This window comes from Theropithecus gelada, chromosome 10 (genome assembly GCF_003255815.1).
Source record: "Theropithecus gelada isolate Dixy chromosome 10, Tgel_1.0, whole genome shotgun sequence".
NCBI classification, from domain to species: Eukaryota; Metazoa; Chordata; class Mammalia; order Primates; family Cercopithecidae; genus Theropithecus; species Theropithecus gelada.
Genome location: NC_037678.1, coordinates 15,248,295 through 15,320,383, shown reverse-complemented (window position 1 = coordinate 15,320,383; position 72,089 = coordinate 15,248,295). Strand labels below are relative to the sequence as shown.

The following is a 72,089-nucleotide window of genomic DNA, read 5'->3' as shown; positions in this document are numbered from 1 at the left end:
ATTTACAAACAGCTTGTTCTACATAGCAGACAGTCCAGGTCAAACAGGGCAGAGCCCCTGCTCTCCAGGAGTCCACAGCCGGAAGAGGGACAGCCAGATGCCCTGGAAATCCACACTTCGTGATGCTCAAGACGGTCAGTGTCCCAGTCCTCCAGGCTGTTACCAAAGTATTGACATAAGCAGGGGGGACTACAGATTTGAGGAGCCTGCAACTTATTCAGGGAGCTCTCTTATAGGGAAATTATACACAATTATAAATGCAAAGTTGGGTACAAAAGTAGAAGGGGTCTGTACAGGTGAGAAGTCCTGAAGCTTAAGCTTCTTTAGCTTTTACAGCAAAAATCCCTCCCTGACCACACCTGAATTCAATCACAAAAACTTACTTCTGAACTGGGCCAACAGCGCCCTCTAGTGAATCCACAGAGGAAGGCCTCAAGCCTTCCGAGCTTCGGACACACCCACGCAGGCAGCGTAAAGCTAAGCAGGTAAATTTGGCCATCGGCTTCCTAGACAACTTTCTCATCAGCCCATAGACCTGCCCTTCCTAACCCTAGACGTATGCAATTATTATTAGAAGCTCAGAGCTCAGCGTCCAGATGGACAGTTCCTTGTAGTTCCTTGATTTGGGGTAAGTAACTTTTACCCTTCCACGCTTGTTTCCTCTCCTGCAAATAAGTTGCGCCTTAATAAGACTGAATAAGTCCCTACATCTAATTTAATGGTTGTAAAAATTAAATTAGATGACTCACTTTCATGATGTCTCTAAAATAAATTTTAAAAAGACTCACTTCTAAGTGCTTTATACAAAGGGCACTTTGATGTCATTTTTTTTATTTTTTATTTTTTATTACTGTTATTATTGAGACGGAGCCTCGCTCTGTTGCCCAGGGTGGAATGCAGTTGCGCGTTCTGGGCTCACTGCAACCTCCGTCTCCCAGGTGCAAGCGATTCTTCTGCCTCCGCCTCCTGAGTAGCTGGACTACAGGTGCGTACCACCACGCCTGGCTAATTTTTGTATTTTTAGTACAGACGGGGTTTTCACCATGTAAGTTATTTTTTAAGGAAAATGTATTCACCTGGCCATATTTTTCTGCTTCTGCATGAACTCTTCTACACTTCTACAAATTACCCTTACTACACACTCACAAATGACCACACAAGGCCCAGTTACACAGTGCAGGGTAGAGACAAGGTGTGCGTCTGTCTCATCCATCACCCACAGACCCCCAAAGAGTGAGGTGGGAGTTTATTCATCTCCCCATTCCCCCCAGCACATCCCTGGCTCATGGTCCATCACAGGAAAAGTCACTTCATGGATGAATGTCTGGAGAGGATACAATGTTAGTGTGAGATGAATGAATACTAAGTGAGTACTCTTTATGTTTTCTTCTAACTTTATATTTTGACATAATTTCAGATTTAGAAAAAAGTTGCAAGAATAATAAATTATGAATTCTCAGGGGCTCTTCCTCCAAATTCCCCAAAACATACACATTAAACTCAGAACCTTCTGTGTCCTCTGCCCCTTTCTCTCTCGATATGCCTGAGTGTGTATGCATCATCTTCTGAACCATCTCCAGTTAGTTGCAGATGTGGTCCTCTTTTGCCCCCAAATCTTCAGTACATCGTTCCTAAAAAGAAGGACATTCCCTTATATAATCACAATTCAATTATCAAAATCAGGAATTTGGCATAAATTCAATACCATTATCTACCCCACAAACCCTATTTAGGTTTTACCAACTGATCCCAATAACATCATCTATCCAAAAGAAAAATCCAAGATCGTGCACTGCATTCCACTATTACCTCTTTTCAGTCCGACCAGATTCCTCCCTCAACCCCTGAGGGGTACAGGTGAAGATGAGATTTGGATGGGGACACAGCCTAATCATCTTAACCTGCTTTATTTCATTCATTCAACAAACATTTACAAACAGCTGACCCTAAGCAAGCAGCTAGAATTGAGAGACCAGCAGAAAAGTAATGGGATATCAACCCTCCCTCATCACACCATTTGCTTTTTACTTATTTATTTGCAACCATAGTTTTACATATGATAAGTTCCTCCAAAGAGAAGAGGGAAGAGAACTCTGATCTCTCCCCTCTGAAGTTTAAAATCATTAAAATACACCTTATGGTCTGGGGTAGCCTCAACCGGAGCCCAATTGCTGGAAAGGACAGGACAGACCCTGGGAGGAAGTTTGCCCTGGAATGGATAATTGGGAATTAAGGGGCGTGATGATAGGAGCCTGGACAAGTAACCAGGAATCAGCCCTGAGAATTCTGTCCTCAGAGAATTCTGATCCATCATAACCTATTCATGGTCCAGCCACCTGGCACTGTGGTCATGCCTTGGAAAGAAGATATGGCGTCCATCCTCCTCAAGGAGCTCATCACTGAAGAGCTCCTGGGACACTTGGGGACCATGTTTGTCGTGTGATCGTGTGCTTGCCAGGTGACTCCCCTAGCTAAGCATAAGCAAAAAACTGAGGAAGGTGAAGCTGAGCTCACAGGAGGTGGGCAGCTCTGTTGGAGCCATATCAGTGCAGATGTTCTGAAGATCACAAGGTCATCAGGGAAGGGTGCTTCGGGCAAACAGAGGCAGATTGAAAGCCAAATCCTGAGACTGTGCAAGAACCTCTGGGCACCTGGGAAAATTTGGGGAACTAGAGAAAGCTGGACCCCTTTTGAGTAAATTAAGTGAGGGCTCAGAGCTATTGCCATTTGGCTTCTATAGGAGACTGTGCGTGAGTCCAGGGAATGGAGAACTTCAGGTACATTCCCTGAATCCCTGGTCATTGCAATAGAGTTATCAGCCTTCAGACAGAAGGAAAGGGGGAAACAAACTTTGTGTCTCAGAATCCGAGTTCCCAGACACCAGCTGAGGACCAAACCTACAAGTAGTCTTTCCTAAGGACAGCAGTCTTCACTTTTATCTACACATAGATCTTTTTACTCTGGCTGTTTTTTGAGATTTTCTCATCATCATTGGTTTTAAGCAATTAGATTATGATATACCTTAATGCAGTTTTCTTTATGTTTGTAGGTTTGGAAATTTTTGACCCATTATTTCTGCACATTTTTTTTAGTATTCATTCTCTCTCTATTTTTTCTTCCAACTTTTATTTTAGGTTTGGGGTACATGTGCGTGATTGTTACATAGGAAAATTGCTTATCACAGGGGTTTGGTGTACAGATTACTTCATCACCCAGGTAATAAGCATGGTACCCACTAGGTAGTTATTTGATCCTCACCCTCCTCCCACCCTACACCTTCAAATAGGCCCCAGTGTCTACTGTTCCCTTCTTTGAGTCCATGTGTACTCATTGTTTAGCTCCCACTTGTAAGCGAGCACATGCGGCATTTGGTTTTCTGTTCCTGCATTGATTTTCTCAGGATAATGACATCTTGCTCCATACATGCTGCAAAAAAAAAAAAAGATGATTTTGATATTTTTGTGGCTGTGTAGTATTCCATGGTGTAAATGTACCATATTTTCTTTATCCCATTTACCATTGATGGGCATCTAGGTTGATTCCATGTCTTTGCTATTGTGAATAATGCTGTAATGAACATATACATACATGTACCTTTATGGTAGAATGATTTATACTCCTACGGGTAAATACCCATTAATGAGATTGCTGCATCAAATGGTAGTTCTGTTTTAAATTCTTTGAGAAATCTCCAAATTGCTTTCCACAGTGGTTGAACTAATTTACGTTCCCACCAGCAGTGTATAAGCATTCCCTTTTCTCTGCAACCTCACCAGCATCTGTTATTTTTTGACTTTTTAGTATTAGTCATTCTGACTGGTGTGATATAGTATCTCACCGTGGTTTTGATTTGCATTTCTGTAATGATTAGTGATATTGAGCATTTTTTTCATGTGCTTGTTGGCTGTGTGCTACGTCTTCTTTTGAAAAGTGTCTGTTCATGTCCTTTGCCCATTTTCTAATGGAGTTGTTTTTTGCTTGTTAATTTGTTTAAGTTCCTTAAGAGATTCTGGTTATTAGACCTTTGTTGGATGCATAGTTTGCAAATATTTTCTCCCATTCTGTAGGTTATGCAGAAGCTCTTTAGTTTAATTAGGTTCCATTTGTCCATTTTTGGTTTTATTGCGATTGCTTTAGGTGTCTTTGTCATGGAATCTTTGCCAGGGCTTATGTCTAGAATGGTATTTCCTAGGTTACCATCAGACCTGCCTTACAAGAGATCCTTAAGAAGTGCTAAATATGGAAATGAAAAACTATTACCAGGCATCACAAAAGCACACTTAAGTACACCATTGACACCATGAACCAACTACACACTCAAGTCTCTCCTCATTCAGGTACTCAAATAACACTTACATTAAACTTAAAATTGTCCCACAGCTCACTAAAATTCTTCATTTAGGGGTCTTTCTTCTATGTTTGATTTTGGATGGTTTCTATTACCGTATCTTAAAAAAAAATACTTTTCTTCTTCAGTGTCTAAATGGCTATTAATTCCATTTAGTGCATTTTTCATGTGAGGCATTGTAGCTTTCATCTCTGGAAATTTAATTTGAGTCCCTTTTTTGACATTTTGACACCTTTATTGAAGTATATTTGACATATATTTAAAATGTGATATTTGATGGATTTGTAAACATCAATAAAACGATGATCACAATCAAGATAATAGACATATTTAATCACACCCAAAAGGTTTTTCTTTCCTTACCATTTTGCCATATTTGCTGTTATCTCCCTTTCTTTCTCCATATATAATCATTTTTCTGAACCATTTGAGAGTAAAATACATACATCATGTCCCTTTACCCCAAAATAGTTCAGTATTTCTTTTCTGGAAACAAGGACATTCTCTTACATAATCACAGTACAGTTATCAAATTCAGGAAAAATAATACCAACACTGTTACTAAATCTATAGACCATGTGCCGATTTTGCCAATTATTACCATCATGTCCCTTATAGCAATGGATAGACTTTTTAATTAAACTTTTTATCTTGAGATTATTGTAGATTCACGTGTGGTTGTAAGACGTAATATAGAGAGCTCCATGCACTCTTTACCCAGTTTCTTCCATTGGTATCCTCTTGCAAAATGAGAGTACAATATAATAACCAGAATATTGACATTGATACAGACAGGATTCAGAATATTTCCATCTTCACAAAGATCCCTCATTTTGTCCTTTTATAGCCATACCAACTTCCTTCCTGACCCCCTTCCCTCTGTAATCCCTGACAACTTCTAACCTTTTATTCTATTCTTAATTTTTGAGGAGCCTCCACACTGTTTTCCATAATGGTTGTACCAATTTACATTCCCACTAACAGTATAAGAGGGTCCCCTTTTCTCCACATCCTCACCAACATGTGTTAGCTCTTCTGTTTTTGATAATGGCCATTCTAATAGTTTGAGGTGATAACTACTTGTGGTTTGGATTTGCATTTATCTTAATGAGTAGTGATGTTGTGCACCTTTTTGTATAACTGTTGACCATTTTTATATTGGAAAAATATCTATTTAGGTTCTTTGCCCATATTTTAATCAGGTTACTTGGGTTGTTTATTTGCTATTAAGTTGTGTGAGTTTCTTATATATTTTGGATATTAACCCCTCATGCAATGTGGAGAAAGAAAAACAAAATTGGAGGCTTCACACTTCCTGATTTCAAATTATATTCAGCTATAGTAATCAAAACATATGGTACTGGCATAAACAAACACATAGACCAATGGAACAAGAATAGAAAGCCCAGAAATGAACCCAAGCATGCACAGTCAACTAATTTTTGACAATAAGAAGACACAAAAGGAGAGTCTCTTCAATAAATGATGCTGGGGAAACAGGATCCACATGCAAAAGAATAACACTGGACTCTTATCTTTTACCATATACAAAAATTAACTCAAAATATATTAAAGACCTAAACATAAGACCTGAAACTGTAAAACTCCCAGAAGAAAACAGGGGGAAAGCTCCTTGATACTGGCCGTGGCAATGATTTTTTGAATATCACAACAAAAGTTCAGGCAACCAAAGCAAAAATAATTGAGTGGAATTACAGCAAGCTAAAATGCTTCTGCACAACAAAGGAGACAATCAACGAAATCAAAATGTAGCCTACAGATGGGAGAAAATATTTGCAAATCATATAGTGTTGAGAGTTCTTTATGTATTCTATATTCTAGTCCTTTTTCAGATATGTGCTTTGTTAATATTTTCTCCCACTGTGTAGGCTGGAGCACAGTGGCAGCATCTCGGCTCACATATATACACACACCAGAGTTTCTTTGTCCATTCGTTGATTGATGAGCATTCGGGTTGGTTCCATGATTTTGCAATTGTGAATTGTGCCGCCATAAACATGCATGTGCAAGTATTTTTTTTGAATAATGACTTCTTTTCCTCTGGGTAGATACCCAGTAGTGGGATTGCTGGATCAAATGGCAGGTCTACTTTTAGTTCCTTAAAGAATCTCCACAATGTTTTCCATAGTGGCTGTACTAGTTTACATTCCCACTAGCAGTGTAGAAGTGTTCCCTGATCACTGCATCCATACCAACATCTACTGTTTTTTTATTATGGCCATTCTTGCAGGAGTAAGGTGGTATGGCATTGTGGTTTTGATTTGCATTTCCCTGATCCTTAGTGATGTTGAACATTATTTCATGTTTGCTGGCCATTTGTATATCTTCTTTTGAGAATTGTCTATTCATGTCCTTAGCCCATTTTTCGATGCGATTGTTTGTTTTTTTCTTACTGATTTGTTGGAGTTTGTTGGAGATTCTGGATATTAGTCCTTTGTCAGATGTATAGATTGTGAAGATTTTCTCCCACTCCATAGGTTATCTGTTTACTCTGCTGACTGTTCCTTTTGCTGTGCAAAAGCTCCTTAGTTTAATTAGGTCCCAGCTATTTATCTTTGTTTTTATTGCATTTGCTTTTGGGTTTTTTGTCATGAAATCCTTGCCTAAGCCAATGTCTAGAAAGGTTTTTCCAACGTTATCTTCCAGAATTTTTATAGTTTCAGGTCTTAGGCTTAAGTCCTTACTCCATCTTGAGTTGATTTTTGTATAAGATGAGAGATGAGTATCCAGTTTCACTCTCCTACATGTGGCTTGCCAATTATCCCAGCACTATTTGTTGAAAAGTCTGTCCTTTTCCCACTTTATATTTCTGTTTGCTTTGTCAAAGATCAGTTGGCTGTAAGTATTTGGGTTTATTTGTGGGTTCTCTATTCTTTTCCATTGGTCTATGTGCCTATTTTTGCACAAGTACCACACTGTTTTGGTGACTATGGCCTTACAGTATAGTTTGAAATCAGGTAATGTGATGCCTCCAGATTTGTTCTTTTTGCTTAGTCTTGCTTTGGCTATGTGGGCTCTTTTTGGTTCCATGTGAATTTTAGAAATTTTTTTCTAATTCTGTGAAGAATGATGGTGGTATTTTGATGGGGATTGTGTTGAATTTTTAGATTGCTTTTGGCAGTATGATCATTTTCACAATATTGATTCTACCCATCCATGAGCATGGGATGTGTTTCCATTTGTTTGTGTCATCTATAATTTATTTCAGCAGTGTTTTGTAGTTTTCCTTGTAGAGGTCTTTCATTCTTAAGTATTTTATTCTTTTTTTTCAGCTATCGTAAAAGGGGTTGAGTTCTTGATTTGATTCTCTGCTTGGTCACTATTGGTGTATAGAACAGCTACTGATTTGTGTACGTTAATCTTGTGTTGGAAACTTTGCTGAATTCTTTTATCAGTTCTTGGAGCTTTCTGGAGGAGCCCTTAGGAATTTCAAGGTAAATGATCATGTTGTTAGCAAACAGTGACAGTTTGACTTCCTCTTTACTGATTTGGATGCCCTTTATTTCTTTCTCTTGTCTGATTGCTCTGGCCAGGACTTCTAGTACTATGTTGAAGAGGAGTGGTGAAAGTGAGCATCCTTGTCTTGTTCCCGTTCTCAGAGGGAACGCTTTCAACTTTTCCCTATTCAGTATTATGTTGGCTGTGGGTTTGTTGTAGATGACTTTTATTACATTAAGCCCTTGCATGCCAATTTTGCTGAGGGTTTTAATCATAAAGGGATGCTGTATTTTGTTGAATGCTTTTTCTGCATCTATTGAGATGATCATGTGATTTTTGTTTTTAATTCTATTTATGTGGTATATCACATTTATTGACTTGCATGTGTTAAACCATCCCTGCATCCCTGGTATGAAACCCACTTATCACAGTGGATTATCTTTTTGATATATTGTTGGATTCAATTAGCTAGTATTTTGTTAAGGATTTTAGCATCTATGTTAATCAAGGACATCGGTCTGTAGTTTTCTTTTTTTGGTTGTGTCTTTTCTTGATTTTGGTATTAGGGTGATGCTGGCTTCATAGAATGAATTAGGGAGGGTTCCTTCTTTCTCTGTCTTGTGAAATAGTGTCAAAAGGACTGGCATCAATTCTTCTTTGAATGTCTGGTAGAATTCTGCTGTGAATTCACCTGGTCCTGGACTTTTTTTGTTGGTAATTTTTCAATTATCATTTCAATCTTGCTGCTTGTTATTGGTCTGTTCAGGGTATCTAATTCTTCCTGATTTAAGCTAAGAGGGTTGTATTTTTCCAGGAATTTATCCATCCCTTCTAGATTTTCTAGTTTATGCACGTAAAGGTGTTGATAGTAGCCTTGAATGATCTTTTGTATTTCTGTGCTGTCAGTTGTAATATCTCCTGTTTCGTTTCTCAGTGAGGTTATTTAGATTTTCTCTCTTCTTCTCTTAGGTAATCTTGCTAATGGTCTATCAATTTTATTTCTCTTTTCAAAGAATCAGCTTTTTTATTCATTTATCTTTTATATTTTTTGTTTGTTTCAATTTCATTTCATTCTGCTCTGATCTTGGTTATTTCCTTTCTTCTGCTGTGTCTGGGTTTGGTTTTTTTCTTGTTTCTCTAGTTCCTTGAGGTGTGACCTTAGATTGTCTCTTTATGCTCTTTTGGACTTTCTGATGTAGGCATTTAGGGCTATGAACTTTCCTCTTAGCACTGCCTTAGCTGTATCCCAGAGGTTTTGATAGGTTGTGTCATCATTGTTATTCACTTCAAATAAGTTTTTAATTTCCATCTTGATATTGTTTTTGATCCAATGCTCATTCAGGAGCAGGTTATTTAATTTCCAGGTATTTGTGTGGTTTTGAAGGTTCCTTTTGGAGTTGATTTACAATTTTATTCCACTGTGGTCTGAGAGAGTGCTTGATATAATTTCAATTTTCTTAAATTTATTGAGGCTCATTTTATGACCTATCATATGGCCTATCTTAAAGAAAGTTCCATGCGCTGTTGAATAGAATGTGTATTCTGCAGTTGTTGGATGAAATGTTCTGTATATATCTGTTACATCCATTTATTCCAACATATAGTTTAAATCCATTGTTTCTTTGTTGACTTTCTATCTTGATTACCTATCTAGTGCTGTCAGTGGAGTACTGAAGTTCCTCACTTTTATAGTGTTGTTGTCGATCTCATTTCTTAGGTCTATTAGTAATTGTTTTATAAATTTGGGAGCTCTGGTGTTAGTTGCATATATGTATAGGATTGTGATATTTTCCTGTTGGACAAGGCCTTTTACCATGATATAATGTCCTCTGTGTCTCTTTTAACCACTGTTGCTTTAAAGTTTGTTTTGTCTGATACAAGAATAGCTACCCTGGCTTACTTTTGGTGTCCATTCGCATGAAATGTCTTTTTCCACCCCTTTACTTTAAGTTTACCAGAGTCCTTTTGTGTTAGGTGAGTCTCCTGAAGGGAGCAGATAATTAGTTGGTGAGCTCTTATCCATTCTGTGGTTCTGTATCTTTTAAATGGAGTATTTAGGCCATTTACATTCAATGTTAGCATTGAAATGTGAGATACCATTGCATTCATCATGCTCTTTGTTGCCTGCATACTTTGGGTTTGTTTTTTGGTTTTGCTTTTTAAACTTGTATTTTTGTTTTATAGGTCCTGTGCGATTTATGCTTTAAAGAGGTTCTGTTTTGATGTGTTTTCAGGATTTGTTTCAAGATTTAGAGCTCCTTTTAGCAGTTCTTGTAGTGGTGGTTTGGTTATGGTGAATTCTCTCAGCATTTGTTTGTCTGAAAATGACTATCTTTCCTTCATATATGATGGATGTTTCACTGGATACAAAATTCTTGGCTGATAACTCTCTTGTTTGAGAAGGCTGCAGATAGGACCCCAATCCCTTCTACCTTGTAGGGTTTCTGCTGAGAAAGCTGCTGTTTATCTGATAGGTTTTCCTTTATAGGTTACCTGGTGCTTCTGTCTCACAGCTCTTAAGATTGTTTCCTTCATCTTAACTTGGGATAACCTGATGACAATGTGCCTAGGCAAAGATCTTTTTGTGATGAATTTCCCAGGTGTTCTTTGTGCTTCTTGTATTTGCACGTCTAGGTCTCTAGCAAGGCCAGGGAAGTTTTCCTTGATTATTCCCCCAAATATGTTTTCCAAGCCTTTAGAATTGTCTTCTTCCTCAGGAACACTGATTATTCTTAGGTTTGGTCATTTAATACAATCCCAGACTTCTTGGAGGCTTTGTTCATATTTTCTTATTCTTTTTTCTTTGTCTTTGTTGGATTGGGTTAATTTGAAGACTTTGTCTTCAAGCTCTGAATTTCTTTCTTCTACTTGTTCAGTTCTATTGCTGAGACTTTCTAGAGCATTTCACATTACTAAAAGTGTGTCCAAAATTTCCTAATTTTTTTACTGTTTTTTCTTTAGGCTATCTATTTCCTTTAATATTTCTCCCTTCACTTCTTGTATCATTTTTTTGATTTCCTTGCATTGGGCTTTGCCTTTCTCTTGTCCCTCCCTGTTTAACTTAATAGCTAACTTTCTGAATTCTTTTTCAGATAAATCAGGGATTTCTTCTTGGTTTGGATCCATTGCTGGTGAACTAGTGTGATTTTAGTGGGGGGTGTTGATGCGCCTTGTTTTGTCATCTTACCAGGGCTTGGTTTTCTGGTTCCTTCTCATTTGGGTAGGCTTTGTCAGAGGGAAGGTCTAGGACTGAAAGCTGTTGTTCAGACTTTTTTGTCCCATGGGGTGTTCCCTTAAAGTAGTACTCTCCCACTTTTCCTGTGGATGTGTCTTCCTGTGAGCCAACTGCAGTGATTGTCATCTCTCTTCTGGGTCTAGCCACCTAGTGAGTCTACCCAGCTCTGGGCTGGTACTGGGGGCTGTCTGCACAGAGTCCTGTGATGTGAACCGTCTATGGGTCTCTTAGCCATGGATACCAGTGCCTGTTCCAGTGGAGGTGGCGGAGGGTGCAGTGGACTCTGTGGGGGTCCTTAGCTTTGGTGGTTTAATGCTCTATTTTTGTGCTGGTTGGCCTCCTGCCAGGAGGTGGTACTTTCCAGAAAGCATCAGCTAAAGTAGTGTGGAGAGGAACCGGCAGTGGGCAGGGCCCTAGAATTCCCGAGATTATATGTCCTTTTGAGAGGTGAAGCTGGCTGGGCTTCTGGGTCAGGTGGGGACTTGGAGAACTTTTCTGTCTAGCTAAAGGATTGTAAATGCACCAATCAGCGCTCTGTAAAAATGCACCAATCAGTGTTCTGTGTCTAGCTAAAGATTTGTAAACACACCAATCAGCACTCTGTAAAAACGGACCAATCAGCACTCTGTAAAATGGACCAATCAGCGCTCTGTAAAATGGACCAATCAGCAGGATGTGGGCGGGGCCAAATAAGAGAAATAAAAGCTGGCCACCCAAGCCAGCAGCGGCAACCCACTTGGGTGCCCTTCCAGGCTGTGGAAGCTTTATTCTTCTGCTCTTCACAATAAATCTTGCTGCTATTCACTCTTTGGTTCCGCACTAGCTTTATGAGCTGTAACACTCACTGCAAAGGTGTGCAACTTCACTCCTGAAGTCAGCGAGACCATGAACCCACCAGGAGGAACAAACAACTCCAGATGTGCCACCTTTAGGAGTTGTAACACTCACTGCGGCTTCACTCCTGAAGTCAGTGAGACCACAAACCCACCAGAAGAAAGAAACTCCAGACACACCATCTTCAAGAACTGTAACATTCACCACGAGGGTCCGCAGCTTCATTCTTGAAGTCAGCTAGACCAAGAACCCACCAGAAGGAACCAATTCTGGACACATTTTGGCGCCCAATGTGGGGCTATCACCAAGCGGTGAGTACCACCAGACCCCTTTTGCTTGCTATTCTGTCCTATTTTTCCTTAGAATTCAGGGGCTAAATACCGGGCATTTGTCGGCCAGTTAAAAGTGAATAGCGCAGCCACCAGACTAAAGACATGGGTGTCAGGCTTTCTGGGAAAGGGCTCTCTAACAACCCCCGACTCTCCAGAGTTGGGAGTGTTGGTTTTCCTGGAACCAGCTTCCACTTTTCCTGTACTTCTGGGCTGAGCTGAGGGTCGACAGAAAGGAAAGCCATTCAGCTCTGGGGTCCTTACAACAAGTTGGTTGACCCTGCAGCGGCCATGAGCAGAACTCTCAAAGTCATGTCGTCCAAGAGAGACTTGCCCATCTGTCCTATCTATCCTGACCCTTGCCTCCTGGATCCTAATGCCTGCCAGACAAACTTCCTCTCACCTCTCTTCTCCGATTCTAGTCCCACTTCTAAAAACCACTCCCTGTCTCTGGTGCTTTTCTAGTTTCTCCTATAAGAAAGATTTCTCGTATAAACTTCAGGACTCTGTTACCTTCTTTAGGCACCCAGGCTCACCAATCAGAAAGACATAATTTTTGCCCAAAGCCCCATCATAGAGGAGACTATCTGGAAGTTTAGGATCCCTCCTCAGGCAAGCAGGCCTAACAAAAGCTATTCCTGAAGCTAGGATATGGGGAGCCTCAGAAATTGTATCCTTCCTATTCATACAAGTGAGGACAAAAGGCATCACTCTTCCAACTCTCTCGAATGGTTCCTAGTAGATACACAATGGTTTTTTCTCCAATGGGAAAATAGAACACAGGGAGCCATTCAGTTTGCTCCCAACACCCCTTTCCAGTCACTCACCGAAGCTACCTTGGCAAGTACTCTAGGAGTATGGGAAAATGAAAACAACAAACTCACACACCTTTTTAACATACACAACCAGTTCTATCTACCCAGCCAAGGTATATTCTTCTTATGTGGAATGTCAACTTATATTTGCCTCCCCACTAACTGGACAGGCACCTGCACCTTAGTCTTTCTAAGTCCCAACATTAACATTGCCCCAGGAAATCAGACCCTATCAGTACCCCTCAAAGCTCAAGTCTGTCAGCACACAGCCATATAGCTAATACTCCTACATAATAGGGTTAGGAATGGCTACTGCTACAGGAACAAGAATAGTCAGTTTATCTATTTCATTATCCTAGTACCACACACTCTCAAAGGATTTCTCAGACGGTATGCAAGAAATAATGAAATATATCCTTACTCTACAATCCCAAATAGACTCTTGGCAGCAGTGACTCTCCAAAACCACCGAGGCCTAGACCTCCTCACTGCTGAGAAAGGAGGACTCTGCACCTTAGGAGAAGAGTGTGGTTTTTACACTAACCAGTCAGGGATAGTACGAGATGCCACCTGGCCTTTATAGGAAAAGGCTTCTGAAATCAGACAATGCCTTTCAAACTCTTATACCAACCTCTGGAGTTGGGCAACATGGCTTCTCTTCTTTCTGGGTCCTGTGGCAGCCATTTTGCTATTACTTGCCTTCGGTCCCTGTATTTTTAAGCTCCTTGTCAAATTTGTTTCCTCTAGAATCAGGGCCATCAAGCTACAGATGGCGTTACAAATGGAACCCCAAATGTTAGTTAGCTCAACTAACAACTTCTACCGAGGACCCCTGAACCGACCCGCTGGCCCTTTCACTGGCCTAAAGAGTTCCCCTCTGGAGGACACTACAACTGTAGGGCCCCTTCTTTGCCCCTATTGAGCAGGAAGTAGCTAGAGCAGTCATCACCCAATTCCCAACAGCAGTTGGGGTCTCCTGTTTAGAGGGGGGATTGAGAGGTGAAGCCAACTGGGCTTCTGGATTGGGTGGGGACTTGGAGAACTTTTCTCTCTAGCTAAGGAATTGTAAATGCACCAATCAGCGCTCTGTGTCCAGCTAAAGGTTTGTAAATGCACCAATCAGCACTCTGTAAAAACGGACCAATCAGCACTCTGTAAAATGGACCAATCACCGCTCTGTAAAATGGACCAATCAGCAAGACATAGGCGGTGCCAAATAAGGGCATAAAAGCTGGCCACCCCAGCCAGCACAGGCAACCTACTCCGATGCCCTTCCACGCTGTGGAAGCTTTGTTCTTTCACTCTTCAAAATAAATCTTGCTGCTGCCCACTCTTTGGGTCTGCACTACCTTTATGAGCTGTAACACTCACTGCGAAGGTCTGTGGCTTCACTCCTGAAGTCAGCAAGACCACCAAACCCACCCAAAGGAAGAAACTCCAGACACATCTGAATATCTGAAGGAACAAACTCCAGACACACCATCTTTAAGAACTGTAACACTCACCACGAGGGTGCGCGGCTTCATTCTTGAAGTCAGCGAGGCCAAGAACCCACTGGAAGGGATGAATTCTGGACACACTTTGTCTATAGCTACCAGGTTGGGTAGGGAAGGACCATCAGGTGGGGGCAAGGCTAGGCATGTATAAGCTCAGACTCCCCTTGGGCAAGTCTTGCTCTGGCTGCTATGGGAGATAGGGGTGAGATTCCAGGTCATTGGAGTCGTGTACCTGGGAGGATTATGGCTGCCTCTGCTGAGTCATGCAGGTTGTCAGGGAAGAGGGGAAAAGCCAGTCACAGGGCTTATCCAGCTCCCATGCAAACCCAAGGGCCAGTCTCACTCCCACCGTGCCCCCTGCAACAGCCCCAAATCTGTTTCCAGGCGGAGGGTAAGTTGAACTTGAAAACTTGCCCAAGGCTTTCTGCCTCCCAACGGGGAAAGAAAAGGGCTTTAGTTCTTTCCCTGCCTGTGAAGTCTGCAAGCCAGACTTGTGCCCTCCCCCGAGTTCTGGCCGAGAGGCTTCTTGCCCCGTTCAAATTGTTACAAAGTTCAGCTAGAAAAGTCCTTGCCCCTGTGGAGTTTCACTCCCTACTCTTCTGGCCACCCTCCTGATGGATCCCGGTGGTGCCAGGCAGGAATGGGCTGCTTGGGGATCCACTGAGCTCCCAGGGCCTACCTGCTGCTTCCTCTACCCCTGTATTTTGCTCGGTACAGCTCTCTAACTTGACTCAGCTCCAGGTAAAGTCAAGAACTTCCTCAAACAGACCTTCAATTTCTCCCTTGGGGGTGTGTGTTCACGAGAGGGGGGTCTCCCTTTCCCACTTTTGCAATTGGGGCACTCGCAGTATTTGGGGTATCGCCCAGGTCCTGCAGGAGCAGTCCACTTCCTTCAGAGGGTCTGTGGGTCCTCTCAGGATTGCTGGTTTGTTCTTGCAGTCGATCTGGGGCTAAAATTCACAATGCAAGCCTCCGCATGCTGCTCTATCCAGAGCTGCAATCTAGTCCTGCCTCCCGTCCGCCATGATCCCTTGTCTTGCTAATATTTTACTAAGGATGTTTGTGCCTATATTCACAAGGGATATTAATCTGTAGATGCCTTTTTTATACTGTCTCCTCTGGTTTTGCTCTCAGGGTAATACTAGCTTCATAAAATAGACTTGAAAGTGTTCTCTTCTGTTTTCTGGAATATATTTTATAGATTTTTAAAAATTCTTCTTTAAACATTTAGGAGAATTCTCTAGCAAAATCATCTGGGCATGGAGATTTAATTTTTGAGAAATTTCAAATTAAAATTTTTGGTTTCCTTAATAGTTTGTAGGGCTAGTAAAAATATCTATTTGTGATAGTGTGTGTTTTTTGAAGAATTGATCGATTTCATCTAGGTTGTTACATTTATAATTTTGATTTCCTTAATAGCTATAGGGCTAGTAAAAAGATCTATTTGTGGTAATAAATGTTCGTGTTTTTTTGAAGAATTGATTTATTTCATCTAGGTTGTCAAATTTATGTGTGTAGAGTTGTTCAAAATACTCCCTTATTATTCTTTTGGTGTCTGCAGGTTCTGTAGTGGTATCTCCTGTTTCATTACTGATAATAGTAATCTTCTCTCTCATGCGTTCTCTCTCTCTCTCTCTGGTCTTATCAAGGAACTAGCCCTTTGCTTCACTGATTTTCTCCATTGTTTTCCTGTTTCCAATTTCACTGATTTTGCCTCTTATTTGTATAATTTTTCTTCTTCTGCCTTGGATTTAGTTTTCTCTTCTTTATCCAGGTTCTTGAGATGGGAGCTTCAATTATTGATTTAGACCTCTTTTCTAATGTATTCATTTAGTGCTATCTATGTCCCTCTCAGCCCACCTTCAGTTGTGTCCCATACATTTTGATATGTTGTGTTTTCATTGTCATTCAGTTTAAGGTACTTGTTCATCCTTTTCAGACTCCCTCTTTGCCTCAAGGACTCTATAGAAGTGTGTTGCTTAGCTTTCAAGTGTATGGAGATTTTACTATTATCTATTATTAATTTCTAGTTTGATTCCATTTTTGTCTGTGAACAAAATTGTCTCTGTATGATTTCTTTTAAATTTGTTGAGATTTGTTTTACGGCCCAGAATGTAGTCCATCTTAGCATATATTCTGTTGGCACTTAAAAAGAATGTATAGGGCCAGGCGTGGTGGCTCACTCTTGTAATTCCAGCACTTTAGGAGGCCAAGGCGGGTGGATCACCTGAGGTCAGAAGTTCGAGACCAGCATGGCCAACATGGTGAAACCCCATCTCTACTAAAAATACAAAATTAGCCAGGTGTGTTGGCTCACACCAGTAATCCCAACTACTTGGGAGGCTGAGGTAGGAGAATTGCTTGAACCTAAGGGGTGGAGGTTGCAGTGAGCCGAGATCACGCCATTGCACTCCAGCCTGTGTGACAAGAGCGAAACTCCATCTAAAAGAAAATAAAAAAGAAACGCTGATCTTCTCCAGAAACACATTCACAGACACACCCAGAAATAACACTTTACCAGCTATCTGGACATCCCTTAACTCAGTCAAGTCGATAAGTAAATGAATTGTCACAGATATTTAACAGTTGTTGTTGTTGTTGATGATGATGATGATGACACAGGGTCTCACTCTGTCTCACTCCACCCAGGCTGGAGTGCAGTAGTGTGATCTCAGCTCACTGCAACCTCCGTCTTCAGGGTTCAAGCAATTCTTGTGGCTCAGTCTCCCAAGTTGCTGGGATTCCAGGCCTCTGCCACCATGCCTGGCTAATTTTTGTATTTTTAGTAGAGACAGGGTTTCACCATATTGTGCAGGCTGGTCTCAAAGTCCTGGCCTCAAGTGAACCACCCAGCTTGGCCTCCCAGAGTGCTGGGATTACAGGTGTGAGCCACCGTGCCTGGCCAACCGTTCTTTCCTTAATGCACCTGAAAAATATTGCTCCACTTCCTTCTGGCCTCCATGATTTCTGATGAGAAACTTTTTTCTCATTCAGGTTGTTTCTCTTGTATAAGAAAAACATTTTTCCAGGCCGGGCGCGGTGGCTCAAGCCTGTAATCCCAGCACTTTGGGAGGCCGAGACGGGCGGATCACGAGGTCAGGAGATCAAGACCATCCTGGCTACCATGGTGAAACCCCGTCTCTACTAAAAATACAAAAAACTAGCCGGGCGAGGTGGCGGGCGCCTGTAGTCCCAGCTACTCCGGAGGCTGAGGCAGGAGAATGGCGCAAACCCGGGAGGCGGAGCTTGCAGTGAGCTCAGATCCGGCCACTGCACTCCAGCCCGGGCTACAGAGCAAGACTCCGTCTCAAAAAAAAAAAAAAAAAAAAAAAGAAAAACATTTTTCCCTGGCTGCTTTCAAGGGTTTTTTTTTTTTTTGTATTTAGTTTTCAAAAGTTTAGTTACGATGTGTCTTGGAATGAATTTCTTTGGGTTTATCTATTTTGGGATGTGTTCACCTTCTTGAATATTTAGGCTTATGTCTTTTGCCAAATTTGGGAATTTTCAGCCATTATTTCTTCATATACTTTTCCAGTCCTGCCCTTTTATTTCCTCTCTCTAAGACCCATGATAGGAATGTTGGATCTTTTGTTGTAGTCCCGTGAATTCCTGAGACCCTGCTCATTTTATTTTCAGTCTATTTTTTTTCTATTGTTCATATTGGTTAATTTCTTTTTTTTTTTTTTTTTTTTTTTTTTTTTTTTTTTTTTTTTTTTTTTTGACAACGTCTTGCTCTGTTGCCCAGGCTGGAAGTACAATGGCGCGCTCTTGGCTCACTGCAACCTCTGCCTCCTGGGTTCAAGCTGTAAGAAGTAACATAGAGGTTCCTCTTCAAAAACTGTCCTCCCCATCTAATTAAGAATAAATAGTAACTTCTCTTAAAAACAAAATGTATTCAAAGACCTGTGCTAACATTCTTAAATATCTACTAGCCGTAATAAAGAAATCAATGTACTTTATGTTCTTAACTCCCACAATTTAGCCTAAATATTTGCCCTGGCATACTTATAACTGGTCCAAGCAAGCATTAGGTCATAGCCTGTTCCTCTTCCTTACTTCGTTTTTTCCTTTCTCAGCATTCCACAAGTTACCTCCTCCTTCCTTTGTTCTCCTCTGCCTTTGTCTCTTTTAAAAAGTTCTAAGTTGCTAGCCAATCAGGACAAATACAAAATACGAGGTACTGTTCCAGCCAATGGAAATTGGACACAGCAGTAGGGTAAACACGTCAGGCGTCACGTTATAAATGACCCTGTCTCCTTTGTTCAGTATACTCTCGTAACAAAACTGGTGGCAACTGTACCCTTTCTACAAAAAGTATAAAAATGACCTTACTGAGAACATTAAATTTATGTTCAAGTACTATTTCTTTATAGCACCGGGGAAGAAACATTTCAAACAAAGCGATTCTCCTGCCTCAGCCTCCTGAGTAGCTGGGATTACAGGCGCCTGCCACCACGCCCAGCTAACTTTTTCTATTTTTAGTAGAGACGGGGTTTCACCATGTGGGCCAGGCTGGTCTCAAACTTCTGACCTCATGATCCACCCACCTTGGCCTCCCAAAGTGCTGGGACTACAGGTGTAAGCCACCACGCCCAGCCCATATTGGTTATTTTATAATATTCTGTCTTTGAGTTCACTTGTCCCTCTACTTCCTCTGCTCAGCCTCCATTCTGCCGTTGAGCTCATCTATTAGGTTTTTTGTTAGCTCTTCTATATATTCTTTATTTCTTTTCATCTTTTATTTTATTTTATGAAACTTTCTTTTTTTTTTTTTTTTGCTGAGACTATCTTTTTTCTCTCTTTATAATATTTTGTATTTATATTCTAGTTTTTTATTTTACTGCCTACAGCCCTCTTAAGAATTTTTTTCTTTTTTTTTTTTTTTTTTTTTTTTTTTTTTTGAGACGGAGTCTTGCTCTGTTACCCAAGCTGGAGTGCAGTGGCCGGATCTCAGCTCACTGCAAGCTCCGCCTCCCAGGTTCACGCCATTCTCCGGCCTCAGCCTCCCGAGTAGCTGGGACTACAGGCGCCCGCCACCTCGCCCGGCTAGTTTTTTGTATTTCTTAATAGAGACGGGGTTTCACCATGTTAGCCAGGATAGTCTCGATCTCCTGACCTCGTGATCCGCCCGTCTCGGCCTCCCAAAGTGCTGGGATTACAGGCTTGAGCCACCGCGCCCGGCCTGAATTTTTTTCTTTTTTTTAATCATGTTCATAATTGCTCACTGAAGTATCTTTATGATGGCTGCTTTAACATCTTTAACAGTTAAATGTAACGTCTCTGTCATCTCGCTGTTGGTATCTATCAATTGTCTTCTTTCATTCTGCTGGAGATCTTCCTGGTTCTTGGTAGGATGAGTGCTTTTTGATGGAAATCCGAACATTTGGGGTATTATGTTAGGAGACTCTGGATCTTACTTAACCCTTCAGTTTAGTTACCTTTTCCTGATACCACTCCAGCAGGGGGAAGAGAGGGCTGCTGCCTCATTACTGCTAGCTGGGGGTAGAAGTCGAGGTTGCCACCATTGACACCAGAGGGGGGTTCCTCATTACTGCTGCCCAAGAGTGGGAGCTTCAGCCCTCTGCTAGGCTTCTGCTGCTCTCTCCTGGGTGGGAGGGGCAGGAGTGCCTCGTTATTGATCCCCACAGGGTCCCACTGACACCAGGTCCAGGGTGACCTCATTACTGCCAGGCAGTGGTGGCAGTCCTGACTCTCTCCTTGGCCGCCTCTGACACTACCCCAGCCAGCTTCCTCCTAACCTTCCCTGACACCACCTGGGATGGGAAGGGGGTGCAGGAGGGCAGGGTTGAGGTGCTCGAAGAGGGTGGAAGTCTGGGCTCCCCACTCAGCCTTTGCTGGCACAGGTGATGTGGGTCCACCACCTATTCTGTGGTGTTTGACTGGAGTGGAGCAATTATTTTCTCAAAGTTCTCTGTCTTGCTAGGCTGCCCTGGCTAGAAAGAGCACGCTTCTGTTGGGCCTTGTGTGCCCCTGTTGGCTCTTACACGTTGCCCACTCCTCCAGCACCCCATCTGGTATATCTCAGGCAAAAAGAAACCCCAAGGAACTTCTTCAGGTCCTGAGGTCCCCAGTTGTTCTGCCGCCTTCTCCCCACCTTGAAGTATCGTCTTGCATTTGTTTTGTATATAAGGTTCAAGGTGTTTAGTTATACTTAGCAAGGATAGGAAGAAGCACAGCCACGTCATTTTCCTGGAACTAGATGACTTCTTGAGTCCCATTTACATCTTCTGTGTCCCTGCTCGGCACACTTAATCTTCCCTCCCCCTTCTTGAACATATGGAATATAGTTATAATGACTGCGTTTATTGTCCTTGTCTTCTAATTCTGTCATCTGTGTCTTTTCGGGGTCTGTCTATAAGGACTGATTTTCCTCCCCATTGTGGGTCACGTTTTCCTGCTTTTTTTCATTGCCTAGAGATTTTCTTATTGAATGCCAGGTACTGTGAATTTTACCTTGTTTGGGCACTGGATATTTGTATACCTGTAGACTATCTTGAGCTTTGTTCTGTGACGCAGTGAAGATACTTAAAGACAGTTTGATCCTTCAAGGTTTGTTTTTAAGCCTTGTTGGCCGGATCAGAGAGGCCTTTACTCTAGGGCTAGTTTCCCCTACTCCCAAGTGCACCACCAGATGTCCGTCCTGGCTGATGGGAACCCAAATGATTCCAGCACGCCACAAGCTATGGAGATCGTTCCCTCCAGTCCTTGAGGTGGCCTTCTCCAGCCTTGAGTGCTATCTTTGCATGCATTCGCTGATCAATATTTGCTGAAGATGCAAGAGGGACTCTCACAAGAGCTGGAACTGTCTCTCTCCAGTTAGCGCTCTCCTCTTGCATGTTCTGCGTGTGAACGCCAGCCACTGTGGCCTCCCCAAACTCCCCACTCCATCTCCTCAACTCAGAGACACCATGAGGCTCCAAATAGGTCACTCCTCAATAAACTGTTCTGGAAACTCTCTAGGCAGTAAGCCAAGGCAGCCGTAGGGCTCACCTTGTTTGTCTCCCTGTCTCGGAGGTCACTCCCTTGTGCTGCCCAATGCATAATGTCTGAAAACCACTTTTAGACTTTTTTTGGCTGGCTATTTTTTATTGTTATTATTATCTCAGGCAGCAGGGGAAATCTGGTCCCTGTTACTCCAACTTAGCTAGAAGCCAAGTCTCCCAAAGACATCATTTTAAGTGAGAAAAACAAGTTGTTAACAAAATCACGTGTCACTTAACAACAGGGACACAGTCTGAGAAATGCATCATTAGGTGATTTTATTGTTGTGCAATCACCACAGAGTGCACTTACACAAACCTAGATGGGATAGCCTATCACACACCAGGCTACATGGTATAGCCTATTGCTCCTAAGCTACAAATGTCTATAGCATGTAACTGCCCTGAGTACTTAGGCAATTGTAACATAATGGTATTTGTGACACAAATACCATTGTATCTAAAAGTATCTAGACACAGAAAAGGCACAATAAAAATACAGTATAAAAGGTTGCAAAATGGTACACCTGTATAAGGCACTGTGTTAGCCAGTTCTTTTATTGCTACAAAGAAATACCTGAGGTTGGGTAATGTGTAAAGAAAGGAGGTTTAATTGGCTCATGGTTCTGCAGGCTTTACAGGAAGCATGGTGCTGGCATCTGCTTCTGGTGAGGCCTCAGGAAGTGAACAATCACGGCAGAAGGCAATGGGGAGCCAACATGTCACATGGCGAGAGCAGGAGCAATGGGCAGGGGAGGTCCCAGACTTTTTTTTTTTTTTTTGGAGATGGAGTCCAAGAAAAAGAAAAGAAAAAATTATTTTAATGGAGAGAATCACCATGAGATACAAATGTACCCATGGGAGGGAGAGGCAGCAGTTCTGGAGGAGAAGGTAGGGGCTGGTCCAGGTCCTTCTAGGTTAAGTATAAACCCTCAGCATTGTCCCAACCTTCCCTAAGAACTCTCAGGAACTGACACCACAGACCAGAAAATGCCACGGCTTGTCATTCCAAAGACACAAGGCAGTACTGACCCTCCTTCCCTCCTTCCACCCAGTTTCTCCCATCAGGAGTGTCCTCCCATCCTACCCCACCATACTCCAACCCACAGACAAGGACCAGCTCAAAAGTCCCCTCTTCCCTGAAGCTGCATGTCCTAGTTCATTTGCATTGCTATAAAGGAATACTTGAGACTGAGTAATTTACAATTAAGAGGGGTTTATTTGGCTCACAGTTCTGCAGGCTGTACACGAAGCATAATGTCAGCATCTGCTTCTGGTGATGGCCTAGGAAACTTACAATCATGGCAGAAGGGGAGTCAGCGTGTCACATGGAGAGAGCAGGAGCAAGAGAGAGAGGAGGGAGTTCCGGGCTCTTTTAAACAAGCAGACCTTACATGAACTCATAGAACAAGAACTCATTCATTATGCATATTTAGAGTGAGAACTCACTCATTACACGAGCACAGCACCAAGCCATTCATGAGGGATCTGCCCCCATGACCCAAACACTTCCCATTAGGCCCACCTCCAACCTCAAAGGTCACATTTCAACATGATATTTGGAGGGAACAAGACATTCAAACCATATCACCTTATCAAATGGGAGGTCCTCTTGGTTCCAAATGACAGAGGAGCAAACCAGCCAGCTTACACAAAGGGGAGAGGGGGGAGATGCTTGGCTCACGTGACATAACACGGAAGGGGCAGGGGCAGGGACCTCAGGGATGACTTGAGACAGGCACCGAGCATCTCTGAGCCTCCCTCTGTGTCTTTCTCATTTTCACAGTCTCTCCCCACATGGCTTGGGGCAGCCTCAATTTCCTTATAATCCTCACCACTTGATGAGAGCTACAAAGGGCCTTTTGCCTCCTTCCGAAGTTTTCAAACACCTGCAGGAAAGCTCAAGTGGATGTATTGTGATTACCTTGGCTGGAGTTATCTGCTCACTCCTGTAGCCTGGGCAGTGGCCTTTTCTGCTACAGACAATGGGGGATGGACTGGGCAAACCAAACCAATTGCCAATACAACTCCTATCACTTTCTTTTTTTTTTTTTTCCTTGAGACAGAGTCTCGCTCTGTCACCCAGGTTAGAGTGCAGTGGCGCAATCTTGGCTCACTGCAAGCTCCACCTCCTGAGTTCATGCCATTCTCCCGCCTCAGCCTCCCGGGTAGCTGGGACTACAGGCACCTGCCACCACATCCAGCTAAATTTTTGTATTTTTAGTAGAGAGAGGGTGTCACCGTGTTAGCCAGATGGTCTCGATCTCCTGACCTCGTGATCCACCTGCCTCGGCCTCCCAAAGTGCTGGGATTAAAGGCATGAGCCACCGCGCCCGGCCTACAACTCCTGTAATTTCCCCAAACAATTCTCTTCTCTCTCCTCTGAGTCCCAAGAAAAGTTTTTTGTCCCACTCTTCATTCAGTGACATCTAATCAAAAGGATTCATTGAATACTGTGCTTACCATGTGCCCAGAGGGACAAAGATGACTTAGAAACAGGCCATGTCCTTGAGGAACAGGGGAAGAAGGTGTGTAAAAGGATTGTTGCAATGCAATATGGGAAGTGCAGTAATAGATGCATGTTACTAGGTGTGTGGGAAAATAAGATGACTTGGAGAGGGGGCATTCAAATTAGATTCTTTTTGTGGCTTTATCTAATCTTTTTTAAACAGTTTTACTGAGGTATCATTGATATGCAAAGAAGTGCACATATTTAATGTGTAAAATTTGATGACTGGGACATATGCAGACACCCATGATACCATCATCAAAATCAAGGTAATAGACATGTCCACCACCTCCCAAAGTTTCCCTAGGTCCCTTTGTTTTTGTTTTGGTGTTTTGGTTTGGCTTGGTTTTGGTGGTTAAAAAAACACTTAACATCGTAGTTTTGGCCAGGTGCGGTGGCTCATTCCTGTAATCCCAGCACTTCGGTAAGCCAAGGAGGGTGGATCACCTGAGGTCAGGAGTTAGAGACCAGCCTGGCCAATATGGTGAAACCCCGACTCTATTAAAAATACAAAAAATTAGCCGGGCATGGTGGTGCATGCCTGTAATCCCAGCTACTTGGGAGGCTAAGGCAGGACAATCACTTGAGCCAAGAAGGTGGAGGCTGCAGTAAGCCGAGATCGTGTCACTGCACTCCAACCTAGGCAGCCGAGAGAGACTCTGCCTCAAAAACAAACAAACAAACAAACAAAAAACACTTAACATGAGACCTACCGTCTTCTATGTTGAAGTTCACAAGCTATATTGCTAACTGTGCACACTATGTTGTATAGCTGGTCTCTAGAACATAGGCATCTTGCATAACCAAAACCTTATACCCACTGGACAACAACTTTCCATTTCCCCCATGCTCCAGCTCCTGGCAACTATTGAATTCTCTGTTTCTATGAGCTTGACTATTACAGAGACCTCATAGAAGTAGGATCATGCAGTATTTGTCCTTCTCTGATGGGCTTGTTTGACTTCGAATAATGTCCTTCCATGTTGTCGCAGATGGCAGGATTTCCCTCTTTTTAAGACTGAGTAATATCCCACTGTATGTATATGCCACATTTGTCTATTTATCTGTCAGTATCAAGTTAGATCTTGAAGAATAAATAGGCGCTTTCTAGGTGCATGGTGCTAGCTAGATGCACGAGCTGGCAAAAGTGGTGGAGTGTGGGGGACCCATTAGAGACAAGAAAATGTGGCCGGGTGTGGTGACTCACGCCTGTAATCCCAGCACTTTGGGAGGCCGAGGCAGGTGGATCATGAGGGCAAGAGTTCGATACCAGCCTGACCAACATGGAGAAACCCCATCTCTACTGAAAATACAAAAATTAGCTGGCATGGTGGCACTTACCTGTAATCCCAGCTTGGGAGGCTGAAGCAGGCAGATCACCTGAGGTCAGGAGTTCGAGACAAATGGCCAACATGGTGAAACCCCGTCTCTACTAAAAACACAAAAATTAGTTGGGTGTGGTGGCACATACCTGTGATCCCAGCTACTCGGGAGGCTGAGGCAGGAGAATCGCTTGAACCCAGGAGGCGGAGGTTGCAGTGAGCCAAGATCACGCCACTGCACTCCTGCCTGGGTGACAAGAGCAAAACTCCGTCTCAAAAAAAAAAAAAAAAAAAAAAAGAGAAAGAAAAAAGTCATTAACTGGAGTATAAGCTCATGTTAGCAGTGCTTTATCCTGATGGCAATGGCAGATGGACTTGGAAGTGGGGAGGGGGCCCTGAAGATAAAAATCAATTAGGAAGCTATTGTAATAGCCCAATGAGAGATGGCCCATCTACTGGGGCACATCCTGCTTTTACATTTGTACCATGGTAATTATGGACTTGGACTTGTTTTACATTGCCCACAAAACACATACACAGAAGATAATAAGTTGTTCAAAAGCAGGAAAACAAGTATCATTGCTTCACCATAGGGGACATTTATTATTTGTCTTCCCAGAATAGATCCCCTTTCCTTTGTGGAAGGACTAATGCCCTATTGCAACTTTGCGGTGTGCCAGGAACTATCTATCACAATACTGAATGATCACATGACCCCATCCCAGCCAATTGGAGTTCTTCTCTTGGATTTAGTGCGTGCACATGTATGTATGTGTGTGTGTGTGTGTGTGTGTGTGTTGCTGATGTGGGATCATGCTCTTTCCTCTCTGGTCAGGAGACTATAAAGATGTAAGCCTGAGCTACCTGTGGCCATGATTCCAGACCCCTAAGAACTGCCAGCCTGAGAGAACAGAGGGAAGAGGGAAGGATTTGAATCCCCGGACCCAGCTGTCCAGAGGGCCTGCTTCTCTCTGGCTCTGAGTGGGTTTTTGTTTTGTTTTGCTTTGTTTTGGTTTTTACATGAGTTACATATTTTCTACTGGTCTCTCTATTTTTTTATTTTGCAATTTAGGGCACACACACAGACTGAGTATCTGTGGTATGTCCCTCTGCCTGTCTCTTAAGGTAGTTTTAATTAGGTCCTGTCACTTCTGGCAAAAGACCCTGGCCTAATGTATGTACCCAGGATGGCATCCTCCCATCAGACCTAATACAAAGAAGCTGCTCAAAATACATCTGGAAAGAGAAGAGCACAGAAAAACAGTCTGAAGGAGATGCCCAAACGAAGCACAATTTGATAGGCCCCACCTGTTGCTGCCATGCACCGGGCAGTTTTCCTTAGGTCAGGTGGACCAGAGAACAGCCCCACACTTAGGGAGTGCCCCCTCTTCACATATCCTAGATGCCATCCTCACTTGCCATGGGAAAAGGCATTCTTATTCACAAACCCCACCATGACTAGGCCTGCCCAGGGAGTCCTCCTTTCTCTCTTTCCAAGTTTCAAACATGCAAGAGAACTGTGAAAAGATATTCAACAAGGAATACTTTTCCATCAAGGTACAGAGGAAGCACTTGAATCTATTCAAGGAACGACGACCTCCTGGCTCCCACCACCAACCCACTTCTAGCTGAGCTAGCTCCGGTGTGCACCTTAACAGAGAAGCCTCCCTGATTACTATTTTAAAGAACAAGCTGTTCCTACCCTCATCCCCTGCTGGTACTCTCTTAGCCAACCTGGCATTATTTTCTCCACCTCTGATTATCACTGAATATAGTATTCATATCTTAATTTTGTGTGCCCCAACCCAACCGGAATGTAAGCTCCCGGGGACCAGGGGCTCTCAATTCTCTTCACTGTTCTATTCCCAACACCTAGGACAGTGCTCGCCACATGCTGTGTTGTCGACAAATATCTGTTTAATAAATGGACGTGCAATGATCCAAGACTGGGAACAAGTTAATAGCATTTTGTGATTGAGAGAGTAGGCTGAGGAGAGATCTGACTTCAGGTCTCCAGGAGCTTAAAATGAGCAAGAACTTGATATGCTCCATCTTCAGGTGGACTAAAAGAAGAAATGGGACCAATAGGACTCATCACACTTTTAGGTCCAAGCTAGTGGTACATTGCGTGGACAGCTACTGTGTTTGCCTACTTAACATGCACTTATTCTTCTGACAGCAACCCCTGATTTTCCTGGTGTCTACCCCGACCTACTTTTGGAGGTAAGCAGGTGACCTCATTTGGCCAATCAGCAGACCCCACACCTTTGCTCACAGTGATTGCTTTTTGTCTGGACACATGATCCAATTCAGGCAAGAAGAATCAATCCCATGACTTTTGCCAAAGCAAAAGGGAAAACGAAACCCCTTCCAGGGCCAGGCATGGTGGCTTACACGTGTAATCCCAGCACTCTGGGAGGCCAAGGCAGGTGGATCGCTTGAGTCCAGGAGCTTGAGACCAGCCTGGGCAACATGGTAAAAAAAAAAAAAAAAATCTCTACAAAAAATACAAAAATTACCTGGGCATGGTGGCATGCACCTGTGGTCCCAGCTACTTGCGGGGGCTGAGGTGGGAGGATTGCTTGAACCCGGGAGGTTGAGGCTGCAGTGAGCTGTGATCGTGCCACTGCACTCCAGCCTGGGTGACAGAGCAAGACCCTGTCTCAAAACAAACAAACAAACAAAACCTCCCTCCACAGGGACACTGCTAGCAGGAAAGATGATGAAGCTTGGAGCTGCTGGAGTCATCACCTGAATCTGAGAATAAAGCTAACTCAGAGGAGAGCACCACAGAGATGTCAGGGGACCAGCCTGAGTTATCTCCCTGGATGTAACCATGTCTGCAGGTACTGGAAATTTCAATCATGTGAGCCAATACATTCTCTTCTGGGGAACCACATGGAAATGGCTTTCTGTCACAACTGAAATCATCCTGACCAATGGATTTAGGGCTCTGAAGAACAAAAAGGAAATACATCATTAGGGCTCTTAAATGCCTCAGAGGAAAGCCTAACATCAGGCAAGGTGTCCCAGCAATGCAATCTAACACCTTTTGGTGAAATTCATTGCCTGTCTTTTTGGTGAGTAGGATAGGAGCTGCGGAGAAAAAGGCCATTCTACTTTTATTAAGTATGTGCGGTTACATTTTGCAAATGATTTCAGCAACTTTATCTCAGGTGTTTTAACATCGCAGCACCTCACAGTTGTAAGGAACAGAATCAATCTTGTACTCAGTGCACAGGGGGAGAGAGCATGATAGAGCAAAAAGAGCACTGAACCAAGAGTCCAACAATCTGGCTTTTCATCTTTATCTGATCACTGATTAGCAGTGTGGTCTTAGACAAATCACCTTGCTTCTGTTGGTCTCATGACTACCTCGTCTTCAAGCACTCACCCAACTCTGCAATGGAAAATCTGCTAGGACAGGGGTTCTTAATTTTTGATGGGGCCTGAGCCCCAGGAAAACACACATTGCGCACATGATTTTACGTTGCATGGGGTTGACAACTCTAGAAGCCAGTCTACATCTCTAACCTCTCTGCTTTACAGTAACACCAGCTTTTGCTTGAGCGCTCCTCCAGTGAGAGGGAGCTCACTTCTCACAAGGAAGCCCATTGTACTATTGAACTGTACAAGAAAAATAAGTTCTTCATATATATATATATATATATAGAGAGAGAGAGAGAGATGGAGTCTCGCTGTGTCCCCCAGGCTGGAGTGCAGTGGTGCGATCTTGGCTCACGGCAACCTCCGCCTGCCTGGTTCACGTGATTCTCCTGCCTCAGCCTCCCGAGTAGCTGGGATTACAGACATGTGCCATGCACCACCATGCTCGGCTAATTTTTTGTATTTTTAGTACAGACAGGGTTTCACCATATTGGCCAGGCTGGTCTCGAACTCCTGACCTCAAGTGATCCACCCACCTCAGCCTCCCAAAGTGCTGGGATTACAGGCGTGAGCCACCGCCCCTGGCGTTCTTCTTCATATTAAACCAAGTTCTATACACTGTAATTTCTACTCATTGGTCCAAGTTCTCCACGGCAAATCAGAAAACTTGTTTCTCGCCTGTAAATGACATCTCTTCCTCTCTCTCTGAAGACTGTTTCTAACTAAAAAGTGTAGATGATTCGCCATGAAAATTATTTTACTGTACATTGTCACAAAGATAAGTTCTTCCACCTCACCCCTAATATGCCAAATGTTCAAATGTAGATGCTGAAGTCTAAATAAGCACGCTGCTATTAATCTGCATAGATTTAGGTTTTGCAAAGAGGAGAACTGCTGTATAAAAATATCTTGAAAGAAAACAGCATAGTATTTTGGGGAAAGCACTGCATTCAGAATCAGAAGACTTGGAGTAATACTCGGTCTCATATTCCAACTACCTGTGTATCCTTGGGCACGTCACTTCTCCCAGCCTGGTTCTCTTCTGCAAAATGCGACAGGAATGCAGTGAGGATCAAGTGAAATAATGTTTGTAAGCTTCTAGCGCAAGGCTGGGAACGTAGCAAATTCTCAATAAATAAATGCCAGCTCCCGCGCTCAGCAAGCTCCGAGTTTTATTCGATGAGCTCGGCGCTCTTGGTCGAGCGGGATTCCCCCTCCGGAGCCCGAGTCTGCGCTCTGGGCTCGACTGAGGCTCCCTGGCCGCTCGCGCTTTTCTCTCCTTCTCCAAGATGGCGGCGATCGGCGGCGCTGAGGCGGGATCCGGGCGAGCCGAGTGAAGGTAGCGGCGAGCGGAGACCCCAGGAGACCGGGCTGGGCCCCCACCCTGAGGCGGCAGCAGCCCCGCCCCGCCGCCACCTGCCGCCCTGGGCCCGCGACACCACCTCTGGGGTGCCCCAGGCCCGTCGCGGCCTACCCCAGGGGCCGAGCCGGGGACTGGAGTAGCGGCCGCAGCCGCCCCCAGGAAGGGGCTGGAGCGGGCAGAAGGAGGAGGGCGGGCGGGAGCTGTTCAAACGGGGAAGGCGGGAAAGCTGCGGGGCCGGGAGGGGGCGTGCGGCCGCCCCGGGGGCCTGCGGACCCGGGCCGCCCCTCCCCCTGCCCGGGCCGTCTCCGCCCTCGGGGGCGCCGTAAGGCCGCCGGGGACGCGGGAACCCGGGTCCAGGTCGAGCTGTGCGGCTCGGAACCGGCGATGCGGGGGTCCCTCGGGCTGTCAGGGGGAAAGCGCTCGTGGCTGTGGCCACGGGAGGGCTGGGGCCGCGGCTGGCAGGAGAAGGTACGAGGAGTTTTCTTCTTTTCCTCTTCATAGAGCTTTGTTGAACTAGCTGTTGCCGCAGAACTGCCGGGAGAATCCCACTCGTTTGCCGTGGGGACCACAAAAATGGTGGTCCTGGGGGCAGTTTGTGTAAATCACCGGGTATTGTGTGTATTCTTTGCGTGCAGCCCGGCTTGGCCATGCCTTCGTGGTGGGAGCCTTCTCCGTGGAGGCCCATTTTCCCTCCACCAACTACTACTTGTAGATTCACTTTATAGCGTGCAAAAGCGGAGAAACATCTCTGCCCCCTCTTGCTGAGGGCTAAGCTGGTGGCTGATTATATTTCCTCCTAATAGAACAAATTAAAAAAACTGAATCCCAAATAAAGCCTGTTGATTGGACAAGGCTTGTCAAAATTTCTATCGCTGGTCTTAGGGAATGTGTGTTGTCAGCCAATCTGTGCGGTGGTCGTGGTTCCGCTTAATTGCACTGCAATGAGAGGATTCCATCCCCATCCCAGACTGTCGGGATCTCTGCAGCTTCCAGAGCTGGCAGGGGCTGGGAGTGCTGCCTAGGTAGGTCCCTGGAGAAGGGAGTGGCAAGAGGATTCGTAGTCACTGTGTTCGGAGATTGGAGGAAACCTGGACGAAGATGAGAAGGCATCACTTGCCTGTATCCTAGAAGTAACAAGAAAATTTCCGAAATTGCCAACCGGCGGATGTGCCTCTTCCTTTACCTGCACTGACTGGCATTTTGAGTTATTGAAAGGAGTGTTGGAAGAAGAGAACGCAGAATCTTGGACCTGGCTCTCATCCTGGAACAGACCTGGATTTCAGAATTTCTCTTAGTGCCCGTTTGCGGGACTCACTTTGTTTCCTTTTTTTCAATGCTCATTTACATTATGGGGTGAAGAAGCTTGTTGAGTGCGGGAGCTCAAGCTACCTCAAAAAAACAAACATCTGAAACCTTTTTTTTAGTATAATTTGAAGTTGCCAAAGTACTATATGTGAGGATTTTTTCCCTCCTAAATACTTTGGTCATCCCAAAGGCCTATGCCTGAACATAACTTGTATACTTGTCTACAAGAGAAAGAGCAACTCTGCCGCCTCCTTTTCATATCCTAAAGAAAAGTCCCCGAAGAGCCATTAACGATTTGTGCATTTCATAAGTATACATTTTTATGGTACCAGTTTTTTACTTGTATCAACAGTATGAAATAATGAACTTACGTTGTCATATCTTGGCACACTGAGACAAACAAAATTATTCCTGCCTCTTGGGAGTTGATAACATTGAATTTTATAAACTCCCAAATTATTGACTTGAGAATGGGTTAACACCTGTTTCACATTTGCCAACATGTAATGTAATTATGACCTCCCTTTTCTAATGTGAAAATCAAACCTAGTATTTTTCATTTTCTTTAATCCTCACAATCTACTCTCTACCCCTGGACTCTGAATTTTCACAGATCGTATTCAAGACCTGGAAGGAATACCAGGGGTTCGTCTGATCTTATATAAATGTTGCCTGAACTCTGCCTTTCTTTCACACTGTTGCTTGAGATTTATCTGGTATCTTTCTTCTATGAGTCAGCAACCAAAACTAAACCCTGAGCTGCAATAATATCCTGATTTTAAAGAATGTAGAAATTCAAGGCCCATGATCTTCCCAAGCTGTGAGTGATAACAGTCCGTTGTGTTTAATTTTAGTTTTCCAACCTCTTGGCTGCCCCAGTTCTTTAGTGAATTGGACTTGTCTTCAGGCCTCATTCCTTTTTTTTCTTCAGGTTATTTAATCCAGTAAATTATAAAGTGCTCTTCAGTGTTTTAAAGAAAATGTAAACAGTGGCAGACCTAATCTAATATGGAATGCTAACACATTTTCTGTGTTGGCCTGTGCCTCTGAGAAGCAGTTCCTAATTTTCTATTCCCTTTCACACAACTTTTTAATCCACAAGTTTTTTAAAGCAGCCAGTAACAAGACCACGATTCAGTCATCTTTCTTTCTGTTTTCAGAGGTACTTATTTCTGTTCTGTTAAGTTGCCCAACTCTGTTTTATGTTGATTTTAATGTTACCAAAGGGAAGGCCTGTTTGTAAGTCTCAGGACCAGCCTCTGCTTACATTTACAAGTGCATTTTGTTGTTGACAAAACATTGATGACTGTATTTATGACACGGAATATTTAAGTTTTTTGCCATTATTTCTTAAATATTCTTTGCCAAAATTCATGCATGAAAATTCATGCATGGAAAGTGTTTAATTTGAGGTCTCCAGTGGTTCTTGGCGTTATCAGCCTATGAAAACCAATATAATCTGTATATTTTTCTTATACACTCAGTATTTTAGTGCCTTTGAGAGGATATGCTGTTTTCAAATAAATGGATATAATTCCCTATATTTCCCTTCTCCTACCTGCACCCCTTTTGGAGTCAGCACCACTTGGGTGGAAAGGGGAGGACAGTAGTTTCCACTGAGAAACTTTCATCCTTAAATGCTGGAACATGAAAAACTGGCTACATTATGTATCTTGCCTCCTCACATTTTTATCTGAGGCCTGACCTTATGTCCCCTTCGTTTCCTGTGAAAAGGCCTTTCGAACAGGCCCGGGCCAGTTTATCTTTAAAACAATCCAGTTAATGTAGTTTCATTACTCTAGCTTCTGTTACTTTGACCAAATCCATTCTTTATTTCACTTCTCAGAGAAGTGAAGAAATGCTATTTTATGTTTCTTTTCTTATAAATCATTCTTCGTAATGCTTCATTTTCCTATTCAGGCCTACCTGTACATTGTATTTTATCTGATTTGTGCAAATAAGTCTTTTTAATGTAACTTATGAAAGCTTCCCTTGTTAATCAAATTCATCTTTTCTTTCACAAAAGTTCCATGCTTCAGTATTGTCCACAGCTGCCTGAAGGAATTAGTAATATGTCATTTAAGTGTCCTTCAGTATTTCTAAATCCCTTTATAATAATGAAGGTCAAATTAAATTTAAATAAATGATCAATTAGATTAACTTTGTAAGCATCTGACTTAATTGGATGAGAACATTGCCAAAATATTTAATATGTAATTTTAAATTTCCTGAAGGACTTGTGACATTACTTGTTCTTAAAACTTTTAAAGAACTTTACCTTGGCTGGGCGCAATGGCTCACACCTGTAATCCCAGCACTTTGGGAGGCTGAGGCGGGTGGATCATGAGGTCAAGAGTTCAAGACCAGCCTGGCCAAGATGGTGAAACCCCATCTCTACTAAAAATACATAAATTAGCTGGGCGTGGTGGCAGGTGCTTGTAATCCCAGCTACTGGGGAGGCTGAGGCAGGAGAATCACTTGAACCTGGGAGGCAGAAGTTGCAGTGTGCCGAAACTGCCACTGCACTCCAGCCTGGGCAACAGAGCAAGACTGTCTCAAAANGTAAAAGTTTTGGAAAGACATTTTCTGGCTGTGTGTTAAACTCACAGAACAAATTAAAAGCAAGATTCCTACTAGGAAAAAGTATTAAAAAAATGGAAAATCAAGGCCGGGCGCGGTGGCTCAAGCCTGTAATCCCAGCACTTTGGGAGGCCGAGACGGGCGGATCACGAGGTCAGGAGATCGAGACCATCCTGGCTAACACGGTGAAACCCCGTCTCTACTAAAAAATACAAAAAACTAGCCGGGCGAGGTGGCGGGCGCCTGTAGTCCCAGCTACTCGGGAGGCTGAGGCAGGAGAATGGTCTAAACCCGGGAGGCGGAGCTTGCAGTGAGCTGAGATCCGGCCACTGCACCCCAGCCTGGGCGACAGAGCAAGACTCTGTCTCAAAAAAAAAAAAGAAAAAAAAAAAAACTTCAGTGCATTTTATAGCATTGTTATCTTCAAAGTCAAAATGGACATATAAACTCAAATGCCAAAAAAAGATTGTAAAAATTCAATAAAAATACAATATCTAGAACATTTAAATTATAGCAATTCTTATTAGTGAAGATCTTATTAATCATAAAAGTTTTATGACCAGTGGACAAATGATAAATATCTCCCTATTTTCACCTAGCCTTTAAGAAAGCTTTGGTGGTGGTGACAGCTGTCCCATGGTCAACTGATGTAAGGAGTGTACCTGCTTTTACAATTACATAAATTTGAACAAATTCATGTAACCCCCCCCAAAATGCAAAAGAAATTATGCTCTAAAGATATTTAATATTCCTATACAGTTAATCATTTCTGTTTAAATTATAATGCAATAGATGTTACCAGTTCACCAATCCAGTTGGTAGGATTTTATGGTCTTCAAATGTTTGGTGTGATCTGTCTTCTCTGCATCTTGCTTTACCTGTGTATTTTATAACCATGATTGAACCTATCCCTCTAACTTAATGTTGGTTTCTACCCTGTCTCAGTGTTGTCAGTCCTGTTGGCATTTCAGAAATTCTCATTAATTTTGAAAATATTTTTTGTATTGGAGGTATTTTATATACTTCCCCAAATGACAACTTTAATTCATGACTGAAATCTAATTAAGCCTAGTGTACTTCCTGCAGTATCAGCCCCACTATATTTACAAAGAGAATGAGGAGGTGACAAGACACTCCTTTATTTCTTGCTGCCCTTCCAGTCGGCCCTTGGATCACTACACATTTCCATCTGGAAGGTTGCTTCTCCTCTGATTTCGCATTACAGGAGGGTTTTCCTTCTTTGTTTCTCAGACCTGGTCCTGTAGACGGGAAGGAGCCTGGACACAGTGACACATTCTCAAAGGCCCTGCAGGACCACCATGGCTTATGATGACTCCGTGAAGAAAGAAGGTATGACCCCATAATCTGAGAAGCATTCCAAAGGGGGTATCCTCTTCAATCCTTGCAGCCCATGGATATAGAGACCAGGACTGGGCACCACAGCCTGGACTCCCAAGTGATGGTCTAGAGCACTGTTATGACACTCAGCCTCCACGCCATCCCCAGACTGGGCCCATGGAAACGAAAACCAGGACAGGGGTTCCAACACGAGAGTCTGAAATATGAGTCTCTTAGTTTATTGGGGTGATCCCCTGCAGCACTCTTGGTCCTTGCCAGCTCCAGTGTGCAGGAGTCTGGGGATAGGAATCACATCCTGGACTCCCACAGAGAGCAGCACAGCACATGAATCATGAATCCTTATTCTTTTCAGCCTTTCGTCTGCAAGTCTGTGTCCACCTACCAAATCACAACTAAGAAATCATATCTGAGGTTGCACATGGGGCCTTTGCATAGCGTGGAAACATTGTTTCTTCAGGTTTGATTCTTGTATTTGCAGCCAGGTCATCAAGAAATACTCTGTTCCCCTGGGTCTAGCCCTGTATTTCAGTGGACTTGATTGAAACATTGTTTTAATTTGGAAATAGAGGAACTGTTGCATTACCTGCATGGTGATTTGGTCGTTACTTACTTGACTTTCTCATTTCCTTTCCCAAATAAACCTGTGCTTCTCAGATTGTTTTGATGGTGATCATACCTTTGAGGACATAGGACTTGCAGCTGGCCGAAGCCAACGAGAGAAAAAACGTTCTTACAAAGATTTTTTAAGGGAAGAGGAAGAAATTGCTGCTCAGGTCAGGAATTCTTCCAAGAAGAAGTTGAAGGTAAGTCCTAAAAACTTAAATTAGGAAAGTCTTAAACTACTCTTTTTTTTTTTTTTTTTTTTTTTTTTTTTTTTTTCCTGATGCAGAGGTTTTTTTTACTCTTGTGGCCCAGGCTGGAGTGCAGTGGCGTGATCTCTGCTCACTGCAACCTCCACCTTCCGGGTTCAAGCGATTCTCTTGCCTCAGCCTCCCGAGTCGCTGGGATTAACAGGTTCCTGCCACCAAGCCCGGCCAATTTTTGTATTTTATTAGAGACAGGGTTTCACCATGTTGGCCAGGCAGCTCTCAAACTCCTGACCTCAAATGATCCACCTGCCTCGGCCTCCCAAAGTGCTGGGATTACAGGCCTGAGCCACTGCACCAGGAAAGTCTTAAACTACTTCTTACCATATTCCCTAATATTTGAAGAAGGAAGTGTTTTTTAATAACTTTAGAAAAGAAAAATAAAATGTGCGCATCTGTTTTTATTATTTCTTGTGCTTTGTTTCCCAAAGTCAGAAATCATCAAAGACAAGAGTGGTTCCAAACTGCATTTGCCTCATCATCTTATTATTGGTCAATTCTTCTTCTTTAATTATAGGATAGCGAACTTTACTTCTTGGGGACGGACACACACAAGAAGAAGAGGAAGCACTCCTCTGATGATTACTACTATGGAGGTGAGGATGGGAATGGGCAACAGGTGGGATAAACACATCGCTGGTTCTTGGAGTCGGGGTAGGGGAAAGGGATCCAGATGTTGCTGACTCAGTGGCCTATTTAACAGGACAGTGGTTCTTGTTCTGAGTGCCGATAAACCAGTGTGAAGGAGGAGAGAGGTGGAGGGCTGGTATTTTGGAGGATTCAGCATAGAAGAACAGTCTGCATTTGTGATACACCAGGTACCAGGTTCCTTCTCCCCCCAATCATCCACTTATCTTGTGCCCATTGTTATCTAGCATCCCTTTTGCCATATGTAGTCCTCTGGCCTGCACCTGTGGGTCACTTCTCAACCAGTGTATATCCACTCACAGAACCAGTTTTCTTAGCTGTGTTATGCACATAGCTGACAAAACTCAACTTTTCCGAGAATGGGTTTGTCCTGAACACAGAAACAAATGATACTCTGTCTGCACTCTGAATTGTTAACGTCCCATAATCCCACAGCTATAGTTGTTCTTCTGAATTGTTAACTTCCCATAATCCCACAGCTATAGTCAATTCTTCTGGGTATGTGCTCTTTGGTTGCTTCTGAAGACTCAATGAAGAGAAACAACTTTAGTGGCAAGAACTGTGTCCAGGGTCAGAGGCAGAATCTACCAAGCCAAGAAGCACGAGGGCATCTTTTCTTAATGTTAGGAATCAGTTAAAGGGTCTCCCTTCAGATCATTCCTGTTAGCCTCTTTCTCATGTTAGCTAGGTGCTTTTGATGAGAGAGGAAGCTTGTTAGAAGTTGCTTCCCATCATATTGACAGTACTTCTCCTGATTATTTCTAGACATTTCGTCTTTGGAATCGTCACAGAAGAAAAAGAAAAAGTCCAGCCCACAGTCTACCGATACAGCTATGGACCTGTTGAAAGCTATCACTTCCCCACTGGCAGCAGGCTCCAAGCCCTCCAAAAAGACTGGGGAGAAATCCTCTGGCTCTTCAAGCCATTCGGAGAGTAAAAAGGAGCACCACAGGAAGAAAGTCAGTGGAAGCAGCGGGGAACTACCCCTGGAGGATGGTGCCTCCCACAAATCCAAAAAAATGAAACCTCTGTATGTGAACACAGAGACACTGACCCTTCGGGAGCCTGATGGTTTGAAAATGAAACTTATTCTCTCACCAAAGGAGAAGGGAAGCAGCTCTGTTGATGAGGAGTCTTTTCAGTATCCCTCTCAACAAGCAACTGTGAAAAAATCCTCAAAGAAATCAGCTCGGGATGAGCAGGGTGCTTTACTCCTAGGACATGAGTTACAGAGCTTTCTGAAAACAGCCCGGAAAAAGCACAAGTCATCCTCAGACCCACATTCATCTCCTGGCCCTGAAGGCTGTGGGTCTGATGCCTCCCAGTTCCCAGAGTCCCACAGTGGTAACCTTGATCTTTCAGGGCTTGAACCTATTCTGGTAGAATCAGACTCATCCTCTGGTGGGGAACTAGAGGCTGGGGAGTTAGTGATAGATGATTCTTACCGGGAAATCAAGAAGAAAAAGAAGTCAAAGAAGAGCAAAAAGAAGAAAGACAAGGAGAAGCATAAAGAGAAGCGACACTCCAAATCCAAGAGAAGTTCAGGACTTTCTGCTCTGCCAGTGGGAGAGGTCACAGTGACATCTGGCCCTCCTCCCAGCATCCCATACGCTGGAGCAGCAGCACCTCCCCTGCCACTTCCTGGCCTCCACACAGATGGGCATAGTGAGAAAAAAAAGAAAAAAGAAGAGAAGGACAGAGAGAGAGAGAGAGGAGAAAAGGTAAAGCATCTTTTAAGTGTGGTGGGGATAAGAGATGAAGCAGGTTCTTCCTGGATAGTCAGTGGACTTTTAAGTTAAGCAGTTGAGGTAAACCACTGAGAATTAAGCACATTTGGGGGATATGTTGGAATGATATAAAGTATAAAATATTACCAGTGGCCCAGTCTGTCTGATACAAAAATAGGAGCAATCTTTTTTTTCTTTTATTTATTTATTTTTTTTGAGATGGACTCTCTCTCTGTTGCCCAGGCTGGAGTGCAGTGGTGCAATCTGGGCCACTGCAACCTCCTCCTCCCAGGTTCACGCCTCACCCTCCCAAGGAGCTGAAATTACAGGCACCCACCACCACACCCGACTAATTTTTTTTTTTCTTTTTTTTCTTCGTATTTTTAGTAGAGGCGAGGTTTCACCATGTTGGCCAGGCTGGTCTCAAACTCCTGACCTCAAGTGATCCGCCCACCTCCGCCTCCCAAAGTGCTAGGATTACAGGCATGAGCCACCATGCCCAGCCTAGGGTTTCTTAATAGAGTTATTCTCCCATTGTGCCAGGAATAGGTTTAGTTACAGTGTGGCTTAGTCCAACTAGTTCTTAGAATTCATAGAAAGAGCTAAACCCAGTTTCTTTCACTTAGCATCACTGTCTGCTTAGGGCAGTTGGGAGATGTCAAAAGGTGTTCTTTGAGTTCATTTTGAAAAATAGACTATCAAAATTGGTAGAACACTGAGCAATCAAGTTAACAGAATAGCTAATGACTTTCCGCCAGCTGGTGTTGGCTACTTTCTGGTATTCTTTTCAGTGTCGAATGTATGTTCTTTTACTGTCTGAGTGCTTACTGTATGCCAAGCTCAATGCTGTAGATAGTATCAGGAAGTAAAAAAACAAGCAGGAGATAGTTGACTTTAGGGAGCTCACTGCTGATTAGAGTGATAGGAATGATAAATCAGTCACCTTGGTTTGATTTCTTTCCTCACAATTCAACAATTTCTAGCAGTGAACTTTAGGGTCTCGTAACTATGTCATTAAAGGTTTCTTTTTTTATTTATAGTTCTGCAAAATGCAGTGTGAAATAAAATCTGGAAGAAAAGCTACTAAGAACGAGAAAATCAAATGTATTAAGAATCTGGGGCTGGATGTGGTGGCTCACGCCTATAATCCCTGCACTTTGGGAGGCTGAGGCAGGTGGATCACTTGAGCCCAAGAGTTCGGGACCAGCCTGGGCAACATAGCGAAACCCAGTCTCTACAAAAAAAAAATACAAAAATTAGCCTGGTGTGGGGGTGCACATGTATAGTCCCAGCTACTCAGGAGATTGAGGTGAGAGGATCGTTTAAGCCCGAGAGGTGGAGGCTACAGTGAGCTATAATCTTGCCACTGCAACTCCAGCCTGGACAACAGAGTGAGACTCCCTGTCTCAAAAAAAAGAATCTGGGAATGGGAATTCTCTGCTGTAAAGGTTGCCTTTTAAGAAAGTCTGTTTATATCTATCTGTTTATGTCTCTCTATAGATCTATATCTGTTTATATCTATTGGTATGTATATACATATATATATACACGTATCTGTTTATATCTGTCTCAAAAAAAAAACAGGACTCTACGACTGAGCCAGGAATCAGTGTGAACATAAAGACCTGGATATTCCAATACTAAGTCAGGTGTTATTCAGTTGTTTATTTGAAAATTGCTTTATGAAATAAACACTATGTGTTCTTTATAAGATTCTGTTTATCCTAAGAATTTCCAGTCTAGTGACGTGATAATGCCATGAACTAATCATCCAATGCTGAATGTCGGAGCACAGGGTAGTCAGGGAAAGCTTGAAGAAGGAAAAGGTTTCAGTGGAAGTGGACACATGGAGGCAGAGAGATGTTCAGGAAGCAGCAGAGTAAAATAACTCTACCTGTGCAATTCCAGCTGCCTGGTAAATATTTCTACTCGAATGCCTTGGGTATCTCAAACCCTTATGTCACTAATGGACATAACTTACCTACATCTTCTGTATTGCCAGTATCCCGCCAGTCAACCCAAACTCAAAACTGAATGCTTATCGCTTTTCTCAACATTTTATTATGAAATTTTTCAAACAAAAAGGATTGAAAGAATTGTATAATGAAAACTGCATATTCTCCACCAGGAGTTTACAGTTAATATTTTCTTTTTGCTTTATCATATATCTGCCCATCTTTTCATCCACCAGTCCATGTTATCTTTCTTAATGTATTTCAAAGTGAATTGCAGGTAACATACACTTCACCCCTAAACACTTCAGCTTACATATCATTAACCTGAGTTTAATATTTGTTTTCAGGAATTTGTAAATATGAAATTTACATATAGGGAGGCTGAGGCAGGAGAATAGCTTGAACCCGGGAGGCAGGTGCTGCAGTGAGCCAAGATCACGCCACTGCACTCCAGCCTGGGCGACAGCGCGAGACTCGGTCTCAAAAACATAAAGATAAAATTTACATATGGTGAAATGCATAGATATTGAGTATATAGTGAGTTTTGATAGATGCACTCACCTGTGTGGTGAAGCCTCTATCAAGATACAGACATAACCATCATCCCAGAGAACTCTCTCATACCCCTCTCCAATCCATCCCCAATCCCAGAGCTGACAACTGTTTGGATTTTTTCCAGTCTCATGGTTCACTTTTACATTTCCCCCTTCCCTGCTCCCTTCCAACTATTTCTGCACAAATATTAAGCTTGATGGTCTTCCTTCTTAATATCTTTCAAGCCTTTAGCTCCTCCATTACCACTGCCACTGTCTTAGGCCTCATTCCTTTCTAAACTTACTGTAATAAGTGGCCTTGTTTTGTTTTTTTATTCTTCTACCGTGCAGTTAATCTCACACATTGATGCCAGAGTAATCTTAATCTTAAGTAGCACCTTGATGATGGCAGTCCTGTGTTCTGCATCTTCAGTGAATTCTTACTGCTTTTATGGTAGACTCTAATCTCCAAGAGGACCAGGACCACGTCTGTCTTGCTATCCCTAGTGTTTAACCTGCCATCTGGCCTATTGTAGACAGTCGGTAAATACTTGTCAAAGGAGTAAATATCAGGTAAGTTCAAACCTTGGCCAAGCATTCATTAAGTGTCTGGATTTAGCCTAATCCTCCCTTTTCAGCTTTACCTCTCATTAGTCTATTGTACATACACTGTGTGGAAATCAGACTTGTTTCCCATACATTCTTATCTCTATTCCTTTGCTCATTTTTTACAGTGACCTTCCTCTTCTTACATATTGAAGCTCTGCCCTCTTTGCAAGACCTAATCAAATGCCACCTCTTCTAAGACATCTGAACACCCCCCGTTAGAGTTAACATCTAAACTCCCATATTACCTTGCTGTCTTATTGCACTTATTTTCTTCCTTGTATTGATTGGCATTATCTTTGTACATATTCTCTTTCCCTTACTAAAGACTATAAGGGAAGACTGGTTCTTAGAATTCATAGAAGGAGCTGGTGCAGTGGCTCACACCTGTAATCCCAGCAGTTTGGGAAGCGGAGGCAGGTAGATCACTTGACGTCAGGAGTTCGAGACCAGCCTGGCCAACATGGTGAAACCCCATTTCTACTAAAAATACAAAAATTAGCTGGGTGTGGTGGCATGCGCCTGTAATTTCAGCTGCTCTGGAGGCAGAGGCAGGAGAATTGCTTGAACTTGGGAGGCGGAGGCTGCAGTGAGCTAAGATTGTGCCACTGTACTCCAGCCTGGGTGACGGAGTGAGACTCCATCTCAAACAAAATAGAATTCATAGAAGGGGCTACACCCAATTTCTTTAACTTCTCAGCACTGTCTGCTTGGGGCAGAACATAAGCTCCTTTACCACCTTATAGTATTTTCAACTCCTCAATGTCCTTAGTAAGCACTTTGTAAGTATATGTCAAATGAGTGAATATGTGGATGAAAACATAGTACTGAAAAGGTAGGTCAGGAGCAAATTGTAGAGAATCTTAAATGCCAAAGTAAAGGACTTGACAGCGGGCAGTGTAGGGTTTATAAGCAAGGTTTAGTTATGATCTAAATGATAAGAATAAAATGATAGAATTGTACAAGGTGGATTAGACTAGGGAGAGACTAATAACCAAGAGAGTTATTATAGTCCAGAAGGTTAGTAATAAAAACCTAAGAGACAGGAGGATCGCTTGAGTCCAAGAGTTCAAGACTGGCCTGGGCAATCTAGCAAGATCCAGGTGTGGTGACGTGTGACTGGAGTCCCAGCTACTCCTGAGGTGGAAGTGGGAGGATCAGTTGAACCCAGAAGTTCCAAGCTTCTGTGAGTTTTGATTGTGCCACTGCACTCTAACCTGGTTGACAGAGCAAGACCCTGTCTCTTTAAAAAAGAATTTTTTATAAAAAAGCTTGAGAGAAATAAAATTGAAGAGATCGATTCAGGAGAGACTCTGAAGGAAAAATTGACAAGATCTACCTAGAGCAGGGGTCCCCAATCCCCAGACCACAGACCAGTAGCCATACATAGCCTGTTAGGAACCAGGCCACGTAGCAGGAGGTGAGCGGCGGACAAGCCATAGAAGCTTCATCTGTATTTACAGCCACTCCCGTCGCTCACATTACTGCCTGAACCCCACCTCCTGTCAGATCAGCAGGAGCATTCGATTCTCATAGGAGCACAAACCCTGTCATGCTCTACCCTGTCGCAAACCCCAAAAGGCTCCTTAGGAGAATCTAATGCCTGATGATCTGTCACTGTCTCCCATCACCCCCAGATGGGACCATCTATTTGGAGGAAAACAAGCTCAGGGCTCCCACTGATTCTACGTGATGGTAAGTTGTATAATTATTTCATTGTATGTTACAATGTAATAATAATAGAAATAAAGTGCATAATGTAATGCACTTGAATCATCCTAAACTCCACCCCTGCCCCTGCCCCTGCCCCTGCCCCAGGTCCATGGAAAAATTGTTTTCCATGAAACCGGGCCCTGGTGCCAAAAAGGCTGGAGACTGCTAACCTAGTGGGCTTGTATCTGGGAAGCCAGAAATATAAATGAGTCTAAGAAATATCTCTTCAGCTTTGAACCTAGATACGTTGGAAAAATAATAAGCTCTTCAAAGTTAAGGACTTACTTATCTATAATTTGCCCATGTGGCTAGCAGTTGCTAGTGAAAAATGAATTTTAGTTTATAGCAAAAACCTTATTAAGAGTTAATATTTGATTGTGGCTGTCCAAAAAATCTGAAGTAGTCATAATCTGAATTTAATCATTTATTTGTCCAACAAATATTTGTAGTGTATACACTGCGGTTTTTAAACCTGATTTATGCATAAAAATTCCTGTAAAGCTTTTTAAAAATATATTTTCCTGGGTTGTGTTTCAGTGTAGAAAAGAACTATATAAAAGTCAGGGACAGGCAGGCACAATGGCATGCACTTGTAATCCCAGCTACTTGGGAGGCTGAGGTGGGAGGATCACCTGAGCCCAAGAGTTTGAGACCAACCTAGGTGATACAGCAAGACTCTAGCTCTTAATTTTTTTTTTTTTTTTTTTTTTAATTAACCAGGCACAGTGGCAAACACCTGAGTTTCAGCTACTTAGGAGGGGGAGGCAGGAGGATTACTTGAACCCAGGAGTTCACAGCTAGCTGGGCAATATGACAAGACTCTGTCTCAAAAAAATAAATAAAAAGTCAGGGACGAAGTTCACCCAGAGATAGAAAAGAATGATTTAGGAGCAGTGTTTCTTCAGCCTATAGTGAGCAGAGACTGGAGAAACAACTGTTAGAAATGCCACAGGCCTCTGTGGGCCCCTTCTACCTTCGATTCTAGGACCAGGACTCTAATAAAAAATAGAGAAGGTGAGAAGAATAGCTGGTTTTGGGAGAAGATAAGTTACATTTAGATCAGGAGATTCAGCATAGCTAAGTGGTTGAGAGCATAGGCATGGAGCCCACCTGAGTCCAGTTCCTGGCTCTATTTGACCACTTAGAAACAATGTGATGTTGGATAAGTTACAGAACAACTCTAAGTTGAGGATAATAACATACTTACCTCCTAGGGTTGTGAGGATTAAATGAGGCAATACATGCAAAAATGTTTAGGATCTGGGTGTGCCAAGGTGCTCTGGGATGCCACATCAAACTCACCAGGATAATGCTTGATATTTTAAATACATTTTGAGACACACAGCAATACTTGACATCTCTCAGATACCTTATGAACTACTAGTTCAAAGTAATTCCCAGTTTCAACGAGGTATGTTACATTCTTTTCAGTAGTGCCCTATCTTTTCAAAGCCAAATGTGTGTGCTCTAGAGGTAAAAAAGCAACTACCACATTGAAAACCCACATAAGCACTGTGAACCAAGAACATTGGAGAACTTTGTCTTTGCACAATGCTCAGCACATTAGTGAGCCTTCAGTAAATACTATAATCATCTCAGTGGCAATGGAAGTTCAAGACCTAGAATTTGGCTGGAACTTGGGTGAGAAATTGGGTGTTCGTGTATGATAAATGAAATAGGTAAATGGGTAAGAGGAAATTGAGCTCACAGCAGAATTTTATAGAACAGCTATGTTGGAGGAGAAACACAGAAGGGAGGAGAAAGACAGCTTCAAGAGTAGACTGATCTCATGCCAGAGAGGCCAAGGAGTTCAAGTGCGGTAGGTAGGAATGGAACTGGATCGGGGGTTGAGGAAAGAGTGAGCGGTGTGGAAGTGAACGTAGCAGCGGTGGGCTCTTACTCGAGGATTTTGACCAACACAAAGAAGGGAAATTGCACTATTTCCTGGGTGAAAAGTAGCCTTTCCGTTGTTTCGGAGGTGGTTTTTGTTGTTTGGTTGGTTGGTTGGTTTTATTGGTTTTGAGTCCTGCTTTCTAAGGAAGAATAGAGAAATCATGTGGTAATATCTTGATGATTTCCCACTAAAAATCATCTCATTGAATTGGAAGCTTTTTGTTGGAACAGCAAGCAAGCCTGTAATCCCAGCACTTTGGGAAGCTGAGACGGGCGGATCACGAGGTCAGGAGATCGAGACCATCCTGGCTAACATGGCTAACCCCTGGCTAACATCGAGACCATCCTGGCTAACCCCGTCTCTACTAAAAAATACAAAAAAGCTAGCCGGGCGAGGTAGCGGGCGCCGGTAGTCCCAGCTACTCAGGAGGCTGAGGCAGGAGAATGGCGTGAACCTGGGAGGCGGAGCTTGCAGTGAGCCGAGATCCGGCCACTGCACTCCAGCCTAGGCGACAGAGCGAGACTCCGTCTCAAAAAAAAATAAAAAATAAATAGGAGGAGCAGGATACAGTTACATTTTAAATATACCTTACTTTTGGTTTTACCCCAAATAAAAGCCCATTTTTTGTCACTTAATAGCCAGGTGCGGTGGTCGACACCTATACTCCAGCACTTTGGGAGGCCGAGGTAGGTGGATCATGATGTCAGGAGTTCAAGACTAGCCTGACCAACATGGTGAAACCCCGTCTCTACCAAAAATACAAAAATTAGCCAAGCGTGGTGGCACGCGCCTGTAATCCCAGCTACTCAGGAGTCTGAGGCAGGAGAATCGCTTGAACCCAGGAGGCGGAGGTTGCAGTGAGCTGAGATCATGCCACTGTACTCCAGCCTGGGCGACAGAGCGAGACTCTGTCTCAAAATTAATTAATTAATTAATTAAAATCCCGTAGTGTTGCCATTTCAGAGACATGCCTTTAGTTATCTGTATGTTTCCAAAATATGCACATTTTCTCTAAACCTACGGCTGGGCCAGGTAGCCTAATGTCTGACACACCCAGACATTGTTGATCTACTAATAAACAAAAGTTTGAAACATAACTAGACTTGTGATGCTATTACATTAGTTCTCTCTCTGGCAAACCTGAGGCTAAGTAACAGCAACAATAAATGGTAGAAAGTAGTCACTACCATTTACTGAGTGGCCACTAGGTGCCAGGCTCTCCTAGGCATTTTCTGAATGTTACCACTCTTGATTAATAAGTAGTATCATTTGCCCCACTGACAGAGGAAGAAGCTGTAATCTCTCCACTATGCCACATGCCTTTCCACAACTTTAAGACATGGTTACTTGGTGCCATGATACATCTTTGACTCAAATTCAGCAGACTTGGATTCTTACTCTGGTCTGCTACTTACTAGGTCTGTTCTCCTGAGATTGCTTTCTCACTTCTGCTCATTTGTAAATTGGGGTTAGATTAAATTAGGTGGTACATGTAACATGCTTAGCACAGGGCATGACTTAGTAAATGTCAGCTGTTACAGTTACTTTCGCTTACATCTTAAGTTCTTCAAAAGCACAAAATATATTTGAAAACATTTCAGCCACTTATTTCACGTATTAGACTAAGCAAAGAGACTATGTTTTATGCATATAATACCCTACCTTAATATAACCTCCCACCTTTAGGAACCAAACTCTGTGGTTATGTCACATATTTGGAAAATAGTTAAGAACCAGAAAGAAAACAGGGCCTCTAAGGGGCAAAAGCAGATGTTATAAAACCTACAGCTCATTGGAGAGCTTCATCGTCACTGGAGAAGGACCAGTGAGGTGAGTCATGTGACCTCTGTGCCTCTGTTCCTTTATGCTTAAAATGGGGAGCTAGCACCCAGCCTACTTCACTTACAAGGATGTTGTGGAAATCAGATGAGGTGCTACACATGAATACACACTTGGCCTCTTCACGCACAGTTCTGAGACTTTGCTATTCAATAGTACATATTTACTCTGCTCTTACATCCTGCCAGGCAGTAAGGACACAAAGATGAAGATACAGTGTCTGCCCTCAAAGAGCTTTCAGTCTAGTAAAAGAGGTTGGAAAGGACTTGGTGTGTTAAACCTCAACAGAGGCATGGGCGGAGTACTGAGAGAGTGCAAGGAAAGCCCAGAATGGCTGGCTTCCTGGGAGAGCTGTCATAGGAACCAAATCTTAAGGCCAAGTAGGAATTATCAGGTGGAAAATAGGAGTAGGCACCTCAGTTACGGAATGGAAAATATTTGTGAAGGCCCTGAGACACCAGAGGGCACAGGACGTTCAGAGAAACCCAGGAAGTTGATATGACTGAAGCAAAGCCAGCAAAAGGTATGTAGAAGGCAGGAAGAATTGTTGTCAGACTGGCCTTCTAGGAAGGGGCAGGAGAACTGAGTAGGAATTGGCAAAGCACAATCCTAACAGCTGTACATGTAGAGTTCCTCGTATGTTCTAGGCACTGCACTAGTTTTTTTATCTACTGTATATCACTGAATTTTCTTTTTTTTTTTTTTTGAGACGGAGTCTTGCTCTGTCGCCCAGGCTGGAGTGCAGTGGCCGGATCTCAGCTTACTGCAAGCTCCACCTCCCGGGTTTACGCCATTCTCCTGCCTCAGCCTCCCGAGTAGCTGGGACTACAGGCGCCCGCCACCGCGCCCGGCTATAGTTTTTTGTATTTTTTTTTTTAGTAGAGACGGGGTTTCACCGTGTTAGCCAGGATGGTCTCGATCTCCTGACCTCGTGATCCACCCGTCTTGGCCTCCCAAAGTGCTGGGATTACAGGCTTGAGCCACCGCTCCCGGCCTATCACTGAATTTTCACAAGAACCCAATGAGGCGTAGGTATTGTCATCTCAGTTTCACAGAAATAAGCTTAAATAAATGAAATAGCATGCCCCAGGACATACCTGTTAGTGGCAGAACAGGAATTAGAACCCAGGTTTTTCTGACTACAAGAGCCATGCTCATTTCAATATACAGAAAGTGGTTAAATTATATTCATTGATGTGGTATGAGAGATAGCGGAAGTATAGAGTACATGTGGAAAGATTTTCATTCAATGTAGTTAAAATAAAAACTTTGGCATGGAAACCTTACTTATCTGCTATTTTTCCTTTTAGCCAGATCAGATCTGGGTATGTCAGTCAAGTTAGTTCAGAAGAGCATCAGGTGGTAAAATGGTTACAAGTCCAGGCTCCGAAGCCAGGCTGTGTGTGTTTAGTTGCCCTGCCACTCCATGGAGTTGTGAGTCTGGATCTCAGTTTCTTCATTTTTACACTGGCAGGAATGATGGAACTTACTTCATAGGGTTGGTATGATGTTTAAGGGAATTTCTATGGGTAAATGTCTTATAATAGTGGCTCCTATGTAATATTAACATCACCAAATTTTTTTCTCTTTCTTTCTTTCTTTCTTTCTTTTCTTTTCTTTTCTTTCTTTCTTTCTTTCTTTTCTTTTTTTTTTTTTTTTTTTTTTTTTTTTTTTTTTTTTTTTTTTTTTTGAGACAGAGTTTTGTTCTTGTCACCCAGGCTGTAGTGCAGTGGTACAATCTCAGCTCACTACAACCTCCGCCTCCCGGGTTTAAGTGATTCTCCTGCCTCACACTCCCAGGTAGCTGGAATTACAGGTGCTGGCCACCACACCCAGCTAATTTTTGTCTTTTTAGTGGAAACGGTTTCAACGCCTTGGCCAGGCTGGTCTTGAACTCCTAACCTCAGGTGATCCGCCCGCCTCGGCCTCCCAAAGTGCTGGGATTACAGGCTTGAGCCACCGCGCCAGGCCAAAATATTGTATTCTTTAAAACAGGATCTTAAACTAGAGTTATGAGGAGAGATTTTTCAACAGGTTCTTGGAGTTCTATGACCCAAAAGAGTTAAGCAGGACACTTTATAAAGAGCATTAAGAAGTTGCATTTTGGGCCAGGAGCAGTGACACACACCTGTAATCGCAGAGTTTTGGGAGGCCAAGGCAGGAAGATCACTTAAACCCATTCTGGGCTGCAGTGAGCCATAATGAGGCACTGCACTCCATCCTGGGTGACATAGCGAGACCCTGTTGCTTAAAAAGAAGTTGCTTTTTGAATATTCTTGATACTGTGACATACCTCATCAAATATTTAAAAGGAGATCCTGGCAGTAAAAAATGGTAACCTCATGAGTCACATGTAGTTAAGTGGACTTGTTGCAAGTAATTTGCTACTAATAATAAAGGGTCCAAGTTTTTAAAATACTAACATTTTATTCATTAAAGAAGCTTCTGTGTATCCCAGCTGTAATCTACTTGCCATCCTGTATGTTTTCTTTCATGAGAAAATTTAGAGTGGAATTATTGACCTTGCATTTGGAATCTCATGGAAATGTTTTGTATTTATAGAGATCATCCTTTATTTGTATATTTTTAATTTATAAAAATGTGCCATGGAAAATTTTTAACCCTTAAGTTTGAAATCTGAACTTTAGGTCCACAAACTAGAGTTGCATCTTACATAGTGGTTAGGTTTTAAGTCAGCTTGTAAAGCGAACAGTGTAAGTAGTCAGAGTTTCCCTTGAAAGTCCTTTAGGAAGGCTCCACATTGAAGGCTGACAGAGTCTCAGTTCAACAGAATGTCATTCCAGTGCAGCTAGATTTTTCTCTCCACCACCAGATGAAGTCATTGGCCTTGTTCAGGAACCATGATTTTATTTCATTTTTTAAACTACCTTAGCTACAAACATCAGAATCACACTTGGGTAGTGAGTTGCCCACACTGAGAGAGACACAGAAACTATCTGGGGAGGATAGATTTATATCTCCTGTCCCACTCATTCCAGGTATAGGTTCTTAGAGTGGAATGAGTGGCAGGTGGAACACCCAGACTAATTAACCCATACCCCGCCAAATGGCCACGAGTACCCCTTACATGAACTCTTGTGCGAGCGTGTGTATGTGTTTGGGTGTGCATGTGGTGCCTCTCCATTGTATCTTAGGCCCAATAAAGGAGGATTTGAAAGAGGGGATCTTTAAAACACTTAAGACGTTGGGAAATAAAAAGCTGATACTAAATTAATAAATGAGATCCAGCACCCACAATATACTGCTTTATCATCTCTAAACAGAACTGACTTCACCAGAAGAATACTAAAATTTAGTATTTTTAGTTTGGTTTGCTATTTCAGTGAAAAATTAAAATGGCTTGATACTATTTGTCTGATAAAGGTCAAATGATTTCACCCTATCCTCCTTCACCACAATTTTTATTTTTTCAAAAGCTTGTGTTGGCTTTTTGGGTGCCACAACTGCTATTTTGGAAAATGCATAGGGAATAGAAAAGAATTCATACTAGTTTTCTCTTGTGGCATAACAAATTATCACAAGCTTAGCAGTTTAAAACAATATCCATTTACTATCTCACAGTTGTGTAGATCAAAGTCCTCCTGGAGGACTCAACTGGGTTCTCTGCTCAGGGTCTCACAAGACTGAAGTCAAGGTGTCCACTAGAGCTGGGTTCTCATCCAAGGTTCAAGCTCATTCAAGTTGTTGGCCACTTTCAGTCCCTTATAGTTGTAGGACTCATGGCAATTTGTTTTCTAAAAATTCGAGACCAGTCAGAGACTGTCGTGCCGCCTTCTCTCATTTTGTTTCTGTGTTTCTTAATGTTGGTTTGATGTGGGGTTTTTTGTTTTGTTTTGTTTTTTGTTTTTGTTTTGAGACACTTTTACTCATGTTGCCCAGATTGGAGTGCAATGGCACCATCTCAGCTCACTGCAACCTCCGCCTCCCAGGTTCAAGTGATTCTCGTGCCTCAGCCTCCCGAGTAGCTGAGACTACAGGCACATGCCACCATGCCTGGCTAAGTTTTCTGTTTTTAGAAGAGATGGGGTTTCACCATGTTGGCCAGGCTGGTCTTGAACTGCTGACCTTAGGTGATCCACCCGCCTTGGCCTCCCAAAGTGCTGGGATTACAGGTGTGAGCCACCACGCCCAGCCAGTGTGGTTTCTATTCATGTGAAATTTGTTCAGGAAACTCTTTTAAGATTTTAATTTTTTGCAGCAGCAGCAGCTTTAGGTTAACAACAAAATTGAGAGAAAAGTACAGAGGTAACCCATATATCCCCCATCCCACAGGTGCACAGCCTTCCACACTATCAACACCCCCCACCAGACTAGTACATTTGTTACAACTGATGAACCTACACTGACACATTATTATCACCCAGAGTCCATAGTTTACACTGGGGCTCCCTCCTGGTGTTGTCCATTCTATGGGTTTGGACAAATGTATGATGACATGTATCTGCCATTAGTCTCAGGCAGAGTATTTTCACTGCTCTAAAAATCCTGTAGTCCACCTATTCATTACCTCCCTGGCAGCCACTGAACTTTGTACTGTCTCCATAGTTTTGCCTTTTCCAGAATGCCACATAGTTGGAATCATACAGTATCTGGCCTTTTCAGATTGGCTTCTTGCACTTACTAATATGTACTTAAATTCCCTCCATGTCTTTCCATGGCTCGACACCTTTCTTTTTTTCCTTTTAGCACTGAATAATATTCCATTGTCTAGATATAGTACTACAGTTTATTCATTCACTGATTGTAGGACGTCTTGGTTGCTGTCAAGTTTTGGCAGTTATGAATGAAGCTGCTATAAACTTCCAAGTGCAGGTTTTTGTGTGGACATCAGTTTTCACCTCCTTTGGGTGAATACCAAGGAGCACAGCTGATGGATTATATGTTAAGAACATTTAGTTTTCTGAGAACCACCAAACTGTTTTCCAAAGTGGCTGTACCATGGGATCTCAGCCCCATTCGGACAAGGATCTTGGTCTGTCTCATTTGCCATTGAGTCCCCAATACCTTCAATATTTCTTGCCTCAAAGAATGAGTGACTGAAAAGTCTACCCAAGAAATGTCATTAAGCCCCTTCCAAACCACCACCTGGGGTCTGGGGCTTTTAAATTTTATGTATTTTTTTTTTAATGTTATTATTTTTTTTAAGATGGGGTCTCACTCTGTCACCCAGGCTGGAGTGCAGAGGTACAATCCTAGCTCACTACAGCCTCGAACTCCTGAGCTCAATCAATTATCCCACCTCGGCCTCCTGAGTAGCTGGGGCTACAAGCACACACCACCACACCCAGCTAATTTTTAAATTTTTTGTAGAGTTCGAGTCTCACTGTGGCAACACAGCAAGACTGCATTTCTACAAAAAAAACAAAAAAAAAGTCAGGCATGGTGGCACGTACTCGTAGTCTTAACTACTAAGGAGGCTGAAGCCGGGGACTATGATCACACCACTGCACTCCAGCCTGCATGACAGAGTGAGAGCTTGTCTTAAAAAAAAAGAGATTTTTGGATAATAGTTCTTTATCAGCTATGCCCCTTGTAAATATTTTCTCACAATCTGTGGATTGTCTTTTCATTTTCTTAAGTGACTTTTGCAGAGCAGAAGTTTTTGATTTTTTTTTTTTTTTGAGACGGAGTCTTGCTCTGTCACCCAGGCTGGAGTGCAGTGGTGTGATCTCCGCTCACTGCAAGCTCCGCCTCCCGGGTTCCCGCCATTCTCCTGCCTCAGCCTCCTGAGTTGCTGGGACTACAGGCGCCACCACCTCGCCCAGCTAATTTTTTGTATTTTTAGTAGAGACGGAGTTTCACTGTTTTCGCCAGGATGGTCTCAATCTCCTGACCTCATGATCCGCCCGCCTCGGCCTCCCAAAGTGCTGGGATTACAGGCGTGAGCCACTGCGCCTGGCAGAAGTTTTTAATTTTAATGAACCCCAGTTTATCAGTACCTTCTTTCATGGATTATGTCTTTGGTTTCTGTTTCTAGAAGGTAATTGCCAAGCTCAAGATCATCTCCTGTGTTACCATCTGGGAGTTTTATAGTTTTGTACTTTACATTTAGGTCTGAGACTTATTTTGAGTTAATTTGTGAAGGGGATAAGGTCTGTGTCTAGATTCCTTTTTTTTTTTTTTTTGGCATGTGAATATCCAATTGTCCCAGCATCTTTTGTTGAAATACTATCTTTTCTTCATTGTATTGTCCTTGCTCCTTTCTCAAAGATTCGTTGACTTTATTTAGGTAGCTTGTTTCTAGGCCCTCTATTCTGTTCCATTGATGTATTTGTGTATTCTTTCACCAGTGCCACACTGTCTTGGTTATTGTAGCTTCATAGTAATATTGAAGTAGGGTAGTGTCAGTCCTCCGACTTTGTTCTTCTTCAATACTGTGTTGTCCATTCTGGGTCTGTGGCCTCTTCATATAAACTTTAGAATCAGTTGATGTCTTCGAAACAGCTCACTGGGCTTCTTGTCTCTTTTATGTGCTCACCTGCTACGGTCAGGCCCAGTCAGGATAATCTCCCTTTTGACTAACTCAGAGTCAACTCACTAGAGACCTTAAGTGCATCTGCACAATCCCCTAGCCATATAACATGACATGACCATGTCTTGCCCACCCTTACGGGAATGCAAACCCAGGAGAAGGGGTCTTGGGGGCCATCTTATAATTCTGCTTGCCACAGAAATAACATTGAGTACCTACTAAAGTGCCACACACCAATGGAGTAATTCCCACCTTTGAGTTAAATGGTGTTATCCAAGTTTTACTTGTAGGGAAACGAAATGTCAGGAAAATGAAGCAATTCACGTAACTAGTAAATAGCATGGTCAGGATTCTAACGCAGATTTGCTGGTCTTCAAAGCCATTTTTGCCACACTATCTCTAACAAATCCTGTCACATCTTCCTCCTTCCCAGTTTATTTGCTTTTCTCCCAACCCACTGTCTTGATTGTGGGTCATCATCATTCATCCCTTCCCCGCACTCCTGCAGCAGCCTCCTGATTGGTCTTCCTGCCTTTGCTCTTGTTCTCCAGTTTGTTCTCCATAGTCCTTAAGTGTAACCCTGACTATATAACTTCCTACTTAAAATACTTGAATGGCTTCTTCCAGACAGAATCCATACATTTTAATATGGGTTACATGGCCTCAGTTTATGGGCTCTGCCTGCTTCTCTAACATCGTCTCTTACCTCTCTCTTCTTTGATAAATGTGCCCCCATGTTGTTTCCTCTGCCTAGAACACTCTTAACCACCCTTCATCTGCCTACTTCTACCCATCTCTCTGGTTTAGATTAAATGTCACTTCCTCCAGAAGGCTTTCTTTGACTCCCTAACTTGGGAACGCACTCCTACTACATGTTCCCATAGCACCAAATGCTTTCCCTATAATAGCACTATGTTTTATTACAATGACATATTTAACTGCCTCATTTGTTAGATTCTACATCTGATCCTTATCTGTATTCCCAGTGTCTGGCACATATGGATACTCAGTAAATATTATTAATACATGAATAGTAGAATACTTTAATGGGTTACTTTTTTTTCTACTACCTTTGAAATCTTAGTCTCTGCTTTTCCTTAATTGCCATTGAAATACTTTTAATATCACTTATTAGAAAAGCTGTCCACTTCCCATGTGTTTTATTCAGGATCAAATAATTAGTATATGGGGAAGCTGAGACAAGATTGTGGGTCTTTAAACTGTAAATTTCATGTGTTTTCCACTATTTTATGCAGCTTAACTTCCTTATAATTAGATCTAGTCTTCAAAAGCTTATCCTCCTAACTACTTGCTATACCACCACCCAGCACAGGTACTCAATAAACGCTAATCTGTTTTCTACATAATTGAATGAAATCCTGTGTAAGAGTTATGAAGGAAACCTTTTTCTTCAATATGTGAATTTGAATCTATAGTATATTAGCCAAGAATTGTGATTAGTGTGACAGCTATGGATAGCCTTATAGAATAGGAACATTAACCTTTTACAGTATTATATTGTGTTTGAGAAAACGTTGTTAAATGCCTTCCTTGTAAGTTTTATAATATGGCCAAATAAGCTATGAAATCTCTCAAGCATGTATATTTTCTAATGTTCTCAGTATTTAGAAGTGAGATTGATTGTACAGTTGGGAAAGATTTGGCAGCGTATAGACTTCCACAAATTATTCTTTCATCATGTATTCTAGTAAATGTCAGGCATATAGATAAGCCATGATTAAAAGATTAGTATGAAATTTAACAAACATACCACAAATTTTATCTCAAATAAGTGCAATCTCATTCAAAGCAGTTTACCTTGGAAAGTGTTCTAGGAATATTTCCATTCATCAAATGATTTCAGAATAGCTTTTGGAATTAAAGTCAGAGTCATCACATGAGCTTTTTACTGCCATCAGCCTCAGTCAGTCTTTGTCCTTTGAGGGTCATTATTTTGTGGGAACAACATGAAGAACTAAGGCAGCTAGGCAGAGTGCACGATCGAGCTTTGTTTAAAGCAAAATACAACTCTGAAGTTATGAGACAGGACTGTGTGACTGGTTTAGTTTTCGTCCCAAAATCTCACTCTTAAGGCAAACAAAAGCTCCCAAGGGCGTTGAAAGCACCAAACACTCATGTCATTTTTTTTTTTTTTCAGGCGGAGTCTCACTCTGTCGCCCAGGCTGGCGTGCAGTGGCGCAATCTTGGCTCACTGCAAGCTCTACCTGCTGGGTTCACACCATTCTCCTGCCTCAGCCTCCTGAGTAGCTGGGACTACAGGCGCCTACCACCACGCTGGCCAATTTTTTGTATTTTTAGTAGAGACGAGGTTTCACCATGTTAGCCAGGATGCTCTTGATCTCCTGACCTCGTGATCCACCCGCCTCGGCCTCCCAAAATGTTGGGATTACAGGCGTGAACCACTGCGCCTGGCCACATTCATGTCATTTTAATAACTGTAGGGCCAGAAAGGACTAGGAATAGATGAAAGACTGAGAATCACATTTTGATGCTTCCAGATAAGTTTTTGCAGAAAGCCATACTGAAAATATTTGTTTGTTAGATTAAGATTATTAAGTGATAACCCTTTCTTTACTTTAAATAGCTAACTTTTTCTGTAAGGGAGCAACATATATTCTTTCTTGGGCCCATAACCCTGAAAGTCAGGGCTACCTGGGTTGTGGTTATAACTGCCAGGGTCTAGTGTTACTACTAGCTTAGTGATGGTACCCTCAGCAAGTTACAATTTCTCTGACTTTATTTTTTCCCATCCTCACAATGAGAAATTTGGATAGATGAATCTAATTGCATGTCTCTTTCTTGATAGAAAAAACTTAACTTTTTCCCCTTAGACCATGTATAATTGTAAAATGGAATGCATAAAAATATAATCATCTGTTTTATATGTCTCTTATTGAACTGACTTTAAAAATAATTTGATTTTGTTTCTCAAAAATCATATATTCCTTTTGGCATTGGGTCAGAATATAGTGAAGAACAAACATGCCTCAGGTAGTACAGAGCAGTTTGTTGAAGTGAAGACATTTCATCTGACAGTGACTACCAAAGAATTGTCTTCAGTTATTTATTCGCTTCTTACCTTGAACCCAAAGAATGTGAATAGTCCAATAATGAGAAGCTACAAATGACAATAAAAGCAGGATGATGGAAATTACAAGATTAGAAATCAAAACCAGAGAAGCAAAAATAACATAGATTTGGCTCTTGCATTTCTGGCTCCAGAGTTTAAAAGGAAATTACATGGTTCAGATTTTCAAAGGTGAGAAAAATAGATACCCCAGGAGTGATAAAGATTTTCTTAACACTGAATTCTGAAAGAAATATGTAACATGGGATTGTATATAGGGAGAAGGAAGGTCTTTACAAATAATTTAGCATGTGGTTTTTACCTACTAAAATTAAAACTGATGTTCATCTCTGAGTGGTAAGTAACATGGATTAAAAATGTATTTTCCTGGCCAGGCACGGTGGCTCACGCCTGTAATCCCAGCTCTTTGGGAGGCCGAGGTGGGCGCATCACCTGAGGTCAGGAGTTCGAGAACAGCCTGGCCAACATGGTGAAACCCCATCTCTAGTAAAAATATAAAAATTAGCCAGGCGTGGTGGTAGGCACCTGTAATCTCAGCTACTTGGAAGGCTGAGGCAGAAGAATCACTTGAACCCAGGAGGGGAGGTTACAGTGAACCAAGATTGCGCCACTACACTCCAGCCTGGGCGACAGAGCAAGACTCCATCTCAAAAAAAAAAAAATTATTATTCTGTTTAGGAAAGCTGGTTAGTAGTTTGGAACTCTTCCCTTGATGAAAAAGTTTAGGTATCCTTCTATTTTATTACTGTGGATTCAGCGTTACTAAACTTGGGTTCTAATCAAGTCTTACCCTGTTGTATCTTCTATGTGGCACTAGCCAAAAAAGAAGAACATGTCGGCCTACCAGGTGTTCTGTAAAGAGTATCGCGTGACCATTGTGGCTGACCATCCAGGTATAGGTAAGAACTTTGCTGATCTGTAGCGCTTTTGCTTTCCATTTATATTTTGAAGCAGTGCAGTTAATTTCTTCTTCCTGTAGCATTAGAGCATAGATAATCTTTCTTTCCTCAGCTCTGCAAATCACTTTAGATTTTGCCTTAGTTTACCTCATCTGTAAAAGAGATGAACTTTCTATACATATCTCTTAAACTGATAAGGTGGGAAACTACGTAAAAATAAATGTTATAAAGCACATACATAAATGCACAAAAATATACAATTGTTTATTTCCAAGATTCTACAATTGGCCTTTTCCTTAAACTGCCCTTGGATATAAAGTTATAATGAGATGTCTTTTATTATATTGTTGTAAAGATGCTCTTCAAGTTACGATAGTGTTACATCGCGATAAACCCATTGAAAGTTGAAAATACTGTAAGTCAAAAATGCATTTAATACACCTAGCCTACAGAACACATTTAAGGTGGGCCTTAAATGTGCTCAGGACACTTAACATTTGCCTACACTTGAGCAAGGTCATTTAACACAAAGCCTGTTTTATAATAAAGTGTTGAATATCTTGTGTAATGTATTGAATACTGTACTGAAAGTGAAAAACAGAATGGTTGTATGGGTACTAGAAGTACAGTTTTTACTGAGTACATATTGAAAAATCAAAAGTCAAACCATCATAAGTCAGGGACTGTCTGTATTTGTCTCTGTATTAGAAGTTAATGAGGTGAGACACATGTCACTTAACCGCTACAGATTTCCTTTGCCTGATGTGTAAAATCGCTGCCCTACCAACTCCAAAAGGCCGCAGTGAGGCACACATGAATATGCTTTATAAAGCATAAAACTGTTATACAGTGGAAGGGTAAGATTACACATCTAGAGGATTGCTTCTGAGCTGCTCTAGGGAAATCCTTCTTTGGTTCTAATTGTTCAGAAATTTGGTAAAAACCTAACACCTTTTTTCAAATTCTACACATATTTTTTAACCTAAGTTGATAGGCCTTGTATTGTGGGATCAAATTAAAGACACCAGAGGGAGGATGCAGTGGCTCATGCCTATAATCTCAGCACTTCGGGAGGCTGAAATAGGAGAATTGCTGGAGCCCAGGAGTTTGAGACCAACTTGGGCAACATAATGAGACCTCATCTCTACAAATAATAATCTTAAAAAATAGCCAGTCACAGTGACTCATGCCTGTAATCCCAACACTTTGGGAGGCCGAGGTGGGTGGATTACATGAGGTCAGGAGTTCAAGACCAGCCTGGCCAACATGGTGAAACCCTGTCTCTACTAAAAATACAAAAATTAGCCGAGCATTTTGGTGCACACCTGTAATCCCAGCTACTCCGGAGGCTGAGGCAGGAGAATCACTTGAACCCAGGAGGCGGAAGTTGCAGTGAGTCAAGATCACTCCACTTCACTCCAGCCTGGGCAACAGAGCGAGACTCCATCTCAAAAAAAAAAAATTTTTTTTTTAAATTAGCTAGGTGTGGTAGCCTGTGCCTGTGGTCCCAGCTACTTGGGGGGTGGAGGTGAGAGGGTGGTTTGAGCCCAGGTGGTTGAGGCTGCTGTGAGCCATTATCACACCACTGCACTCCAACCTGAGCAACAGAGCCAGACTCAGTCTCAAAAAGAGACACTAGAAAGATGCTTAAGGAATAAATCCCTAGGGAGTAGATGGGTTAGGAGTTGAGACTGTCTTGTGACCATCAAAACATCCCCTTCCCTATAGAAAAAAATCAAAGAAAAGCAATGGGATTGGGGTTGGTTTTCTCACAGAATCTTGCAATATTTAAATCTGACCTTCAAAACCCTTTTCACAGTTTTTGCTCTCACCAGTCTTCTGTTTTGTTAATAGCTAACCCTTTACTGTATTGAGTGTTTTACTCTTTTATGCCAGATTTTGGGGAACTTAGTAAAAAACTGGCTGAGGTGTGGAAGCAATTGCCAGAAAAAGACAAACTGGTAAGTACACTTTCTTACAAACGTATTTTTCAGTGCTTCTTGCCTTCCAAAATACCTAATTCTTCCATAGACCAGCCAGCCAGACAGCACTGAAAATAGTGAAGAAAATTACAAATCAATAGAAAATGGTTTAGCAGAGGACATAACACTGTTAGTGCCAGTTCACTGTACATGAGGATTTAGCTATAGCAAGGCTGTCTTTTCTAACCTGGTCTAGTGTTTTTCCAACAGTGTTACATTTGAGCCAAAAGATGATCTAAGTTGAGGCATAACTAAAGTGTTAAATTATAAAATCAGAGCCCTTTACTGAAAACACCTAGTAATCAGTCATGGTCTGAGAACTGAGGAAAGTTATCCACTTAGCAGTCACTGCAGACAATAAAAACATGAGAATGTGCTTACTAGGTAACCAGGTTCAAGGTCATTATCCTCATCAACCATTACCAAATAATGTACCCTACTGTCAAGAAGCTAGTAAGACACTGATAAACAGTCATATCTGGACTGGGCATGGTGGCTCACGCCTGTAATTCCAGCACTTTGGGAGCCTGAGGCAGGTGGATCACCTGAGGTCAGGAGTTTGAGACTAGCCTGGCCAACATGGCGAAACCCCATTTCTACTAAAAATACAAAAAATTAGCCGGGCTTGGTGGTGCATGCCTGTAATTCCAGCTACTCGCGAGGCTGAGGCAGGAGAATCACTTGAACCCCGGAGGCAGAGGTTGCACTGAGCCAAGATCTCGCCATTGTACTCCAGCTTGGGCAACAAGAGCAAAACTCCATCTCAAAAAAAAACAAAAAACAGTCATACCTGAATCATTGAGACTTATGATATGAAGGTCATATAGGAGCAATATGTCATCTAGATGAACAACTATTTTTCACCCAGATAGATTATCCTTAGTTTTTGTTTTCCATGTTATTGTTATCCTGCTGTTGTGTTGGTATTGCCAACCAGCAGATTAGAAGAACCACAGAGACATTATATTGAACCAGATGTTTAATCTGTGATTTTACATTTCAACTTACAGTGATCTAAAAATCAGTGCCAAGATTTGACCATTAGCATTGAGGAATGTTTATAGTCCTCTACTAAGATATTAATGTAGGCCGGGCGTGGTGGCTCAAGCCTGTAATCCCAGCACTTTGGGATGCCGAGATGGGTGGATCACGAGGTCAGGAGATCAAGACCATCCTGGCTAACCCGGTGAAACCCTGTCTCTACTAAAAAATACAAAAAAAAAAAAACTAGCTGGGCGAGGTGGTGGGCGCTTGTAGTCCCAGCTACTCGGGAGGCTGAGGCAGGAGAATGGCGTAAACCCGGGAGGCGGAGCTTGCAGTGAGCTGAGATCCGGCCACTGCACTCCAGCCTGGGCGACAGAGCGAGACTCCGTCTCAAAAAAAAAAGATATTAATGTAGTCAGCTGTCTGAAGTCAGTTCAGTGACCCCCAGCTTAAAAGTTAGCATTAACCCTCTGTCTGCCTGCCTCCTACTATTGCCTTTCTTTTCTCCATTTTGTTCTTTCATAACTGCTTTTCCTTTTACTTTTTTGTCCTTTTAAATTTATTTTAATTTAATGTTCACTGGTGTTATTGCAGATTTGGAAGCAAAAAGCTCAGTATCTGCAGCACAAACAGAACAAAGCAGAAGCCACAACTGTGAAAAGGAAAGCATCCAGCTCAGAAGGTTCCATGAAAGTCAAAGGTAGTGACCACATCCCCATCCTGCTTTTCTCTAAAGCATGTGAATTTTGCTTCCTTGCTAAGAAACTGGGAAAAAAGCTTGCAATATTAGAAGTGGACCTTGATTCCCAGGTATTATTACTGAATGTTACAGGCTACCAAAAAGAGATGTTCAAATTTAGAAAATATAAATCAGAAGTCAGCAAACTTTTGCTTTAAAGGTCCAGAGAGTAGACCAGGCGCAGTGGCTCATGCCTGTAATCCCAGCACTTTGGAAGGCCAAGGTGGGTGGATCACCTGAGGTTGGGAGTTCGAGACCAGCCTAACCAACATGGAGAAACCCTATCTCTACTGAAAATACAAAATTAGCCAGGCATGGTGGCGCATACTTGTAATCCCAGCTACCGGGGAGGCCAAAGCAGGAGAATTGCTTGAACCCGGGAAGTGGAGGTTGTGGTGAGCTGAGATCGTGCCATTGCACTCCAGCCTGGGCAACAAGAGCAAAACTTCATCTCAAAAAAAAAAAAAAAAAATAGGTCCAGAGAGTAAATATTATAGGCCTTGTGTGCTGTATGCATTCTCACATTCTCTGTCACATATTCTTTGTTTTTCTATAACCCTTTAAGAATGTAAAACTATTCTTAGCTCACAGGCCGTAAAAAAAAAAGGAGACCATGGACTGAATTTAGCCCACAGGCCGCAATTTTGCTAATGCCTGGTATAGTTCATAAAAAGGGAAAATCAGGAAGAACAATTTTGTGTTGTTCAAGGCTGTAGGCAAGTTTTACCTCTCTGCCTCATTGCTGTGCTCTCAGCCTCTTCTGTAGGAGTACTGTCACCCCAGAAGAAATCCCCACCCACCACCATGCTCTTACCAGCCTCACCAGCCAAAGCCCCTGAGACAGAGCCCATTGATGTTGCTGCTCATCTTCAGCTGTTGGGAGAGTCCCTAAGCCTCATTGGACACCGTCTGCAGGAAACTGAGGTGAATACAACTATCAGCAGCGTGACTACAGTTTCCCATATAATTCGGATTCATTCACTCATTTTACATACATGTATTGAGCATCTACTTTATGCTAAATTATGCCAGGTACTCAGGATGCAGTGATATAGAAGATATAATGATAACAGAAATATCTATAGAGATATTCAGTCTACCTATTAGCTCTCAAAGTTTCACTAATGATATCCTATTGAAACAATGGCACAAAAAGAAATTGGAATACCCTGTAACTTATTTTTATTTTTTTTAAAATGCAGTGGAGACTGGGCGCAGTGGCTCACGCCTGTAATCCTAATTTGGGAGGCCTAGCTGGGAGAATCGCTTAAGGCCAGGACTTCGAGACCAGCCTGGCAAGCATAGTGAGACTCCATCTCAAAAAATACATATATTCAAAAAATTTAAAAGAAATAAAAATGGGGCTGGGCGTGTTGGCTCATGCCTGTAATCCCAGCACTTTGGGAGGCCGAGGCCGGCGGATCACAAGGTCAGGAGTTCGAGACCAGCTTGGCCAATATGGTGAAACCCTGTCTCTACTAAAAATACAAAAATTAGCCAGGCGTGGTGGTGTGCACCTGTGGTCCTAGTTACTCAGGAGGCTGAGGCAGGAGAATCACTTGAACCTGGGAGGCGGAGGTTGCAGTGAATTGAGATCGCACTACTGTATTCCAGCCTGGGCGACAGAGTGAGACTCCATCACAAAGAGGAAAAAAAGAAGAAATGCAGTGGTGGCTGGGCACGGTGGCCCATGTATGTAATCCTAGCAATTTGGGAGACTGAGGCAGGAGGATTGCTTGAGGCCAGGAGTTGGAGAGCAGCCTGGGCAACATAGCGAGACCCCATTTTTACAAAAAATTTAAAAATTAGCCAGGTATAGTGGTGCACACCTGTAGACCCAGCTACTCGGAAGGCCAAGGCAGATGGATTGCTTCAGCCCAGGAGCTCAAAGGCTGTAAGCTATTATTGCTGCACTGCATTCCAGCTTGAGTGACAGAGCAAGACCCTACCTCTTTTAAAAAAACAAAAACAAAAAGGCAAGAAAAACGATGAGTACAAATTCCATAGCAGTTTTGATTACTTCTATCTACTTCTAAGAGACTTTGCATTTTTCTGTGCAATTCCAGCAAAGTCTTGAATAGATTTAATTGTATAGGAGATTAAGAGTTCTTCTATTTTGAAAATAGGTAGCAAATGGAGAAGTTAAGTACCCAGCTCTCCAGTACTCCGCACTTAAATTATACAGTGCTATGTGCCCTAGGGAGATTTTTGTCCTTTTAAGCTTCGATTTCAAAATCACTTAACCTGCACAGCTGTCGTGTTTTGTTTCTATCACCATATTCAATTTCTAACTATACTGTCCCCTTAGCTGACTCAGTAGTATAGTAGTTCTGCTTTCTACCAAGTTATAGTAAGACATTTCAGCAAAGAAGCCAGTCTAAGCTACTAAAGCCATTTTTAAGCTAAGAAATTAGTGTAGGAATGTAAAACTAATCACTTGCTTCAGTGTGGAAACTGAATTATTCAACAAATAAAATGCCAAAGGCCACAAGAGCTGAAGCTGTATCTAAATTCTTTGGCTAGTTTCTAAAAAACTTAGCAGGAGTCAAAAGAACTTCAGCACTTTCATATAGTCTCAATATCTGAATGGATATAGGTATTTCCAGAAGAAATATTCTCTGACCTTACTTATTTTTCATATTTAATCATTCTTAATTTCATAAGAAGTAAAAACGGTTTGTTTTAAGCATATTCTGAATTTTCCCAGATATTTCCATTTAGTTTAGTAAGCACAAAGTTCACCCCTTTAAAGTGCAGAATTTAGTGATTTTTAGATTATTCACAGAATTGTGAATCACTACTATTTCATTCCAAAACATATTACTACCCCTAAAAGAAACCCGGTACCCATTAGCAATTTTTCCCCATTCTCCCTCTAATCCACTTTTGGCCTGAATTTAATCATTTGCATAGATCCCCGTAATTTTACAATTTCCACATACCACTTACACTATTATTTACTTTACAGTTTTATTTAAATAAACTTGTCTATGCTTTTATATGACATTCATGACATCTCAAGGGTTATATTCTATTTTTTTAATGTACATCATAATGGACATATAATTATCAAAATAATATGTTCAACAGTAAATTAATGTTCATCATTTTAGCAGTAAAACTAGAACATACAATGCATAAGTTAGATAATTAAGGCTAGAGGCTGAGCACTCTGGCTCATGCCTGTAATCCCAGCACTTTAGGAGCCAAAATGAGAGGATCACTTGAGGCCAGCAGTTTTGAGACCCGCCTGGCCAACATGGCAGAACCCTGTCTCTACTAAAAATACAAAAATTCGCCAGTCGTGATGGTGCGCACCTGTAATCCTAGCTACTTGTGAGGCTGAGGCAGGAGAATTGCTTCAACCGGGAGGTGGAGGTTGCAGTGAGCTGAGATCACACCACTGCACTCCATCCACCATCCAGCCTGGGCAACAGAGTGAGACCCTGTCTCAAAAAAAATAAAAATTAAAAAATACACATATATATATATCTTAAGAAAGTTAAGGCTGGAACCCAAATTGCAGAGGGACTTCATAGACATTCTGAAGTGTGTATTCTTTACTGTTGGGGAACTACAGGGGTTTTTAGAGTGGAAAGGGATGAGATCAGAGCTCTCATTTACTTTTCTCTGAGAATATCTTTTATTTTAGATTGGAAGTGAAAAGAGACCAGAATTGGGGAGAAGTTATAACAACAATCCAAGTCTAGATGTGACAAAGATAAATTAGCTATAAATAACTATAGGGCAAAGGTAATGGAATAATATTGCTAATTACTTACATTTTTGGGGTTTTAGATATTATCTTCCCTATATATTAACATTTTATTGAATGCTTACCCAACTTTGGTTCAGAGTGCTTAATATGAATTACATCATTTAATTCACACTGCAGCTTTGTAAGACAGAATTTTTGTTCCCCCTATTTTACAGAAGAATAAACAGACTTGAAGAGGTGAAGTCACTTTCTCTAGACTTCAGCCCCTAAGTGGTAAAGCAGAGACTTGAATTTGGAATGTGACCTCAAGGTCCGGATTCTTCTTACTGCACTGCTGCCCTCAGAAAGTGTAGAGGGGAGATGTTGACAAGGAGGATGAGGGAAAGGAAGAGTCATTGATGACTAGGCCTTGAAACTGGGCAGTTATGTGAATGGTGGTGACTCTGGCAGAGAAATGGATGCTAAAAGGAGGGCTAGATTTGGATGGGAAGGTTATTCTTCCTTACAGCATGTTGAGATGGAGAAATGTCCAAAAGGAGAGACCCAAAAGACAGCCAGAAATGCAATTTTGAAGATCAAGATGTTGATAATAATAGTCATAATTACTGATATTTTTTGAGTACTTAACCGTGTATTAAGCACCATCCCAAGTATATCTATTATCTCAATCCCATCTGCTGCAGATGCTGTTAGTATTTTACAGGCACAGCATAGTAAGCAACTTGCCCAGGTACAAAACAGTGAGTAGTGGAGCCAGGATCTGGACCCGGGCAGTCTTGAATCCAGAGCTCATTTTCTTAAGGACTCTGCTGTGCTGCTTCCCAACATGACGTATCCTCACAGTGTTTCTAGTTAAAGCAGATTATACAAGAACTGGGCAGTAGCAACAGTCTTTCTTATCTCTTTGAATCACAAATATATAACTATGAATTACATAAAATGTTAAAATTTGAACCAAATTCACCTCTCTTTGAGAGTGAACAACTCAACCTAGAAAAATTATATCATCAGGCTGGGCGCGGTGGCTCAAGCCTGTAATCCCAGCACTTTGGGAGGCCGAGACGGGCGGATCACAAGGTCAGGAGATCGAGACCATCCTGGCTAACACGGTGAAACCCCGTCTCTACTAAAAATACGAAAAACTAGCCGGGCGAGGTGGCGGGCGCCTGTAGTCCCAGCTACTCGGGAGGCTGAGGCAGGAGAATGGTGTGAACCCGGGAGGCGGAGCTTGCAGTGAGCTGAGATGCGGCCACTGCACTCCAGCCTGGGCGACAGAGCGAGACTCTGTCTCAAAAAAAAAAAAAAAAAAGAAAAATTATATCATCAGCTATCAAAAGCTACATACATGTAGGGTTGTAGGATTCTCATAGTAATCACATCTGAGCTATATTTGTGGAGTTTATAACAGATACACTTTGCATACATAATCACAAATCTTACCAACAGCTCTCCAGAGTAAGTAAAGCATTTTTTACTATTCCTGTTAAAGAGACAGAAGTTGGCCGGGCGCGGTGGCTCAAGCCTGTAATCCCAGCACTTTGGGAGGCCGAGACGGGCGGATCACGAGGTCAGGAGGTCGAGACCATCCTGGCTAACACAGTGAAACCCCGTCTCTACTAAAAATACAAAAAATTAGCCGGGCGTAGTGGCGGCGCCTGTAGTCCCAGCTACTCGGGAGGCTGAGGCAGGAGAATGGCGTAAACCCGGGAGGCGGAGCTTGCAGTGAGCCGAGATCACGCCACTGCATTCCAGCCTGGGCAACAGAGTGAGACTCCGCCTCAAAAAAAAAAAAAAAAAAGAGACAGAAGTTAAGTATTTGACCTCCCCAAGGTCACATAGAAGGTAAGATGGGCTAGGATTATAGAAAGGAAACCTGGGAATGTGTTGTAAAAGTTTTCTTTCTAAACAACTTACAGAGTTATCAGAGTGAACTTTCCATTTCTGCTGTAAAGTTTCGAATTGTAAGATTAGAACTGCCTAGGATTTAAAGTACTGTGTGAGGAAGTCAGCCCGAACACAGAGAGAGCATCAGGAGTGTGACTCAAGCAACAACCTCCTCTCCTTTTCAGGGTATGGTGGCTGTGTCTGGCAGTTTGTCAGTGCTTCTGGATTCCATTATCTGTGCCCTTGGCCCCTTGGCATGTCTCACCACACAACTACCTGAATTGAATGGCTGTCCCAAACAGGTCTTGGTGAGTTTTCCCTGGATTTTTAGGGTCAGACCCATTGGGCATCAGAGATGCCCTGCCTTAATGAACACTGTCAGACACAGGCTCATAAGGCTTTGTGACACATAGTGCTTCCTTTATCTGTTAGCTCGTGGAACATGATGCTATATTATCAAAGGCATGCTGTGCTTTCACTGAAACTAGAAAACAAGCCATTTACCAAAATAGTGCTTAAGAAAGAAGCATTCTCGCCCTCGAGGTACTGCGATTCCTGTGTTTCCTGTTTGCTATTCTACACCCAAAGACGGTACAGGAATTGTCTCCCTCTTTTTTACTAGGATTAATGGGAGAAGTCAGCAGAAAAGTTCCTAGCATAACAAACAACAGGATGCCGTCTTCATTCTCACCTGTTTTTCTAACTCCATTTGATTTTTTTTATCTCTCTCATTGAACAAAGAAACATGTCAGGAAACCAAGGTAAAGTACTCTTCAGTTGAACATTTTTCTTTGTTTTGCAGTCAAACACACTAGACAACATTGCTTACATCATGCCTGGACTGTGACAGCAAAGAATCCTGGGACAGAAACCTTATCCTACACCATTGCTGGTTTGTGTATATATGACTGTTCCAGATTCCTTCACTGGCCTCTGGGTGTAGGTTTTAAATTTTTATATCTATACATACATATATACATATATATATAATGTACAGTATATACATAGGACTGTAACTACTTTGCTTTTAATAATTTTATGAAATGGCAAAGGTTTAGCCAAGAGGAAATTTTGGCATGAATACAGGCTTGGGATTCTTTTTTCTCCTGTGGTGGATAAATCTGCCTTAAAAATCATTGTAACTTGGGGGCTGGGGGCTTGTTCTGGGTGCCAAGCGCATCTCTTTATGGACAGCTAAAATGTGATTATTTTCCAAACTCAGTTGGACCTCCAGACCCATCACTGACCATTTGCCTTACCTGTCTTAGTCTGAAATATGTAATAGGAAAGATAACGGGAAGATGCCAGTTGACTGAAAATTCAAAGCCTTTCAATTTGAAGTGACCTAGGTGGGAGGTGATAAAATTTGTTCCCATTATAGTTAGGAAGGTGGCTTAGGTGAATTGAGTAGGGGGTTCATTCCAATTCCTATTGTATAGGTGTCCATGTCTGAAAATTTATTGTAATCATTGGTACCATTGGCGGCCTCAACAGAGGCCAAGGAGTTCTGTGAGCCCTGGCAGCATAAAACACCTTGGAGGGTGAAGCCGTCAGTGCCATCAGTTGGACCTCCATACATTCTGAGCTAACCCAGAATATTTAGTCTGCAGAACTAAGAGCTAGTGTCTTTCACTGGTGGCATGAAGTTAACCACCAAGTCCTCACAAGCCGTGCTGCTTAGTTACTTGGTGGTTATGGATAAACTTTGCCCAGCATGATTTTTGGATTCATCTTATCGGTTCCCCTGGTGGGCAGATACACAGTGTTCTGCATTCCACATGTAAGTGAATTGCAAAAACAGAACAAAACTCACTCTCTTGTAGGTTTATTTATGTGTGTGTGAATGTGTATTTTAATTATGTGTATTTAACTCTTTAAAATCTCTTAGATTTTAATTTATCCTGTAAATTTCTGTATATATAATTTAATAACAAAAGCCTCCACCAGCAACAGCATGTGGAAGATACATATTTGTCATTTCTCCTTCCTTCCCTCCCATCCTTCCTTCTTTCATTCTTTCTTTCCTTCCTTCCTTCCCTCTTTCCTTCCTTCCTCCTGATCTATTCCAAAAACTCTGAATCATCTACATATTAAGGTATTTTACCTCAAAAATGAATCATTGTGTTAGGATTCTAATTCTTTACAAAGAACTTCATGGGCTTCAATAATGTCTAGAAAGTAAAATAAAGAGGAATGTTACCATCCCCAGCTGCCCTCATTTCCAGAGAACCAGACTTTTGCTTCCCAGCTGGAAAGAAGACAGTTGAGCACTTCAGGATGGTTTTTAAATCTGGTGTGAGATTCTCTGCCAACACCAAGCTCTGAGCTAACTGTGCTTTCTTCTCCTGGCCTAGACAGCACTGCAGCATCAAAGTAGATCTTCGGGGACAGTGTAGCCCGTCTGCATCCTATTTAATTTCTTCCCCTCTCCCCACCAGTGTTGTCACAGGGCTATGTTGCTTAAAGGTATTCTGGCTGCTGAATCCCTTTCTCAGCTCAGAGCAGTTTTGAGATTTAATTGGGAATACAGAGAAAGAAACAGGATTGTTTGGGAACCAAAATCAAGAGGAACAGAAATCTTAACTTGATTTCATGTATTAGAACATTGGGCCGGGCGCGGTGGCTCAAGCCTGTAATCCCAGCACTTTGGGAGGCCAAGACAGGCGGATCACGAGGTCAGGAGATCGAGACCATCCTGGCTAACACGGTGAAACCCCGTCTCTACTTAAAAATACAAAAAAGAAAACTAGCCGGGCGTGGTGGCGGGCGCCTGTAGTCCCAGCTACTCAGGAGGCTGAGGCAGGAGAATGGCGTGAACCCAGGAGGCGGAGCTTGCAGTGAGCTGAGATCCAGCCACTGCACTCCAGCCTGGACGACACAGTGAGACTCCGTCTCAAAAAAAAAAAAAAAAAAACATTGTACCATGCCTCTTCTCCATCTGGAAGTTTCCTGTTTGACACAGGGTATCTAGGAGGGGCGGAGAAGACATGGATAGTACAGGAAGACATTAATCCTAGCATTGTCATTTATGTACATTAATGAAATCCTGATGAGGACCTGCTTTTTGTTTGTTTTCCTTTGAAACCCAGCCCTATTGTATTTGTATTTAAAATTTGTACACATTTGTATAATAATCTGTACCTTGTGGTATTTGGTACTATTAGAGGAAAAACTTTGGATTCAGACCTTCTTGCAGTTTTTATATCATTGTTTTATTTTGTTTTTTAAATAAATTCTAGTGGTTTGATCCAAATCCCATTACAGTTGTATAAAGAAATAAAATTTTGTACTTATATTATTAAAAATCACATTTTTAATATTTGTAGTCCAGTCTCAGCTGTCTTTTCCCTAATCATGATAATCATAGTTGCTATGAAATTATGAAACCTGGCCGGGCGCGGTGGCTCACGCCTGTAATCCCAGCACTTTGGGAGGCCGAGGCGGGTGGATCACAAGGTCAGGAGATCGAGACCATGGTGAAACCCCGTCTCTACTAAAAATAGAAAAAATTAGCCGGGCGCAGCGGCGGGCGCCTGTAGTCCCAGCTACTCGGGAGGCTGAGGCAGGAGAATGGCGTGAACCCGGGAGGCGGAGCTTGCAGTGAGCCGAGATTGCACCACTGCACTCCAGCCTGGGCAACAGAGCAAGACTCCGTCTCAAAAAAAAAAAAAAAAAGAAATTATGAAACCTGTTTTTCACTTTATTCTACCATTATTTTCTTAAGAAAAAAATCAACCCACAATGGAGATTAAATTTCTAATCTTAGCCATTTTCCTAATATACTCCTTACTCTGTTTCTATTAATTTTAACATTGTAGAGGCTCTCGTTTTCTCTTTTGCGAACTGCAAATGTAGTGAATCTCATAACGGCACCTTCATTTATTGGCAAACAAAACTATGTGCATTATGGTGTTGGCCTAAATCAAGAAAATGTTCGTTCATCTTATATAAGGGTTGCATCTGAATCATGTGCTAAATGATATGTTTCAGTACTGTCCTGGCTTAGTCAGTAATCCTATTGATAAGTTACTTAATCTTGATAGGCTTCCAAAGTCCCATCTATAGAACAGTGTTAAAGTCACTTCCCTGTCTCTAGACCTGCAGCCATCCAGCCTGACATGAATGTTTTAATAATATGAACATTGGATATATGGAGATAAGACCTTTCAAGGTAAAAATTTCAGTGCAAACACAAGGTGTTAAAAGTCATAAATAGTGAAATAATATGATTAATTAAAAGGCTAATGTCTTATGGAAAGGCAGCAAGGAAGAGACCACCGTATCACTGACTGACTGTTAGAGAGAGTGATTTGCATACCTGGTCTCACTCATCCCCCCACAAAGCCTTATGAATATTATCTCCCTTTATAGATGCGAAAATGTACTTTTCCCAGGAAGGTTTATACTGCTAGTAAATGGCAAAGGCAGAATAAGAACAGTGGAACAGGTGACCTCAAACGCTAGGCTCTTTTCTACCCCAAGCTACTTTCAGATTTAAATCGTGCATATAATTCATCAGAATGCTTTCCATTATCTCAAGTCCTGAGCAAATGTGATTGTAGGAATGCCATCTGAGATCTTTGCATTGTTCAGCTATCTAGCTGGCTTTCACTCTTGTCATACTATTGTCTTTAAATTTTGAAGGCAAGGTATCTTGATTTTTGTCTGTAAGTGCTTAAAGGATTTAATAGATTACATTTATGCAGACTGTCAGTCTTAAGAAATTTGAACATTTTAACCCTCAGTAAGGCATGATATTAATATTACTAAAACTCTTGAAAAAGTAAGTTGAAACACTTTTTACTAAATGAGTTTGCTCCTTATTAGCACACTTCTTTTTTAAGACAGTTTTAATCAGTTTTGTACTAACTTAATGTTTGCCATTTACATCCCTATCTACTGTGTTGATAAAATCCATATACTGGCCAGAGGCAGAGGCTCATGTCTGTAATCCCAGCACTTCGGGAGACTTAAGTCAGGAGGATCGTTTGTGGCCAGGAGTTCGAGACCAGCCTGGGGAATATAGCAAAACCCCACCTCTACAAAAACTAAAAGATATTAGCCAGGCATGGTGGCATGCATCTGTAGTCCCACCTACTCGAGAGGCTGAAGTGGGAGAACACTTGAGCCCAGGAGATCGGGGCTACAATGAGCTGCA

General features: G+C 42.3%; 1 protein-coding gene across 2 annotated transcripts; it reads left to right on the top strand.

The window, feature by feature from the left end:
- The first annotated feature begins 29,968 nt into the window (after positions 1-29,968).
- HMGXB4 (HMG-box containing 4) lies at positions 29,969-70,256 on the top strand. 2 transcript variants are annotated; one of them, XM_025400111.1, is made up of 13 exons: positions 29,969-30,074; positions 35,235-35,333; positions 35,997-36,145; positions 36,726-36,804; positions 36,912-37,026; positions 37,622-38,577; positions 57,543-57,624; positions 59,521-59,585; positions 61,185-61,290; positions 62,084-62,253; positions 67,117-67,239; positions 67,734-69,535; positions 69,847-70,256. In XM_025400111.1, exons 6-12 carry the CDS (start codon positions 37,690-37,692, stop codon positions 67,776-67,778), a joined length of 1,479 nt encoding a protein of 492 aa, XP_025255896.1. In that variant the 5' UTR covers positions 29,969-30,074; positions 35,235-35,333; positions 35,997-36,145; positions 36,726-36,804; positions 36,912-37,026; positions 37,622-37,689; the 3' UTR covers positions 67,779-69,535; positions 69,847-70,256. The 2 variants fall into 2 exon arrangements, with proteins under 2 accessions (XP_025255896.1, XP_025255895.1); XM_025400110.1 differs by lacking the exon at positions 36,912-37,026 and having other exon boundaries at positions 29,998-30,074; positions 69,847-70,250.
- Positions 70,257-72,089: the final 1,833 nt, after the last annotated feature.

What these genes read in the sequence shown, in the direction of transcription:
- HMGXB4 (XM_025400110.1), top strand. Translation starts at nt 35,303, where the DNA reads ATGGCTTATGATGACTCCGTGAAGAAAGAAG. An exon ending in TGCCAGAAAAAGACAAACTG is followed by an intron (nt 59,586 to 61,184) that starts GTAAGTACACTT and finishes GTGTTATTGCAG; the next exon opens with ATTTGGAAGCAAAAAGCTCA. An exon ending in GCTGTCCCAAACAGGTCTTG is followed by an intron (nt 67,240 to 67,733) that starts GTGAGTTTTCCC and finishes TTTGTTTTGCAG; the next exon opens with TCAAACACACTAGACAACAT.